General features: G+C 41.6%; 1 protein-coding gene across 1 annotated transcript; it reads right to left on the minus strand.

Annotated features, from left to right (window-relative positions):
* Nucleotides 1-30333: 30333 nt before the first annotated feature.
* On the minus strand, nucleotides 30334-60668 carry usp53a (ubiquitin specific peptidase 53a). Its single transcript, XM_085349631.1, has 17 exons — nucleotides 60289-60668; nucleotides 51473-52143; nucleotides 50679-50771; nucleotides 50344-50478; nucleotides 48145-48255; nucleotides 47220-47302; nucleotides 46911-46995; nucleotides 46268-46414; nucleotides 44806-44955; nucleotides 42790-42958; nucleotides 41572-41718; nucleotides 40165-40302; nucleotides 36911-37670; nucleotides 36054-36121; nucleotides 32075-32141; nucleotides 31249-31973; nucleotides 30334-31156 (listed from the first exon to the last, which is right to left on the minus strand). Exons 2-17 carry the CDS (start codon nucleotides 51614-51616, stop codon nucleotides 31080-31082), a joined length of 3099 nt encoding a protein of 1032 aa, XP_085205757.1. The 5' UTR covers nucleotides 51617-52143; nucleotides 60289-60668; the 3' UTR covers nucleotides 30334-31079.
* Nucleotides 60669-61289: the final 621 nt, after the last annotated feature.

Consider the following 61289-nt stretch of genomic DNA (forward strand, 5'->3'; position numbering starts at 1 on the left):
CACTTATAAATGGTCATAAAGAGAGTTAGATAGACATGAAAGTCTGCAGCTTGTGCTAAAGATAGAAGCTAGGTGTGCGGGAAACACTGGGGTCGTATTTTTTCGCATTTGAAACATTTCTTCTCGGTGAGAGAAAACAACTCAAACGAGTTGAAATCGAAAGGCTGCAATTAGAATATAAAGGTACCCGTGGCATCATTATCCCACCGGTTTGACTGACGTAGCATGATACCTTGCTGCTGACCCAGTGAAATGCGTCTCCCTCCAAAAAGCTCAAAAAAAAAGAAGAAAAAAAAAAAAAAGGAGAAGCGCTTAAGTTGGATGCAGAGCGGGAAAACAATGGGTCTTTTAGAAGCCTTGAGGCGTGAAGATGGCAAATGAAAGTACAGGTTGTGGAACAGCTACCAGCGCACTGATGTATAGGGCAGTAGCAGTTCAGTTCGATGCTTCTCATGAGGCATTATGGTGGGCTGAAAATGTCAATTTCATGCCATATAGACTTTGATTAAAGAGCCTAATGGATACCTGTCTGGAACATGACATGTTAATCAGTGTCTTTTCATCGAGCTTTTTGTCTGTCTCTGCTTGAGCGTTCCTTGCCTTCACCGGGAATGGCAAGGAGAGAAATGGAAGAGATGTGCACAAGATGAGACATTAGACCTTTAATTAGAGAACACTTTTGAGCCCCTGCGTCTACCTCAGCGGTTCTACTAAATGCACGCTGCATAATGATGTTCTCGAGGATGCTCCGAGGCGCTCAGATTGTTCTTGGTCCTCCGAGCTTAATGACATAACTGGACCTTTAATTTGAGATGACACCGGTTGATTTAATAATGAGAGAAGCAGCCAGATATTGACGTCACATGCAGCTATGTGGCATCTACAGAGAAGCTAAACCCTGTGCTGTCCATCTATACAAAATACAGTCACTTTTAAATGCCTGAGTTATGGTTTGGGGATTTTTTTTTAAATATATATTGCTAGCGCTGATGAAAACTACTAAAATTAGACGCTCTTCATCTGAGTTTTTATTTTTCCAGCAAGTCACTGCACTTGAATTGATGACTTTGGAGAAATTAATGTGCTGCTGGGTTACTTTCAAAAGGCTCAGAGTACTGTGAGGGGGAGAAATGCAATCAGTCATCAATGGCCATAAATTTCTCTGCAGAGTGAAAAGAGACTGAAGAATTTGTGCTGACACTGTAAAATAGTTTGACAGAGCGCTGGCTGGTTTTACAGTTATTTTTTCGCAATGAGTCTTTCCATTAGGGAAATATCTACTCCTGGTTTATACCTCCGCAGAGGAGCTGAGAATGTGTGTATGCAACGTATGTGTACGCGCACGCCTCGGTGCATCACAGGTGCAGAAGCACGGAAGGAAGCGGCTAGAGGATGAGGTCATCTCCATTTGATCAGTGCGACTGAAACAATTTAATTGCATAAACCATAATTCACTGTGTCACCAGGACCTATTACTTAGGAACCTGGGTGATAAATTGCACTTTAAAAGGAAATAAACTGTATCAGAAATCAACTTTTTAATGAGCATGTGCACTGAATTACCTGCCACTTCGCAGACACCTATCATAGATAACAGATATACATGATATTATAGAAGTTAGATAGGGTAAACCACCTTATTTTAAGTCATTATCTTTATTTTCTCTCTAGCCAATATTTTCAGCAGAGGCTGAAGTGTAGGAATTCTGTAGCACACCTGCCTGCTCATAATCATAAACTGTATATAAAAGATGGATGTGCCACTGTGACATTACACTTTGGTTTATGAAAACGATGTGCTGGGAGTTTGCTGTTCTCGCCCCGGCTACCCATGGAGCTGGTGAGTAACAGACGTCTCCAAATATGTCAGAACACTTTTGGAAATATGGGATATTTTGACAAATTGACAGATATTTGATGTTTACACAGCTACATTCTCGCCTGAAAATATCTTAAAAGTTTATTTTGTGACCCAGAAAGAGTAATAAGAGTAATATTAAAACTAAGTAGCTGCCGCCATTGTTGGAAACTGGAATTGGCTGGACCGTGCTATGAATTCTCTAATAGGTTAGGCCACGAAGGATAGACCTGTCCCATCCTTCAAATCTGGGGAAAAAGAGGACGCATTTGTTGGCCGCATTTGGAAAAGTCTTGGAATTTGGATCGCCTTCGTCGCGTCGCTCTGGCATAATCAGCCCACAAATGCAGCCTCAGGAGGATGCAGCCTCTGAATTTGGACACAGCTATAGCATCCACAGATGCGGTCATTTTAAAGAAGAAAGACTGTCATCACTGTCTTCATCGTCTGGATGGGGAACTTTCCAGGATAAAAGTCATCAGAGCATTGGATCTGTAGCTGGATCATCTGTATCTGAGAGAGCTGAGGCATGCCCTGGTCATATCGCACATGAAAAAGCCCCGTCTGAGCAGCAGTGACCCTCCCGGGAGTGAGGAAACTTCACCTGCTGACTGTCCACTGCTCGGCTAGAAGAGCAAAGGTGTTACTTTTGCTCCTGAATCACAGACAGGAAGGCAGCAAGTGTTTGCTTCTCCTGTCACAGCCAGCATCCCCTGAGCACAACAGGAGGCAAATTGGCTGTTATAACTGCCCATTGTGTGTGACTAGATTTAGCTACTTTTAGTCCTTTCTGTTCTGGTCTCTGTGCAACCATAGTAAGAGTTTGGTTCCCATTGCCAGCAGTAAGACTGTGTCAAAGATTTTGTTCATATTTATGGACATAATTGTTAGCCGCAGCCAAAGTGTGGAAGGCTGAAGGTAAAGTAGTCTCAAGATCATGTTGCTGTTTTTTTTGCAGATGATGTTGTTCTGTTGCAGTGTTAATTTTGTTGACTAATAACTTGTGTCATAGTTTTAATCAACAACTATTTTTTTCTGGCAAAAACATGACTAATATTGATGACTAATAGATTGATAACTAAATAAAAACAAATGGATGAAGACAAAAACTATGATGAAAAGTATTTACGCTTTCATCAGCGAATAAAAATAAAATGAAAATGTTCCAGAAACAGGAGATCCAATCAGAACAAATTAAGCTGCATAGAAAGGCGGGGCAAGTTGGGAAGTGATCCAATCAGATCCTCCTTGTGCAGTAAGGTTAGACATTTGGTTTCCCAGGTTCCTAGTTACTCATGAAAACGCAGCAAAATGTCAACACTTGGGAGGAAGAGACGAGCAGAAGGCACATTTTGCATTTAACGTCAAGGAAAATAGGACATGTTGCAGACTGTGTTGTGCAACTCTCACCGGTAAAAGCACTCGGTTAAGTTAAATGGTTAATCAAAATCTCCCATAGGCATGAATGTGAGTGTGAATAGCCCTCTGTCACGCTGGCTGGTATTTGTAGGTAAATATAGTTACATAGCAATTTCCAATAAAATCCCCAAATGAAATATTGAATTTCTATTTAATTACAGGAGAATCGTTCCAATAGTTACAGGACGTATATTTTTTTGGCACACTTTGGACCCTTTGGTATCCACTAAGCATAGCTTAAATGCCACAGTATACCCAAGTGTTGTTGCTGACCATGTCCACCGCTTTATGGCTATGATGTTGCCTGCTTTCAGGGTATGACAATCCTCTGCTTTCATGCTTTCACTAGGGTAACTCACCATGTCACAAAAGTGAGATCATCTTAATCTGGTTCCTCGAACATGAAAATGAGTTTACTGTACTTAATTGACCTCCACAGTCACAAAGTGTCAATCCAACAGAGCATATTAAGGCTATGCCAAGAAATCTGCTGCAAATATGTGACGCTATCATGTCAGTATGGACCAACAGGTCTGAATCCATACCATGCAGAATTAACACAGTTCTGAATGAAAAGGGAATCCAACCCAGTACTAGCAAGGGGTACAGAATAGAGTGGCCAATGAATGTAACCGTATGGAAGCACCTTTGAGTATAACAGCATAAAACACGATTCTATGTAATCGTTTTTAGTAAGACGACAAGGAAGTGACGTGAATACATTCATACAACTTACATAACACAACAGGTTAAGTATATGCTATGTACTTCTCAACTGTACAGCAGGGATTAGTTGAAAAAGCACATTCACAGCATATTCTGTTCCTCATATGTGAAACAGAGTAACACCTATATTGCACCGGCGTTACTCTGTATCAGTATACAAACTATAATGCTGAACTTTATTGGGGGGCGGGGTTACAATCTTGGAGACTGTCACACCATCCTAACTCTCTTCCAAGTTCCCACCATCCAACCCCCACCCCACACGATGCAAACACACACTTTAATCATTTAGATTTCCATTATCACAGCTTCCTCTTCTCATTACTCAACCTAGTTCCCCTCACTACTGAGCCATGAACCAAAATTAATTCATTACCTTGTCTTCACCAGAAGATTGCTATCTTAGCCGGCTTTGAGTTCTCATTTCAAACTCAAACATTTGATTTTTTTTTTTTTTCCTATAGCTTCTCACAAAACCTACCCAGATTAATTAGAATAACGTTGCTCAAAGAGAGAAGAGGCAGCGTACAATCCAACTGCTCGAGGGAGAAATAGCAAAGAGGAGGAAGACTACAGGATGAGTCTGTATCACTGAAGCACTGAAGCAATTTCACAGAGACTGGAAAAGTGTGACTGGGAGGTTCCCATCTACTTGTCAGTCACAGAAACCTGTGCCTAGTGGCTTTGAACACTGTGTGCGACCGTGCTCGTGCTTGTTCTTTTTACTCGTCGCCTCTCCACCCCTCCCACCGCCTATTTCGCTCCTGCTTCAGTGCATTTCATATCTAAGGGAAAACAAACAAGCAATGTCATTCCTCTATTATTTGCCAAGAAGCCCACTACTCAAGCCTTGACACTTGCATAATGAGAAGTAGATGTACACGCAGCCCTTCTCAGATGAGAGCTCAATTAATTGATCTACAGCAACAGCCCAAAGAGGTTGAGGAGTTTAGTGAAGGAGGAAAAACACACAGAGGCAGAAAGTGTGGGGAGTGCAAAGCCGAATGCAGTGTTGCTCTCTGCAGCTGCATGTCATGTGCATTTAAAATTGCTCGACTTGTGGTTTTTAGCAATTGAGACCAATTTGATCACATATAAACTAAGACAGCTGTTTGTATAAATTCCTTGCCACTTTGGCCGGTGTTAAAAAACAGGAGTCTCAAGTTACTCAGATGATCTTTTGATAGCCACATAAAAGAAGGTGAACTCTGGGCTTGGGTGCGATTGGGACTTTGATCAATGACTGGGGAAACTCATTACGAGCGTGGGCCAGTGCGTGAGGCATACCCTAATTGTGTGCCAGTCTGTAATTCTGTGCTGTAATTGACAGCTGGATGAAGCAGGTGTGCCCAGTGACACAGCAACGCGATGAGAGAGACAGAGGAGAAAGGGACAAAGAGATCACCAGATGAGGAAACAAGAGTGCTAGTGATTTTAGTTTAAAGATAAAGGGAAACATTTAACATTTCTCAACATGAGGAGATTTAACATGAAAGTAGCTATGTGGATTTGGCTCTGAATATTTCAATTATATAATTGGGTGTTACCAAGAAAACTTTCCCGTGATATTAAACTGAATTAATGAAGTAAAAACTGTGTTAGGAGAGAAACTGTTGAAGCGTGTGGCACCAGGTGCTGTGCAACTAAACATGTTTTATATTATAAAACATGTTTCCGTGTGCTCGCTCTTCCTTCCGTTTCCGCCATCGGTTTCTCATACAACAATTCAGCATCAACGGGAGCTCAGCCACTCTCCTAAGAAGCTCCCGAGATGAGGCTTCATCAGCTGCAGGTGTGTGATGCGCTCCAGGTGCGGCGAGTCCCCCATGGCGGGACACATTCTCCAAGTCTGCTGTCCCAGGAAAACCAGGACACAAGCACAACGCATAACCCTGGCCGGTCACCATGCGGGGACGGCCAGCACAAGATAACCCCAGAAAATGTTTATCAAGCACATGAGTCCTGGGTCCCCAGGCCTGTGACAACCTGATATATTGTTCATTTTCTACTTTACTCCTAGAAACTTTACCTTTGCTGTTAGCAGTAACCAAGTGGTAAACTAAAGCTAGAAAGCTACATCAACAAGTGAGTCATGTCCCATAGTTCCAAAAAGGTCACAAGACGTCAATGAAAACTTTCAAAGAGGATGCCTTGACATGTACACAACAGCTTTAGCAGGGCAGCGCAGGGGTGTAGCACTGTCACCTCACAGAAAGAAGGTTCCTGGTTAAAATCCCAGCTGAACTTTTTCTATGTGGAGTTTGCATGTTCCTCCTGTGTGTGCATGGATCCTCCGGCTTCCACTCACAGTCCAAAGAGATGCATGTTAGCTTAACTGGGGATGGATGTGAGGTAGATAAAGTGAGTGAGTTAACTACAGATCACACTTTAGCTATGCATCCATATAAAAGTGCTTTGAGCGGTCAGTAAGAAAGGTGCTACATAATAATAATAATGGATACTTTATTGATCCCCATGGGGAAATTACTTGTTTTTCTCTGCATTTGACCCATTCACTCAGTGAAGCAGTGGGCAGCCCACTAAGCAGGCGCCCGGGGAGCAGTGTGTAGGGACGGTACCTTGCTCAGGGGTACCTCAGGGTAGCCGTTAAGTGGATTCGAACCGCCGACCTTCCGATCATGGGGCGACCACTTTACCTACTGAGCTATCCCTGTCCCACATAAACGCGAGTTCACTGCCTTTGGTCTTGCAATGTGTTCTAAGTGTTATTTAATGCTAAATAATTCTAGATGTAGTTATGAGGATCATTTTATGATATGGCAGTAATGACAGTGTTTAACTGCTTTAACGGTTGCATAATAAATCCCAAACAGCTCCAGAATATTCCTGTCAACTTCACTTTCACTCAAATAAAATGATGATGGCTGTTTGTCTTAGGTAAAGTACGACACGATAGTGTTTGACAGCATTAAACCTAATATATATATATATATATATATATATATATATATATATATATATATATATATATATATACACACAGTGGGGCAAAAAAGTATTTAGTCAGCCACCGATTGTGCAAGTTCCCCCACTTAAAATGATGACAGAGGTCAGTAATTTGCACCAGAGGTACACTTCAACTGTGGGAGACAGAATGTGAAAAAAAATCCATGAATTCACATGGTAGGATTTGTAAAGAATTTATTCGTAAATTAGGGTGGAAAATAAGTATTTGGTCACCTCAAACAAGGAAAATCTCTGGCTCTCACAGACCTGTAACGTCTTCTGTAAGAAGCTTTTCTGTCCCCCACTCGTTACCTGTACGAATGGCACCTGTTTGAACTCATCATCTGTATAAAAGACACCTGTCCACAGCCTCAAACAGTCAGACTCCAAACTCCGCCATGGCCAAGACCAAAGAGCTTTCGAAGGACACCAGGAAAAGTATTGTAGACCTGCACCAGACTGGGAAGAGTGAATCTACAATAGGCAAGCAGCTTGGTGTGAAAAAATCAACTGTGGGAGCAATCATCAGAAAATGGAAGACATACAAGACCACTGATAATCTCCCTCGATCTGGGGCTCCACGCAAGATCTCATCCCGTGGGGTCAAAATGATCATGAGAACGGTGAGCAAAGATCCCAGAACCACACGGGGGGACCTGGTGAATGACCTGCAGAGAGCTGGGACCAAAGTAACAAAGGTCACCATCAGTAACGCACTACAACGGCAGGGAATCAAATCCCGCAGTGCCAGACGTGTTCCGCTGCTGAAGCCAGTGCATGTCCAGGCCCGTCTGAAGTTTGCCAGAGAGCACATGGATGATACAGCAGAGGATTGGGAGAATGTCATGTGGTCAGATGAAACCAAAGTAGAACTTTTTGGTATAAACTCAACTCGTCGTGTTTGGAGGAAGAAGAATACTGAGTTGCATCCCAAGAACACCATACCTACTGTGAAGCATGGGGGTGGAAACATCATGCTATGGGGCTGTTTTTCTGCCAAGGGGACAGGACGACTGATCCGTGTTAAGGACAGAATGAATGGGGCCATGTATCGTGAGATTTTGAGCCAAAACCTCCTTCCATCAGTGAGAACTTTGAAGATGAAACGAGGCTGGGTCTTCCAACATGACAATGATCCAAAACACACCGCCCGGGCAACAAAGGAGTGGCTCCGTAAGAAGCATTTGAAAGTCCTGGAGTGGCCTAGCCAGTCTCCAGACCTCAACCCCATAGAAAATCTGTGGCGGGAGTTGAAAGTCCGTGTTGCTCGGCGACAGCCCCAAAACATCACTGCTCTCGAGAAGATCTGCATGGAGGAATGGGCCAAAATACCAGCTACTGTGTGTGCAAACCTGGTAAAGACCTATAGTAAACGTTTGACCTCTGTTATTGCCAACAAAGGTTATGTTACAAAGTATTGAGTTGTATTTTTGTTATTGACCAAATACTTATTTTCCACCCTGATTTACGAATAAATTCTTTACAAATCCTACCATGTGGATTCATGGATTTTTTTTTCACATTCTGTCTCTCACAGTTGAAGTGTACCTCTGGTGCAAATTACTGACCTCTGTCATCATTTTAAGTGGGGGAACTTGCACAATCGGTGGCTGACTAAATACTTTTTTGCCCCACTGTATGTATATATATATATATATACACATACATGACACTGTCCTGACTAAACAGATATGTATTTACCTATTCTGTGAAGACAGGTAAAATGAACAGTGTATAAGGGTTCAATTCAATCAGTGTTATTTATATATCACCAAATCACAACAGCAGTCGCCTCAGGGCACTTTACACTGTAAGGTAAAGACCCTGCAATAATAATACCGAGAAAATCCCAGTAAAGCAAGAAACCTCGGGCAGAACCAGTCTAATGGAGGGACAGCCATCTGCCGGTTGGGGGGTGGTTAGATAGTGATGTTGGAATACTATCAATTATGGTTCCATACTTACGATTCAGACAGAGCACCTCATATAATCTGTTAGCTTACTGTTAATAGCCTGCTGATAAGAACTTTTAGTGCAGCCTTTGAAAAAATGCTAAGAATAAACATCCAGCATATACACCTATCTGATTATGTTAAATGGACTGGTTCTTATATAGCACTTTTCTGTTGTAACGTATAATACAACGTGGCTCATTCACCCATTTACACACAACTTCTTCAACTTTTTGTATGCCTGTGACAGACGTGGTAACAAAAGCTGCAGGTCTTTCTGTGAATGTGGCTTTCAGACTATCATTGTTGGTACACTTGTCAGCTTTTAGATATATTATGTGTTTGATGAGGTGTTACCTCACATTACGTGTGTCCAGCTTTGTATTTTGCACTACAAAACCTGCATTTTTGGCTGGCTGCCACTGCTCTTATCTCACAGTAACATCACATGTTACTGTGAGCCCTCTTTTTCCCTCTTCTAGGATGTTAATAGTACTCGCCAAACAGGCATTTTTTACCAGGCCTGCGGCATGTAAGGGACACTCCGTACTCCCCGTACTCTCACAACGTACATTTGATGTCAGACGTGAAACAAGCTCAAACAGAGAATGCTACATTGATTTTGCATGAAAAGGATGTGTAGCAAAATAATCGCTGTATCTGAGATGAAGTGTGTGCAAAATTTCATTCAGATTGGTCCACCAGTTATCAAGGAGACAGGGTACATACAGACATGTATACATACAGTATGAGGGATACAGTTACATGAAAAAAAAGCAAACTCATAACAGCTAAAAATCAGCTTGAAAAGAAACCCAATAGTTCACATCATGATGATTTGTGGTTTTTGGTTTGCACCAGTAAGATTGCCATACATCTACAAACCTCATGACGTTCCTTTATTTCCTTTCCTAAGGTCAGTATGAGTTTGGATGCATGAAATCCGACTCAACGTCTACCTGTGGAGACTCTGCAGTAGGCTAAATGTGCGACATGAGCTACAGTGTGCGGCACACCTAGTAAAAAGTTGTCCCAGAGAAAAGCCTGTTTGTTTGCTTCAAGTGATGCACCAATAAAGGGTAAGCTCTTTGCTATCTTCTGGCAAGCTGTCATAGACCAGGGGCACAGAATGTTGAATTCAATCAAGCACACCATAATTCCTTGCAGTGTATGAGTGGGGCTGACTCACAGGCTTCTAATGGCTGCTCATAATCAAGCACCATGATTAAGCACTTGGGGAAGTGGGCACACACTGAAAATCCTTTGGAGATGTCCTTTCCCTTAGAGCTAAGTACACTCATTACCTCACAACAGCGGGTACGTGGGTGCTTCATTAGCTTTTATGCCGATTTGCCTGTATTTGCCCATGGTTTTTCTGATTTCCATAGAGTGAAAAGGCACCCGAAGAGCCCTTGACTGTAACAGTTTGAAGTCTGTATGTGGACCAGGAAAGTCTCAAACTGTAGCAATTTCAAGTTTCATGGTCTCACTCCAAGCAAGAAACAGAAGAATGGTTATTTCTCTACCACAACTGTTCATATTAGGGCTCATTTTTACATAATACCCTATAAAATGATTAAAAATGACTTGAAAACTCCATTAAAACATGAATGACCACCGAGCTGATGTGACATTATGCCTTGATGCACTCAAAAACCTCCTCCTTTAACTCTGCCGCCCATTAATATTAAATCAACATGATCCATAGGCATGCATGTTCTGTTCTTGGGATTAAGGAAAACATCTATTCTATTTTTTAAAAGTACTTTCAAGAGGTCGTGCTCAGCACAAACCACGCTGAACCCCTCAGGATGCTTTGATCGTGGACTAATTACAATGTCGACTCTGCCAGTAGAGACTTGACTTGTTGCAAGAGGCCAGACGGTGGATGACATTTTCCACATGGCGAGCGACATTAGATATCCAGACAGATGCTTCAGCCAAACAGACTCATTAGTAAGAGCCATCAAGGTCCTGAACCAATAACCGCAACACTGACCACAGCCATCTGTATTCGAAAAACACCATGAATCCGTTTAAAGAGCATTATTAAGATGAAATAAGTAGAATTTAAAATTTCTCTGTTCTCATCAATAAAGGCGCCATTTTTGAGGATTTTTCCAAACATTGTTCCGCAACGATGCTGTGCAAATTGAGAAAAAGCAAATTTGGGTACACGCATCCACGGCACTACCTTAAGGCATAGCAGAAGATGGATTGCCACTAAGTGTTTTCTGAATCATATTACAGTCCATAGATTATAACCATTACAGGTAAACCTTCTGGCAAAAAGATTAGTCTAATTAGTTCTCTCTTCAAGTATGCCCATCTTTGGTTGGACACATTCATGATATATTGCCTCTTTAAAAATTTAGAGAAGCAAGTAGAATGCCACTTTAATCGAGTGTTTTACACCTTCCAATCTGTTTACCCTTGTCATTGTAATGAGACTTGAAATGCTTAAATGGCTCTCGAAATGATTTATTGATGATGATTTGCTTAATATTTGTTTGAGAAAGCGTGGCCACAAAGAATACCCAAGAAACAGTTGAACTGCCGCGACTCTTCCATATGAAAGGCATCTTCCATCAACTTTGAGCCGTTTTTCCTCCTCAAAATATAGATTTGATGATACTCATCTCTCACTGCTAAAATAAGCACAGACAGATGCCTGACAAATGTCCTGATATCTATCAAAGTACTATCTCCTTGTCTTGTTTTTCCCTATCCATGCAGCTGCTGACAATACATCACTGCCTTTGATCCCGACTGTCACAAATGTCTGCTGAATGTCACACGAGTTTTTTTCAGACAGGTTGTCAGGGTGGTGTTTAGACAACGCTGTGTGTGTGTGTGTGTGTGGACGCAGTGTGCAGGCGCATCGCTGTGTAAAAATACGCACAGATGTGCAAAGAGCACTATATAATTTGTATGTACGCGTGGCTGTATGGGTGCATGTGTGCACACACACACACACATGCTTGAGCACAAGCCTTATCCAGAGAGGGATAAATCCAATCCATTACTTGGCGGGACTCAGGGCAGCTCAATCGATGGCACTCTCAGTGGCTGCTGATGAACTTCCCTTTCTGACAAGGTGTATCATTCAAACCTGTCGCAGAGCAAGAGGCTGTCTGGCATTTCAAAGCATCAGGGAAACTGAAGGCCAGAAATTTTACTTGAGGGAAACTAAGTATGTGTCCACACTACTGAAAGCATGTCCACGGAGCTCATTATTATTTGGCCTCACACAAAAATCTATCAACAAGCTCCAACGTGTCCAGAACTCTGCTGCCCGTATTATTACTAGGACTTCTTCTACCCACCACATCTCCCCAATCCTGAAGCAACTTCACTGGCTCCCGGTTAAACTTCGCATCCATTTTAAAATAATTCTGTATACATTCAAGGCTATTCATTCTCTCTCTCCACCGTACCTCTCTGACTTATTACAGATGAAGCTCCCATCCCGCTGCCTCAGATCTTCATCTTCTCCTTCTCTCTCTGTTCCCTCTGCTCGTCTGATTACAATGGGAGGGAGGGCTTTTAGCTGCTCTGCCCCTCGACTTTGGAATTCCCTACCCCCGGACCTCAGAAATATTAGTTCATTCTCTCTTTTTAAGTCCACCCTCAAAACTCATCTGTTTAAAATTGCCTATCCTTAAATTTCTGTATGCTTTAACTTTTATCTTCTATTTTTATTATTGTGTATATTTCCAGTTTTTATCTGTTGTACAGTGTCCTTGGCGCTATTTAAATAAAATGTATTATTATTATTATTATTATTCGCGCTTTATAAACGATTCCCGCCTCCCACTCGTAACTTGAACGGCTGCGAGTAGAGCTGCGTGTATTCATCATGTTAGCACAGCGCTCGGCACTATTGAAGGCATGTATTATCAATTTATGCATGGGTTGAACATAAAGTGTAATTATATTCAATCACGCCAAATAGGAAAACACTGAATAATATGCTTTCGGCATGTCGAATCTGGACTCATCTGCAAGCATGTTTCCTTATCGTCAGGCTGCCACTTCCCTTCAACCTGGGAGGAAAACAAAAACAAAACAAGGGGGATGGAGAGATGGTGGAGCAGTCAGTGTGAAGGAGGAGGAGAAGATCAAATGAGATGTGTGTCTGATGCCTTTTCAGACTGCACTGTTTTGGCCGCCGCACCAGTCAATCACGATTACAATGGCGAGGAGAGATGGGAGCAGTGGTGCAGAAAGAGCAGGAGTGATAATTACAATGCAAGGGACAAGATAATGGGAACACGCTGCACTCTCCCAATCATTTCATGTATCAGCTGCTGACTGACCGACCCCCACCCCGTATCCCCCCAACACGCACACACACACACACACACACACTGACAACCAGCAATCACAGGTCATATTTGTGAAATCCAAAATGAATTAATTTGATGACAGGCAGTGGGGGATGTGATCCGTCCCTGTGCATGCACGTGTTTGCGTGCGTGGTTTTTACTCAAATGTCAACGGATATTTACTTCTCTCTTCCCTTCCTTCTTCCCAGTGAAATAAGCATTATCCTTGTAAGATGGAGAAGAGAGGGGGGCCGCGAGTGCAACACTATAAGCAGCTTTTTTTCTGTATGGATGTCGCAAGGCATGTCAATCCCCGATTTAAAATTGGATTACATTTTGACGTTGTTAGTAATTCACATCACTGTATGTGATGCTAAGCTAGCAATGCACACTTCTCGTTGTAAATACTCCTAGCTAATGGTTAACTCCTCGATCGGTTCTTCGAATTGTAATAAACGATCAAGTTATCAGAACTCTCACTACTTTTCTTTTATGTATTTATATCCATCAGTCACGTTCAGTGGTACTTTGAATGCGGCTTGTTTGTAAAGTTGACTGGCAGCTACAACAGGTTGGGGAATGTTAATTTTTTCTTACTGACCAGCAGTTACCCAGTGGTCCTTAGGTTGTCTCAAGGCTTCTGTAACTGGGACTTTTGCAGTAGTTTTCACAGCAACTCTGAGCAAGTTATTGCAACCTATCAGGGAAAAATTTTCCCTGCCAAGCAATGGTTGCCAGATGGTCAGCAAACGGTTTCTAGGCCTACGTAAGATTGCAAGGTGTTTCATAGACTATTTACACGGGTGCACATAAGATAAGATAAGATAAGATAAGATAACTCTTTATTGTCATTGCACAGTCATACATAGTACAGTAGTACAATGAAATTGGAAAAACTGTCCTACGTCGGCACTACATATAACACAACACGACACGATATGACACATCACAACGTAACAAACAACACAACACAGTATATTAACTTAGTATAAAAAAGAAGAATAAGTGTATGTGTATTGCACACTGTTATTATTGCACATTAATTATTATTGCACCTTGTTATAAATATAAATATTATTGTTATCGTTTTAAACATTGTAAACTCCCCCTAAAAAGTCCAGGGAGGTATCCAGTCAGGTCAGCTATTTACATTGATCAGGGCTATTGCCCTGTTGTAAAAGCTGTCCTTGAGTCTATTTGTTCGGGACCTCAGCAGCCTGAACCTCCTGCCAGACGGCAGCAGCTTAAACACCCGGTGTCCTGGGTGTGTGCAGTCCCGTAGGATGCTGCGTGCCCTCTTGAGACAGCGAGTGCTGTACAGGTCCTTCAGGGAGGGAAGAGGATGTCCAATGATTTTTTGGGCCATGTTGATGACCCTCTGGAGTGCCTTTCTGTGTCCTGTGGTGCAGCTGGAGAACCACACACCGATGCAATATGTCAGCACACTTTCAATGGAGCAGCGGTAGAAGACGGTCAGCAGCTCCTTCTTCAGGTCCATTTTTCTGAGGATTCTCAGAAAGTGGAGACGCTGTTGGGCCTTCTTTAAGACCGCAGAGGTGTTAGAGCTCCATTGGAGGTCTGTGTCTATGTGCACACCCAGAAACTTGAAACTGGAGACCCTTTCCACGCACTCCCCGTTGATGCTGACAGGCTGCAGCTCGGACTTCCTCCTTCTGAAGTCAACTACCAGTTCTTTTGTTTTGGTGGTATTGAGGTCCAGGTTGTTGTCTGCACACCAATCTGACAGCCTCTGAACTTCAGCTCTGTATGCAGTCTCATCTCCCCCTGAGATGAGCCCCACCACAGTGGTATCATCTGCAAACTTGATGACTGTGTTGTCTGGGTGGGAACTAACACAGTCATGTGTGTACAGAGTGTACAGTAGGGGACTCAGTACACAGCCTTGTGGAGAGCCGGTGTTGAGGCTGAGGGCTGAGGAAAGATGAGGCCCCACTCTAACTCTCTGTACACGGTCTGAGAGGAAGTCTCTGATCCAGCGGCAGGTGGTGGAAGGAAGTCCAATTTCCAGCAGTTTATCTATTAGTCTGTCCGGGAGTATCGTATTGAAAGCAGAGCTAAAGTCAACAAAGAGCAGCCTGGCGTAACGGCCCTGCACTTCCAGGTGAGAGATGGTGGTGTGGAGCGTTGTAGCAATGGCATCTTCAGTTGATCTGTTAGCTCTGTATGCAAACTGGAGCGGGTCGAGTGTGGGTGGCAGGCAGGACATGATGTGACGTCGGACCAGTTTCTCAAAGCACTTCATTATAACAGGTGTTAGAGCAACTGGTCGGTAGTCGTTGAGGCTGCTAATGTTGGTACGCTTTGGCAGTGGGACAATTGTGGCTGACTTTAGGCACGGCGGGATGCAGGACTGGGACAGTGAAGTGTTGAAGATCTTAGTGAAGACCCCAGCCAGCTGGTCTGCACACTCTTTTAGGACCTTTGCGGTTACCCCATCTGGTCCGGTGGCCTTCCTGGGGTTCACTGCCCTCAGTGTGCGCCTCACCTCATATTCCTGCACTATGAGGCTTGGGCTGCTGCTGTCCGATGTTTTTGCTGCTGCTGCCTCTGGTCCCTTCACCTCAAAGCGTGCGAAGAAGTGGTTCAGCTCCTCTGCAAGCTCCGCGTTACCCTCAGTCAACGTGGTATTGCCAGGTTTGTAGTTGGTTAAGTGCTGAACTCCCTGCCATACCTGTCGTGAGTTGTTGGTGGTGAAGTGGTCTTCGATCCTTCTCTTGTACGCTGCCTTGGCCTCTCTGATGCCTCTTTTCAGCTGAGATCTGGCTGCACTGTACTGCATACCATCACCGGATCTAAGTGGTCCGCAAGTGCGCATTCGCTGTCAAAATAAAAGACGCGCACCAGATACGATTTTCACGGCATACTCTGCACCACATCTCTGTGCGTCCATCATTTGTTTGAAGCCAGCTCACCTCCTGCCACCACTTTTTGGAGAATACGCGCTTCTTTTGTGGTTCGGACTCCTTCTGACATTTCTTTGGAGGTGGAGGAACACCAAAGTAATTTCTTAAAGGAGCTTGCTTCTTCGACATCTTTAAGAGTTCTAAACAAATGTCTGTCCTCCTCCAGAAAATCTTATGTACGCAAACGCGCGTTGCAACTTCTTATCTCGTGCGCGTCTTTTATTTTGACAGCGAATACGCACCTGCGGACCACTTATGTGCACCCCTGACTATATAGGTGTATTGTACAAGGATGGATACTTTTAAAGTAGCTGCTAAGTAACTTACTGATAAATTCATGAAATTCCACTCACTTTAGAAGGTTTTTAGCCACACATCAAGCCATAATATTTGTATGATAGTTGCATTAAAATGCTGCAAAAGGCACCAACAACACAAACATAGTTGAGAGGTTAAGTTCAGTGCATTAATTAAGTTTAGGTGAAACCTAGCAGAGGGCTAGTGGCTTGGTGCTCCCACCCATCAATGGAAGAGGCCATGCCCCTAATAATGCATAATGCCTCTACACAATTATAGCACTTTGGTTATTACAAAATAACCCATCCCCTGTGCAGGGAAATTAGCAGCCATTAGAGTCTAAAGTCATTTTTTTATGCCAGGCAGGAAGCACGATTCATTTCTTCTCCAAATCTGAATATTTTAAGGTTGTCTGTGAGGGACTGCCTCAAGTGGCATTTTCAGGAACTGCAGTTTTCGAGACCTTGTGTGTGTGTTTTTTCAGACCACGCAATTGCTCCTTGATTTTAACCCAGACTTTAATATCCAAACAAGTAGTTTTAATCCAAAAGGCTACAAAAGCCTAATATGGTTAAATTTACTTTATATATCTTTAATCATTTGATATCATTCAAAAGGTGCATGTCACATAAAAATGCACTCCAACTCCAACAACCAGTCAAATCTTTTTAGGCAACATATTCGTAGTATGAGGTTTTTGGGGGTTTTTTTCAACACATTTTAACAATTCTATCTTGTGCAGGATTATTACATCTTGCATTACTGCCCATCATGGCACAGTCTGGCTGTTCCTTCACTATGTTGAGAGCAGCACATGCGCTGCTCCTCTTAAGTATACTCAGCTGAGAACATTAATCATAGGATGATCTAAATTAAATTTACCATAAAGCGTAAAGAGGCTTAATGAAAATGAAGTTGTTTATGATGTGCATGATTACAAGGGTATCTTCTCTTTACTGGAAGTACTTGAGATGAGCAATTTTAGTTGGACAACCAAAGGCTTTCAAGCTAAGTACATAGCCACAATCAATCATGGCGCTGTTTAGCAGGGAGTTGTTTGCATTATGTATTTATGTAGTTGATAACTTAGACGTAAAATGATCTCTATTTTACATGCTAACTCTAGGATAAATAAATAAATGCACATGTATTGCATCATCTTGGCCTGATGAGATACGATACACTTTTAAACATAAGGACACGTGCCAGTGTAAATAGTGCTTTGCATTTTGTGTAAAGGACATCGAGCTTGATCATCTGCAGCATTCACAGGAAGAAGCAGAACAGAATTTAGTTACTCTGAATACTGAAAGTCTTTGAGAGCATTAATTGTGTCTGCCGGCACAATGTCAATCAACTGATCCTTACAACCAAAGCTGTTCACACAAATACACGAGGAGTGGATGATGGAGATTACAAATTATATGCACCCATGGTCTGTTTAAACAATGGTCAATGATAAGGTTGCTTTTCTTCCTTGCTACCAAACAAATGACAAAAGATGCTAAATGCTTTGCAAAACCAAACATGAATAAACGACTGATTGCCCTTTTGACCGAGAGTTCAAGGGTCACGCCTAGCACAACACATTTGCTGCACTGACCTAATTTGCACACGGCGTCTAGACACGCACACGCCTGCGTTTCTGTATGCCGCTTTTTCAGACAAAAAGAAGGAAGGTTGAAGAGGTAGAGACCACACAGCTAAAGCTGCGTGAGGGAGAAGGCAGAGCTAATCCACGGTTATCAACACTTTTAAGCCTGCAGACTTCAGAGCCATTTGCAACCCCCCCTCCCCACCTCACCTCCCGCCTTATTTCTACTCCACATTCCCTTTTCACGAAAAGATACTTGTGTTTCCACCTGAATCCGTGATAGACCGCCTGGAAGTGGCAGCGCAGTAATGGTTTCCAGGGAGACGGCAAAAGGCAACGCTCCTAGATGTATTGGGATACAATGCGTCACGCCGCATTTTTGCTCCCAGGCACAAGCCGCTGAGTCCTCTACCCAGCGAGCGCCTTCTTGAACCTGTGTTTACCTCGTCATCCTGGGAAATAAGTGAGGATGATGTTTCTATCTTCTCACGTGTGCCTGTGAGTTATACCGCTGGATGTGGCCATGTTGCAGGCTTTTATGCAGGATTATCACAACATGTCAGTAAATAGGGTAATGATTTAACACTTTAACGTCACCAATGCGGAATGATATATATATATATTTTTTTTTAATATTAGGAGGTTCAAAAATAGTGCTTGTACAACCAAGCACAAAGTGTGCCTCTGGGAAATGTTCCTGGCATCAGATTAAATTATAGTTTATGTTGGGGGGAGAAAAAGGGAGAATGTGTTAATAAGTAGTGCTTTAACTTTTTTATCCCGCTATTTTTCAGGTAAGGAAGACTTAAGTCTAACTTAAAATGTAAAATTTGCTGTCACATGTGGTTCATTTGTCAAAGCGATGTTGGTAATGTTAAGTTTCTGAGCAGTTTTGTAAAAAAGATTTTTAAAAAATTAGGCGCACTTCATGATTCAACAGTAGCCTTTAGCAATAAGTTGCGGTAATTGTTTTTTTTATGACTTTATCAGTCTGACACATGCTTGTAGAATGATTTTGTCCCCAACTTCTTTACGATTTTGCTTTAGTTCATTGAGGTTTACAAGCATTGTTTTATGCACAGCTCTCTTAAAGTCAGTATATCAATCTGGACTTTGACTGGGCTATTGCAGCATTTTGATTCATTTGGTTTTCAGCCATTCTGTCTCTCTGTGCTTGGGATCATTATCCTGTTGCTTGACCCAATTTCAGACAGCTTTCTAGAATACTTTGGTATACAGATGAGTTCATAGTCGGCTCAGCTGAAAAACAAACCCAAATCATCACACCTCCACCACCGTGCTTGACAGTTGTATGAAGTGTTTGTGCAGATATGCTGTGTTTGTTTTTTACCACACATGGTGCTGTTCAGAGCGGCAGACGTGGTGACAAGGGTTCAAATCCACCATCTGACCATGACTTTCTGTGTGGAGCTTGCATGCTCTCCCACGTGTCTCTCCGTAGGTTCACCAGCTCCTTTCCACAGTCTAAAGACATGCAGTTAGTGTGGTTAGATTAAGTGTTGGTGATTCTTGGCCACAGGTGTGAATGTGATTGTGAAATATTATCTGTCTCTGTGTTGGATGGATGTATCGATGGATGATAGATGGATGAATGGTTGGTCGTTCGTGTGTATTACAGTTAAATGTTTCCACTTTGTCATCTGTCCAAGTCTTGTGCTTTCTTCTTCTGGTTACCCTTCCAAACAAACTGCACTTGATCAGGCTTTTTCTAAATCTAACTTTAACATGCTAACTGAGCCCTGTAGAGTCTGAGATGGAGGTTTTGGTGTTTTGTTTTGTTTTTTGGCAATTTCTCACTGCATTGCACAATCTGACCTTGAGGTGAATTTTCTGGGACATTCACTCCTGGGAAGATTGTGGTATTGTTTCTTCACACACTTGAACGCTCCAGAGCAGCAAACTGCCAAAACTTGTTTTTTTATAGAGGCGCTCACACCTGCTGATGATCAATTAATCAAATGCATTTGATTAACAGCAGCTGGCTGCTATTTACTCTCATTTCTCCTATGGAAGCATTAAGGCTTTACTTAGTTTTGAAAACTTTCATTTTTGTTAACAAAAACCAAACGTTACTGTTGTTTGAAGAGAGTTAATAAAAGCTGATGGCTTTTCTACTATGTTTGCTTTAGGGTTAGTCCCAAGAGACATGAGACCAGTCCGCCTCCTAACTGCGCGTGTTTGAAGCCAATCTCAATCTTTTCACAAAGCTAACCGAGTAGTTTTGATCACTAAACTCCACCAAACAGCAATCCAAAGCTAAACTAAACAGCAAATGAAGTATCCTTGTTTCCACATTATGCAAAAAAAAAAAAAAGGGGGAAAAAGAAGCTCTATCATATGGCAACAATTTGCCGTACGAAAGCGAAAGGATAATGATGTGTGTGGGGATTCAGTGTGACACCCAATGACACAACGTCTGGTATTTTTAGAAATCTTGGTTAACCAACTACACATCTACAGAAAAGAAAAGGCTGTCAAAGCAGATAGTCAGAAAAACTGATCAAAGGCAAATTCAGTCGTGAACACAAACACGCACACGGGGAACATTTTCTTTTACCGAAACGGCTGCTGGTGTCACTTTTTGTGTGAGTACGCAAAGTTTAACATGAACAACTTTGCAGGCTTCGGCGTTTAAAGCAGAGAAAGGATGTGAATAGTTTGCTAAATGAGTTTTTCAAAAACGATCTGCTGGGGTCAAAGCAATAACATGCAATCAGCGTGGCCTCCGCGCAAAGCAGGAAGATTATGGAAGGCAGGGGGAGAAAAAAAATTGTTTTCTCAGCTAAAGAAAGGATTAAAATTTTCAAATTGCAATTAAAACCATTCAGAAGTCACTGAGAGGGGGAAAAAAGTTTACACTGAGTGCTTATTATTGAAAGACACATGTCAAGTTCAGCCCTCGCCTCCCTCTCGGGTTTTACACTTTTTTTTCTATCATTCTAATCCTTGTAATAGCTTTCGGCGCATTATGGAGTCTGAGCTTCCTTCTTGCATGATATTGATTTGTTGCAGGTGAGAAAAGCCGATAGCATTTGTTGCAGGTTTTGGAGAAACAAACAGCACGCCCGGAGAGAGGACAGCAAAACAAGCACAGTCATAACAGGGGCAGCATGATGATGTCATAGAATCACATCTCTGGCTTGAATTTTACACGCACGGAGGAGGAGGTAAAAGAAAAAAAAGGGGTAATGTGTGAATTTTTAAGAAGAGGGCGATAGCAGAACAACAAAAAGATGTGATGTCTCCAAATGTCAAAAGCATCACACCTCTGTTTACAGGCTTTCTTAAAAACCTCATAATGCGACACCAGAGTGCCGCTTTAATGTGTTTCCTGCTGCTGGCGGTGCACACCTCCTCCACCCCGGCGCAGCCAGATGAACCAAAGCACAACTCTTCCCCGTAAAGTCGTGTTTCTCTCCACAGTGCAATCATTACAGTGATTTTTTCTCTCTCTCTCTCTCTTTTTTTCTGATGCAGGAGTAAGTGAAAGTGTTGGAAACTGGCAAGTGGGGCTTGAAATAAAAACAATGCGTTAATGCCCCCTAGTGATCAATTGCAGCAATGCCGCGTCAACGGCACGTCCTCTGGGAAATTTTGAACCTTGGTGCTTTGCAATGTTGGCGAAGCTTAACTTTTTATGTCAGAGCTGCGTTCAGGAGGAGGTTTGGAAGTGCAGCGGCATAAATGGGAGATTTTTCCTCGTTGTTTCAGTGTTCTTCCATTGCGTTTCCGAAATATTAGCCGAGAATAACCTTAAATATAGACTATAGAATAAAAGAGAGTTCACAATACTGCCTAAGCAAAACTAAAAAAGTCACTATTTTCCACCTATGCACTTTGCAACTTCTTCTCTCTGTCCTCTATTAAGCTACCCTCTCAAGTCTGAAAATTTCACAAATCCCCGGAACAGACTACACCCAGCCGCTATACTTCTTCAGCCGTGCTCGCGTTTAGGATTCCGCCGACCTCACGGGGTCCTATTTTTTAAATCTTCCAAAGCAATCAGATTTCACACTTTCTTCTGCCCCAAGAGGGCCTCTACCCGTAATCCTGTTCCTACTGCTTATCAGGATGACAACAAGAACAGAGGCCCCGTGGGCCGTGTGTGTGCGCGTGCGCACGGCTATGCATTTGCACACAGCTGGGAACACCAGTGGTCTGCTAAAGAAGAAATACAGTCGAGACAGGAGAAATCTGTGGGCTGTGGGTTGTGTTTGTGTGTTTGGGAGGGGTGGGGAGGAAAAAACAGCTGCGGGGGAAATTTTTTGTGAAGCGTTTGAGGGGAAAAAAAGAGCGGGAACTGAAGTAGTGATGTGGCACTTCAAGTTCAGCTGTTTCTAAATAAGTTTCCAAAAAAGCCTGACACAAACTAAAACGTCGGATGTAACAATGAACATCTCGAGTCCCCCTATTGCACAGAGAGCAGAACAAAAACTTCAAAATCATGAGGTCTTTTATGCAGGGCTAGTTGTAATAGTCCTTAAATTGCACTCCTGAGACATCCTGCAGAGACTAAGTGAGTGGCGCTTCTACAGGAAATGAAGAAGCTCACCTTCTTACTCTCTTTCCTCCATGTTTCCCCAACGGTTTAGCACATGTAACAGACAAGTTACCTTACAGTCTGAGTTAGATCTGGATCCTTCAGGGCTTTTGGTAGGTTAGTAGCTAACATAGACAAATTCTGAGGAACTCTGGGAAGCCTCTAGTCTAAGTCTGCAATCAATTTTTTTAACCATGCTGGCATGTCTGGCCTTCCACACTTTACTTACACATGCTTGAACGTTGATCCATTGCAGTGTTTCCCGTAAGGTGTGCCGTGGAAGATTATCTGGTTCCACCTGATTTGTACTCTAAGCGACCAGCGTGACTAACGGAAAGAACAGTTACATTCTCTTCCACTAGAGGGCAGTACAACTACCTGCTCTAATTAATTAATTGGGTTGTCAACTGCCAGTAAAACAGAAGAAGAAGAAATTACACGATAGTCACGCTGTGAGACGACGCAGTGCATAATAGCGATAGATAAATATTTGAAAAGAAAAAGTAGTCAATGTGACCTGGGTCCTGGAGAAAATTCCAACCCAGGTGAAGGTCTTAGCATGAGTAGTGGTCAGAAGAAAGCAAAATATTATCAACATGCTTTTTGTGTCAGTTTTGTTTGGTGGCGTGCCGTGTGAATGTTCAAATGTGAAATATACGCTGTGGCTCCAAAAGGTTGGGAAACACCGATCTATTGGAACTACCTGATTTTTTCGTGACCCGACAGAGGAACCGCACTGATCACCTGGTTCGTTAACTGTGTCTGTGTGAAACTACAGCCACACATGACCCTGATGTAGAAAAAAGTGAATGAGACATGTTGTGCAAAGAGCTGCAGCTGCTCAAGTAGAGTAGAAAAAATGTTAAATGAGACCTAATTCGTTTACACTGTCAGTGCCCTATCTATACTACATATCTCTACTACTCTACTATCTATACTTTATTCCTTGTGGACGTATATGTGGGTTTGTGTTCTTCAGGGGATTTTCTCATGAGGCTTTAGAGTTAAGTAGTCTCATGATGACCTTGCATGTGAAAGCCCTTGAATTTTGCTTTGTTCTTCCTGGGTTTGAGTCACAACCGTTCTTTAATTACACTTGTCTTCATTTGGTTTTTATAAATTTATACAGTGGCTTTAATTGTGCATCAGTAACGTTAAGCTCCTGGCAGCCTTTACAGTCAGCAGGTGTTTCTAAAACTACAGCTGGCATTGCTTGCAAAGCTTTCCCGCGCTGCATTCACGGAGTCCTCGCCGTCACAGATTTAAAAAGTGTGAACAATGAGCGGCACACCGATCTACAGCAGTGGCTTAATGTAAGACTGTTTCTAATGGCTAGCGCCCTGTAGTCATCTGGATTTATAACAGCGTTCACATCCACCGCACGCTGTTAAACTTCTTAGAAAGATTTCAATAGAATTTATGAAACACCTTAAAATTACTTCAGCACTTGTGAAATCCAAGATACACCCAGAGTGAAAACAATCATATAAAGGCCCCTCAGAAGCTGGCTGAGTGCTGTCGTTGGCGGTCACAGGCTTTATTGAGACTGTAAGGTTTGATGATGGACAGCTTTCAGGAAAAAGCCGGCATCAGGACGGCAAGAAGCCTAAATCTTACACTACAGAGTGAGCGCTAAACTTTTCTAGCCACGCGCTTTCATATTATAAAGATTCGTGATTTTTATAAGTGTTCACACAAAACACCAGCTGTGTGGAAGCTTATTCAAATGCATCGCATCCACGTGGTTTTAAGTGCAGCTTCTGTATCGCCCGCGTTTTATGTCAGGAATTTAGTGGTAGCTGGTTTTATGTAGGCTAAGCTAAATGCAACGTTCTCCCAACATTTGAAGGAAACTTCAGAGCCTGTATGGAAATTAATTATTTCTCTGGCGGGACATGAAACATTTGAATTTTCTTATGACTAGATGAAAGATACTGAAATGACTGCATTTTGGAGAACTAAGTCCACATCCACGCTACAGAAAAACCCGCCTTTTTTTAAAGGTGTTAGCATAATAAATGTGTTTGTGCAAAACAAAGGTTATGCTGATTTAAGGAGGAAATAAGACTTTATTTTAAAAGCTGGAGCATCGAGGGCGGCTGATAAAACGAGTTTGGGGAGGAGAGAAGGTGTGGGCCGAGAGCAGGAGGGGGGAAATATGTAGCAAGAGGGGAAAGATTGAGGTAAGTTGACAGTGTGAGAAATCAGGATTAGGATGAAGAATGTGAGCGAGCTTGAGGGACAGTGTGTGAGCGGGGAGGGTGGGCAGAAACACCGAAAGAGAGAGCGCAAAGGGAGGAAAAAGGAGAAAACAGAAGTCTGACTCTGACAGTAGAGCAGTGAGCTCAGCTGATGGCCCCTAATGAAGTACGGCAGCTGCAGAGGAGGAGTTCGCGCTGACAGCCCGAGACCCACTCTGACGGATGGCGGCGAAGACACACACACACACACACACACACACACACACACACACACACACACACACACAGAGCAGAAAGACAGCTAAAATTTAAGCATACCAAAAACTGTGATAGACATGCCATGCAAGGAAGAGCAGAGAACTGAATGGGGAACATTTTCAGGATTCTCTGAATACACTGCAGGATATGAATTTTCCCTGTTTTATCCTCCAGTGAACACAGTGAATTCTTCTCTGGTCTGCGGCTGTCATTTGAAAGAGGCCATAATACTGCTCGTCTACTGATTCTCGGTTAATTTGAGTTTTTAGACACAGAATACATGATGGTTTTTTTTCTCTTCTTCTTTAGTGACTCGTTTACGTTGCTTTCCTCAGTTGACACAGCGATCTGCTTTGTTTTAGGACATGGCAAGCTTCATCCAAGGAGTTATGCATATATGTTACATAATGACATAGAGAAGTCACATAGAGAAAAAGTCTGACTGCTTACAAGGAGAGTAAGATAGTTTAGGAGCAGGTCTTTTGTGTTGCATATAGCTCCCTCTGGTGGGGCTTTATAGGTTTGCATTTTTGACATATAGAAGCTAAACAAAAACAAAAGGCTATACTTCACAAAAGAGCTAAAAATGGGTACCACACACTGATACACAACTCCAACCACACCTACCCATCTGACTAGCTCTTGAGTTCCTATCTAGTAAATTTGGATCTAGAAGCAAATGAACTAGTGGGGAACAGTGAATCAATGAGCTGGCTGATCTCCTGGGGAGATCACCTCGCTTTTTGTCATTTATGTTTAGTCACTGAACATGTTGTTGCCTTCGACTTGTTTTAAGACAAGATTGAAGTGTTTTTAGTGTCCAGAGAGACCAATGGTGACTTGGAGTTTGGAGCTATGAACTGAAACATGACAAACATAGTACTCCGTGAATTTGGTACACATGTTGAGGTTACAAAGGAAAGATTTTGACGAAACAGCCAGTTTGAATGCAGTAATAGTTTTTAAATCAGCCCGCATCTTGCTAATTGTCTGACACACATCACAGCACAGGTCACTAATTAGACACGTTGCCTTATGTTGTAAATATGGACTAAATATGGTTGTTTTCAAACCATCAAAATGTAACATTTGTCCACATCGAGAAATGAAGAGCATCACAGCAGCAAGTATGAACAAACATATTGACCATATGTTTGTTCATACTCGCTGCTGTGATGCTCTTCATTTGACGAGTGTAACGAAACAATTTTCTGTTTTGTTGTTAGCTGTGTAATGTTTGAAAACATAGGCTTTAACATCTCTGCACTGGTACAATACATCGCATATATACAGTGGGGCAAAAAAGTATTTAGTCAGCCACCGATTGTGCAAGTTCCCCCACTTAAAATGATGACAGAGGTCAGTAATTTGCACCAGAGGTACACTTCAACTGTGGGAGACAGAATGTGAAAAAAAATCCATGAATTCACATGGTAGGATTTGTAAAGAATTTATTCGTAAATCAGGGTGGAAAATAAGTATTTGGTCACCTCAAACAAGGAAAATCTCTGGCTCTCACAGACCTGTAACGTCTTCTGTAAGAAGCTTTTCTGTCCCCCACTCGTTACCTGTATGAATGGCACCTGTTTGAACTCATCATCTGTATAAAAGACACCTGTCCACAGCCTCAAACAGTCAGACTCCAAACTCCGCCATGGCCAAGACCAAAGAACTTTCGAAGGACACCAGGAAAAGTATTGTAGACCTGCACCAGACTGGGAAGAGTGAATCTACAATAGGCAAGCAGCTTGGTGTGAAAAAATCAACTGTGGGAGCAATCATCAGAAAATGGAAGACATACAAGACCACTGATAATCTCCCTCGATCTGGGGCTCCACGCAAGATCTCATCCCGTGGGGTCAAAATGATCATGAGAACGGTGAGCAAAGATCCCAGAACCACACGGGGGGACCTGGTGAATGACCTGCAGAGAGCTGGGACCAAAGTAACAAAGGTCACCATCAGTAACACACTACAACGGCAGGGAATCAAATCCCGCAGTGCCAGACGTGTTCCGCTGCTGAAGCCAGTGCATGTCCAGGCCCGTCTGAAGTTTGCCAGAGAGCACATGGATGATACAGCAGAGGATTGGGAGAATGTCATGTGGTCAGATGAAACCAAAGTAGAACTTTTTGGTATAAACTCAACTCGTCGTGTTTGGAGGAAGAAGAATACTGAGTTGCATCCCAAGAACACCATACCTACTGTGAAGCATGGGGGTGGAAACATCATGCTATGGGGCTGTTTTTCTGCCAAGGGGACAGGACGACTGATCCGTGTTAAGGACAGAATGAATGGGGCCATGTATCGTGAGATTTTGAGCCAAAACCTCCTTCCATCAGTGAGAACTTTGAAGATGAAACGAGGCTGGGTCTTCCAACATGACAATGATCCAAAACACACCGCCCGGGCAACAAAGGAGTGGCTCCGTAAGAAGCATTTGAAAGTCCTGGAGTGGCCTAGCCAGTCTCCAGACCTCAACCCCATAGAAAATCTGTGGCGGGAGTTGAAAGTCCGTGTTGCTCGGCGACAGCCCCAAAACATCACTGCTCTCGAGAAGATCTGCATGAAGGAATGGGCCAAAATACCAGCTACTGTGTGTGCAAACCTGGTAAAGACCTATAGTAAACGTTTGACCTCTGTTATTGCCAACAAAGGTTATGTTACAAAGTATTGAGTTGTATTTTTGTTATTGACCAAATACTTATTTTCCACCCTGATTTACGAATAAATTCTTTACAAATCCTACCATGTGGATTCATGGATTTTTTTTTCACATTCTGTCTCTCACAGTTGAAGTGTACCTCTGGTGCAAATTACTGACCTCTGTCATCATTTTAGGTGGGGGAACTTGCACAATCGGTGGCTGACTAAATACTTTTTTGCCCCACTGTAAATACATGGATAATCAATAATATGACACAGTAACAGCACATGTAAGTGTGGTTGTGTTAAACAGCAGCACGGACTCACTTCAATCAATATTTCTAAGATTCTCGGCCATTTGTTTTGTGTTATTTTTTAGGACAGTGTGGGCTGGACTGAGGTGGTCCGTGGGCCGGTCCTGTTTTTTTGCCCATGTCTATTTTAAGACATCTGCAGCACTCCAGAGGAGACATAAATCCTGAAATATTTTTGATTAATCTTTATTGTTTCTGTGTTGCATGTTGAGGTCAGTGTACTGGAAGATTAAAATATTGTGCAAAAAGCAATTATGACTTTAATAATGGATTTTTTTCCTCTCCTTTCCAACTAGAAATCCTGTAAACAAGGAAAAGACTGAGAACAGAATAAATACAAAAAAATCGGTAATACCGTTCAGCAAATCGCAGGCAGGCATGGTGATGAAATCAAGTGGAAGTTAGGGTGCAGATAGTGGTGCATGCCTAAATCTAGCTGCACGATGATTACAAAGTCCTCTACTCCCCTCTTCAGGATAAAAAAACAAAATTAAAATAAATCTATCTTTATGTATATGTTCATATAATTAATGCAAACAAATAGACGCTGCAGGTAGCGTTAGAATACTTGTATAACACTCCCTTTGGATGGGTTTATATAATACTTTCCCATCTCCCGTCGAGGTATCAATTTTCCCCATTTATTATTTATTGAGGCTGTTCAATGACATACAAGCTGTAACTTGGATTCTACAGTCACGACCATTTTATTACTTACATTCTGCATAGATTCACCAAGGAAACGTTCCTCTGACGTGTTCATCCATACTGACTTGTCATCGCAATTCCTGCAGGTTTGTTGGCCGCATATCCATGATATGAATCTTTTGTCTAATTAGATGTTCTGCCTGAAACCTCAGTATGGAACCACAATCAATAGGACTAACGTCACTATTTAACCACCTCCAACCAGTCAGAGCACATGTTACCCCTCCCTGAACCTGGTTCTGCTGGAGGTTTCTTTCTGTTAAAAAGGTGGGGGGTTTCTCCCCACTGTCGCCAAGTTCTTGTTCAAGTGGGATTGTTGGATTGTTTACAATATAAAATGATAAAATGCCTTGAGGAAAACTAAACTGAAATATTTGTACACCCATTACCTAATAAAAATGGGCAGTTGCTCTCTCTGATGCCTTTCGCTCTGTGAGAATTAAACCATACTGGTCACTGATGTATCTTGAGAGAGTTCTGTGCTTTGGTGAAAACTAGAGGGTTCCACAGAGGAGGGAAACTACAAAATTATTACAAAATGTTTTTAATAATATCAGTCCATGTGTGCTAAAGGGGGCACCTTGATAAAGCAAGGTAAAAAAAAACTTTTTTGTTTTATTAATTTGGAAATAGCGTTATTTAAAACACTTTAAAAATTGATTTCAATGGAAAAATCAAAATCATAAAACTGTATATTTGTAGTTGGGTAGCTGTTATATGATATGAAAAAGTGCATTCAAGACACACGACTGCAGGTGGCAGCAAAACCCCACATTTCCCACCAGCTGCCTTGCACAGCGACGTCCATGCTCCAGCCAAAAGGCAACATTTATCATCATGGAGAGTTTATTTGGATAATTTGATTTCTCCTCAAATCCCTGTTCTAAGCTTTGCTCCCCCGAAAGCAAGAGCTGACACGAAGATATGGTTAAGTAGAGCTGTTTATTTGACAACTGTTCAATAAAAATAAAATTAAAACGCTACAAAAATTCTTTAAAATCAAATTGTACAAACCATGGCTTCGATTTAATCTCGCCTCAACACAGAAAAATACAAAAGGCACTGCGTATTAGTCTGCTGAATATATATATATATAAAACATCTGAACCAAAAACAGTAAACCAGTGAAAGTCACAACACATTATTAGTAACTCCCTTCATAAAAAAAAAAAAAAAAAAAAAAAAAGCAAAAGCCATATCTGATCACCAGATGACACAATTAAATCATCTCGTGTCCTCCAAGTGCAGACGTGCTGCTCACAGAAGCTATCGAAGAATCAAGTGACCAAAATCCAAAGAAATTATTCTTCTAAAGAGAAAAATAACAGAACCAAGGAGTGTGAAAAGAAAAAAATAAACAAGGAAAACAGTGCAAAGACATACATATATATATATATTTTTTTTTTTTTAAGGAAAAGAAAATTCCGTAAAGATGATGGGATATGTGCAGGTGTCAATGAGGAGTAAGGATCTGACGCAGGCTTCTACCAACAGGCAATCAATTTAACACATTGACCCATCACCTTTTAAACCCACTCCAACACCCCTCCCTCACTCTTGAACAGTTATTTTGGTATACCAAACCTCTCACGAGTGTCTGACAGAGGCAGAGAAGGAAGAAAGTCCAACGCTGGTTATTTGCACAAGTTCACGCGCAAACAAGGACCCGAGTCTGTTGGCTTTACGGATTGTGCAAAGATGTCTCATCAGCTAAAACCTAATGTGGATGTCGTGGAGATTCACATTCATACGGATCCTTGGGATCCATTTTTTAAGTCGTGCCAAAAGCATATCTAGAGATTTCTGACCACAACTGGAACCTTTCCTTCTAAAACCCCCTGACAGGCAGGTATAACTGACAGAATTGGGGCAGACACCTCAGTCATAACACTGAAAAGAGAATAGTTAAACAAATAAGGGGCATTCCACAGGATGTGCAGGAAGAGTGCGACTAGGAGGCATAAACAAAGAAAGAAATCACTTCATCTGCTGTTTAGTAAGTTGGTTTTACGTGACACATTCTTTACCTTCCCAACCCCTCTGCGTCCACAAATCCAGCAAAATATTTTTAGGCATAATTCTGTTTGTACCTTTCTGCTGTGCAAATTCACTGTTCAAAGCTTTTTAGTAGCTAGAAAGCTAATTAAAGACACCTGACTTTTTTTTTTTTAGTACAATCTCTTTGGCATCCAGTTTCATGTCCAACTAGCTGTTATGACAAGTACAAGAGAAAATACCTCTCCACATACGAGTCAATCTGTAGCAGTCGCAGTGCTTAACAATTCCTGTTGGCATCCAGCCATCAGAATCATTCAGTCCATAAAAATCATAGGAAACCATGCTCATCAAGACCCTTCGGAGTAACTGGATTCCACTTCGCAAAAGTCTTAGGAGTGGAAATGCCTGGAAAAACAAAAGCCAGAGAATCAGTCAGAGATTTAAACCAAACAGGTGCATGTGAGGTCTTAATAAAAGTGCGCTGTGCTTTTGCATACCTGATTCTGTTCTGCTTTTGGAAGGTTCTAGTGTTTGAACATCTGTCAAAGGGTGCCCCCTCCCTTCGACATCGCTCTCCCCTGATGACGTATGGTCCTGTGCTCTCACGTACACGGCAGGCCTCTTGTGGTATTTGGCCCGGTAAGTATCTGTCATACAGTTATCCACTGAAAAGTAAGTGGTGGGAAGAACTCGATCTGTCAGAGTTTGAGAGTCTGTACCATCATCGTGTCTGGACTTTGGACTGGGTAACCTCTCGTCGCTCTCGCTGGCCGACAGATCGTTCCTCTCCTGGTCTGACGACCCCGACTTGGAGCTGGCATCTGATGAAAGCCTGTGCTCGGCAGGCGTCTCGATCCACCGCCGGAGGCTTGTGTGCGAGTGGGGAGACGAGCCATTTTTAGGTTCGCTTCGGGAGCTAAACCACTCTGGCACCTCTGGTGGTAAGGAGTGGATGCCAGATGGGTCTGTGCGACTGTTGCCAAAAGTCTTGAGAGGTAAAGGTAGAGGAAAGCTGTGAGACAGAGAGTCTGCAGGGCCAGAGCCATTCTCTTCTTGCTCCGAAAACTGTCCAACAAGGTCATCTGAGCTGTTCCACTCAGAGCTGCTGGTCTTTGCTAAGTAGGGAGGCACAGGGCTGCTGTCCACATTCTTCTCTCGCTCGTCGTCCAGGCCATTGTTCTTTTCCAAGATCCCGGGTGTGTACCGGAGGGCTCTTCTTCTGCTTGAGCGCAAAAACAGAAACATTTATATTTCACTTAAACTTGTGAAAAGTCAAGTGAAGCATTTCGCTAACAACGTGCACTGCTGAATAACCTTTTTTACCTTTGTAACAGCTGATCAGACAACATGTTGGACTCTTGGAGTTCAGGAGATTTTCTCCCTGGTTCATCTACACAAAAAAAATACATTTTCATCAGTACTTTATAACACAAGACCCTAATTTTGTAAAGTTATCACAAACAGATGGTCCAAAATAAGAGCCAGGTAGCATCTGTCACGGGTTTCCATTTGAATATTGCTACAATATCTACTTTATTTTTTTCCTGTCTCTCTCCTGCAGAGACATGTTATCTAACAGGGGTCATGGTAAGGCCTTTTGCCTGGTGCTGCGAGAGGAAGTATCAAAGCAGCTAGTCTGGCAGAGCGCCCTCAAGGCCCCAGTGTACCACTCTGACTCTCTGATCCAGCCAAAGAACATGGGCCCTCAAAGGGAATCTGGGTTCATATCCAGGCCTGTTAAGTTCGAGCCAACAGTCCTAATAAAACAATAAGGACCTTGATTGAACTCTAACTGGTTCATAAGTTCAGTCTAAAAACTAATGAATACAACAACAGACGAAAGTAACAGTCTTTTAACCTATAGGCCAAACATATCCCAGTGAGATGAGCCTGAGTTATGCTGCTAGTACTTGGGGCTGATGGTTGATTTTAGCCATGAGATCAGCACAAACACATGTTTAGAAGCAGGTCCCTGCACGGGGTCGGGTGTGGAGCTTTGCCAAGTTAGCTGGGCGTGTGTGATTTACTTGGCCTGCGCCAGACAACAGCTGACTAACAGGACAAGGAAGGGAGTGAGCGGCTGAGGACCATCTGTGATGTGTCAGCATACCCCCTCACCCCCACCCCCCACCGCTCTCTCAAAGCATTAGTGGCTAAATCCTTTGTGCTGGCATGCAATTACGCCGGGGTCAGACTCCAGACTTTACATACACTATTGCGTTTTTAAGCCGCTAAGACCATGCGACAATTCCCAATTTGATGCTGCTGCTGATTTGTGATGTTGGCAAGCAACCGTAACAATATCAGTCTTGATAACAAAAAGGGATGCAGTTGACGATGATTTTCTCTGTAGAAAATCCCCTCTCCGTCTTTAACGTCACGTGCAACAATGCAGAGAGAAAACTTGAACTTTAGCACTTAGCTGGTAAATCCTCCAGGTTCTGTGATTGATCTAATAACATTTCCAATTTTTCAACATAAACTTGAAAGTATGAATTAAAGTGCTTAAAAATGTGAACACCACAAAGAGAATGAGAAAGCATGAGAAAAAAATCAGTTTGAAAGAAAAGAAAAGGAGCTTTGAAAGTTTAAAACATTTAAACGAGGGTCATCAAGAACTGATCTGGTATCATTTTAATTTGCTGAAGTTTCGTTGACCTTTTTTGACTATTACAAAAAATAGAAAATAAATAGCACACAATGTAGCTTTAAGGCAGTCAAGTCATGATTCCAGCCTTGTGTTGTCTGATGTACTTAAAACATCTGGAACATCAATCAGAAGGGCATGCAGGTTTGCAACTCCAAGTTTCCAAGCAGGGAAACTGAACAAGAAATATCACATAAGTGAATCACAAAAAGTTGGGAAATGGCACGGCTTTTTTATGTTTCAGTGTAGCATGGTAATGGCACGGCAGTAGGTCAAAAGCCGTGGCGTACATGTGTACTCATTAGCATCATTCACTGGCTTGTTAAGTGGCATTAATGAGCCAAGCAACTGGCTCTTAACGTGCTACATCATGGACACAAATAAACAGCTATAAAAGATGTATGCAAACAGAATGTAGAAGGCATCCATGTAATGGTATAAAGGATGAAATTCAGTGACATTTAACCTTTTCTGATTGTCATGTCAGTTTGGGGTTTTTTTTTAAACTAGATCAGAAAGCATCATAGTTGACTTTTGGCAACTATGATGATGATGACAAACAGCTGTAACAGCTTCAAAAGTGTATTTCTGTAGATAACTAGTGAGGTCTGCAGAAGCCAGTAAAGGAAAAGTGAGACAAACGCATCAGGTTCAAGTGTCCGTCCAATATGCTGGCAGGCGGGCAGGACGTACGATTTCACAGCGTGTCAAAAGTTCTGTCATTAAGGTGGCAAAAAAGGCCCCGACTCGAATCTCTTTCCTAGTGCAACAAGCCATCAGAAGAACGAATATCTGCGGTAAAAATGTCAACAATGCTCCTCACAACTGCCCTCCCACACGAATGTGCTTTCCGAAAGGATTTTAGTCTTTAATGGACTAGTGGAACCTGCTCAGGCTTCTCTGAAACTGCAGCTCACGCCAGACTACCACCACTGAACTCGTGCCAAATTGACTCTGGACACATTTACTGCGGCTTGTCAATACAATTTGCAGGCAGCCAGGCGTAAATATCCCATACTGATTTCAAAAATAGCTACCAGAGAAGAGTCTTCAAAGGCCCTTTCAGGGGTTTTTTTGTTCTGTTTGTTTTTTTTAAAACAAGGTTGAGCTTTGACAGTTCACAAAGCAACATTTCAAGACATTTGTGAACTACAAGACAGCTGTGGGTACTTTTGAAATATAACCAGGCCCTGTGAAACATTACAAACAAAAGAGAGGGAGAAGGATGAGTGGATGCAGCTTGATACAGATATAATCATAATTCCTTAACAGCCTGAATGAATAAATGAGAGGATCGATGAGTGCTTGTCCTAAAATTACTAGCAATAACTAAACTAAAGCAATACTACAGTTTGTTTGTTTTTTTACATTTTGCCAGATTAAAAACTGTGTATGCCACAGTAGTCTTTGCCTCCTTGCCAGGGCTTCAGTCACATGAATCTCTCTGCATGTGCTCACAGACAAAAACAAGACCGGCGATGCTTCTGTTTCTCAACTTGCCACCCTTATGTTGTAGCTATATTTAACTCGGCAATGAACCTCAGATCATACCTGCATTTTCTTTTGGGAACTTGAAATAACTGCAGAGCTGTAAAACTGCATTTTATTTGAGCGGTGTTTGAATACCACCTTCTGACAGGTCCAGTCGTGGCATTTTCTGTCTGGCTGGGCACAGCTGGGTGGCCCCAACAAGCTCACTCATCTCCCCCTCCAATTCAGGATTAACTCAGGGTATTTCCATTGAGGGAATTAGCAAGGCATTTTTCATTTATAGTTTCTTTCGCTCCTTTTGCAGTGCTGATAGTGTGCATCAGCAAGCACATGCTAGATAAAGAATGTCAAGGGTGTCCAGGAGACAAGCCCCCTAGTGCTATTCGTGTCACCTTATCTCCCTCCCATCCTACCTAGAGGATAAAAAAAAATAAAAAAATACTGCAACTTCGCAACATGACTCATAGTTAAGACTCATCGTTTCTTTTTCCTTTTAAAACAGAAGTTCTGAGCTCTAAACCCGATTTTCACCCCAGATTTTGCATCCCTGTGAATCTAAAAGTTATTGTACTTCCTGTAGAAAGAAACCATTATTCACCGCAGTTAACAGTTGAAAAGGTCCTTGAGGTTTTTTTTTCCCTCCCCCCTACCATTTTCCATTTGTTCTTCTATTCACTGAAGGACAGCCAATTAAATAAAATTAAACTGAGCCTGGCTAGTATTTTTCCACACCAAAATAACAGTGTTGAAGGTACAAAGCTTGTTCCCCACATGGGCTCATTCTTCCTTTGAGCTCATGTAATTTCACTAGGTGCTGCATAACATAAACTTTACTCAGGAAAAAAAGGTCAGGGCCAGTCAGTCTGGAACCAGAGCGCACACTTCCATACAGTATCCCTTCAATCAGGCTGTGACCTTAACACGACTGATAGAACAATAAATCAAGGAAACTGCAGCATACTATCTTAATGTTTCAGGTCCTTACAACACATGGAAGTCTATTGGGGAGAGGAAGTATCTTCAGTATCAGGGCGGAGCCTTTGTCAGAAACTGATGCTTTCATCTATTCCCCTCTAATGTGTGACGAAAAATGTACACACATCTGGAGATTTACTTGAATAACGACAAAATACTAATTTTTCACTTAAAGCAATAGTTACTTACTAATGGAAATTGTTGAGTACAGCACGTCACTCTTCAATTCATCACTTCTTCTCTGAGGAAAGTTATCCCTAAAACACAAAAAATATAGTTATTATTTGTTTTTTTTAAAGAGCCACGAGCTCAGAGCAGATAAAGGTGGATAACAACGACTTTAGTTAGAATCTGAGTGCATAGTTGCATCTCCAAAGAGACAGTGCAGTAGCATGATTTGCATCCCAGTATGAACCCAGACATCTTATTGTAAGTGTTATGCTTTTATCTCCTCTTAGATCGATAAGATGTAATAGAGAATAAAAATAATACAATAAAAAAAAAAAAATCACAATTTCACAGTTTTAGTGGCTTCAAGCTTTAACCCAAACCAGTCACAAAAACATCTTAAATCATGTTGAAGAATTAATAATTAAGGAGACTCTTTACTAGCGTACTGTCAACAGATATGCTTAAATAATGCACCGGCTTTTGAAGAAGTCAGCTATCTGAGGCTGCCCCTGCTGAGTACAGGAGTTGTCAGCTATATGGGATCATTATCTACAAACAAGCCCTGAACTACAAATACAACAAATGACAGCCCAGGAAAATAGGATTTGTGCAACTGCCTTGTGTGCATTTATTGTTAAATGAGACCTGCTATTCTTAGATCAGTTTGTTTGTAATGTTTTATTATTTAGAAATGGCAGCACTTCCGAGACTCGAGTCCTTAAATGAGTAGGCCACGAGATGACAAAGCGCCTCTATGATGCTGTCGTCATGCAGGAAATATTGTGTCAGCTTTTTTTTCCTCTGCATCATGCTTTGCAGTGCAGAGTTTTGGTGCGTCTGGGTGATGTAAACCCAAGTGGAAGGATCTGTTTTACCTCATCAGATGCAGCTCAGGTATGGGCCGGAGGTCCTTGGAAGAAATGTTCTCTACAACGGGCGAGTCGAGATTAGCTGAGCCATTGCTCAGTCTATCACTGCTCTCATATCCAGATTCAGTTCTCTGAATCTTCCAGTTGTCACTGCGCACTTTAAGAGTTGCTGAGCCCTTTGCTCTGTCTTTGTCAGTGTGGCCCCCGCGGCTGTCCGAGTCCAGAGAGCTTCGGCTGCCACCTATTTCGTGCTTCTGCTCGTCCTCGTAGATGGTCATCAGGCTCTTTGGCTTACGTTCTTCCCGGCCTCCCCACAGATAATCTCGATCACGTGAGGGCGACTGACTATTGGGTCTCGTCTGGGGGCTGTGCTGCCTTTGTTCGTGACTTACATTCCCGCTACTTAATACGCTGTCTACATTTAGCGCTTCCCGAATTGGCTTCCAAGCTCGACCGGGCCTGCTGCGGCCGTTCTCTATATTTCCAGAAAGCCCTCTGGAGTCTTGGCTGCTGTCTGTATCGTATCCATTTGAGATCTGATCTAGTCTCCGCCTGTTATGACGACTAGTTACAATGGGCACATCAGGTAGCACTTGGTGCCTTAAACGAGAATTTTCATTGGAAGACCGGCCCCCAAGCTGCGGTGTTCGCTCAGTCCGAGTGGGACCTTTTCCTTGGCTGCTGTACAGTCGAGTCTCCAGGTACTGCTTGAAGCCATTCTCTGGAGGTGAAGCTGAGCGGGAGTAGGTCCTGTCGTGAGCTGGGTCTGAGAGAGAGAGAGCAAGAAAAAAAATTCATGCAAGAGCTTAAACTAATATATCTGTAGAGGATATTTATTAGAATTTTTTCGACTGGCATGTTGCAGGAACGATATTACAAAAGGAAAGTGTCATAAATCTCATTGCAAAAGGTAAAAATTGACTTAAACTGGCACTTCCACACAATAAGACAGGGCTGTGTTAAGAAAACAGCAGGCTAGGTGGAGAGTGAAGGAAGGGCATGATGACAATGGAGTTTCTGACATTTATGTCTGCAGCAGGCAGGAAAGTGTAAATTACAACCACAAGGAGTCGAGTTTCTTCCATGCTGTGTGCACAGAGGGCAGCCAGCTCATGCACAGACATCCATGCAGATATCGATGTCACCGGTGTGTTCCTACATAGAGTCTGGCCCATAAAGTTTTGGACAATGATACATTTTTTTTTATAAATTTGCATCTTTATATATCTACAGAACACTTTCAGACAATCAGACTGAACTCCACCGTCACTGACTTTCAATTTGAATTCAAGTGGTTCGACAAAGTATTGCATTAACTGTTTAGGAATTACAATAATTTTTGTAAACAGTCTCCTAGTATCTCTATCAAGAAGCATTTGCGTGCTTCCTATCATTCTGGCTGTAAACTTGACAGCTCGAAAAGTTTAGAATAAATTTTGAGAAAACATTTTAGGGGTGTCGAGTGGAGTCATGTTAATAATCCATTAAAATTTGTCTTGCATCCACTGAGGTCTTCAAGGACAACATAATTTATTGGTCGAAAATGGACAACAAAAACCTTACAACTCAGAAACTATGAATCCTACAAGTGTGCGTTGTATTGTTAACATATGCAAAGATCTTTATACAAATTTAAAAGATGTGACTTTGGACCTCTGGCCTGTCCTTCAAGGGCAATAGATGGATGTGAAAGTCACAGTGACAATAGTGCTGTATGTCTCTTATTGTTTGCATTAACATATAGACATATGGGAATTCTAAATGCCACATTATTTTGGACCTTAGGCCACTTCTTCAAGGTCAGGTAGGGTCAAACTTTCATTAAATGGATTCTAAATATCACATTTAGTTTGAATCCAAATATCATGTCACTTTTAACCTTTAACATCAGTTTTATATTTCACATTTGTCTTTCTTTCAAGTTGATCCCAAATGTGTTTTTACTGTACTTTTAAAAAGAACACAAAAAAGAAAATAAGTATATACAAAATACAATACTATTACCTTAAAATTAAATGCTGCCCAGAGAGTGAGCAGCCTTGGCGGAGGTTTGCGCTCTCTGAATACTTCTTGTTATTGGGCTGGATTACAAATTTTTCATGTTTTCCTTTCACAACGTTGATACTTAAGTCTTCTCCTACATTTTTAAGCAAAATCTGGTACTTTTTACATAAAACAAAAACTAGTGTCATGCAAATTTAGATTGCAAGGATCATCTGTTAAATGCATTCCCCTAACCTAAAGCTGGCAGCTAAAGGCTCCCTGCCTTGTACGGGAGTCATCATCTAAATGACGGGTAAACCTGATCCTTTTTTCAGCGTACAAAAATGAAATTTTATTCTTCACATAAAACTGTCATTCTTGGGAATAAGCCTGCAAGAGATGGAGTCCCCTGCTTTGGATTTTGCTGACTGTGTGGCACAGTTAAATCACTTTAAACAGAGCTGTCTACAGTTTTGCTCACATATACACCACGATACCGGCCTGTTTTAAAAATTTTCTGCTGCCACCTCAATAATGTCAAATGTACACATGACTGTGAATCATTTTGGGAGAAGGGCAAGATGTTTAAATCTATACGGTTAAAGATCATGGAAAAATTCCTCAGGCTACTGAGGAAGTTGATTGAGCTTTTCCTGTTTCGTATCGTCGAGAGTCTGAGAATGAGCTATGATACGGTTAATTTATACCTCTAGAATCGCCATTCATCACAACAATGACACTAACTAGGCTGCCTTAACCTGGTGCATTTATTCATAAAGGGATGCAAGCTCTGTGCTAACACAGGCTACCGCTGTTGTCATGGTGGATTTGGTGTATTATATTGTGCTTGATAATCCCCCCCACACACTGACACTTAATGAAAGCAATGATATGCTGAAGGAGTATTAAAGTAACCTATATTAATCAGCATACTCATTAAGGCACACTGACTTAATTTGTGAGAAAAGTTTGTGCAGAAATACATTTTGGAATCAAATTTAAACCTTAGAATAAAAAAAATTAAAAAATTAAAATCAGCATTTGTTGCTCTTTGGTTTGATCTGCTTAGTTTCTGGTGTGTTTAATAATATTGGTGAAGACTACAGGACTACAGGGATCAAGGCAGGCACCAACAGACGTCAGCACCTAATCCCCTTTCTAACACATTGCTCCCAAACAGAGGGTGATATAAGGGAGGGGGAAGGCTGGGCTTTTGTAAAGCAACACCTGGCAATTCTGTGTATGTGCAGTTTTGCAGTCTGTATAGAGCAACCCACCTCTGTAGCGTGACTCCACCCTGTGTTGACCAGTCCTATCAGGCTCTCTTCGGGGTGAATGCGCCCTACGCATCTCTCCTGCTTTCTGGGCAACTTCTCGAGAAATCTCCCTAAGGCGGCTCTTGTGATTGCTTTTCACTAAGAAACAAGAAAAGACAAGAAAGGTATTTGAGACATTTTTTCCCCCCTCACTGTGTGACGAGGTTATATAGCCAGCACTTGAATAACGCTGACCCTTAAAAGAAATAAAAATAAAGTAGCGACGGGGCATTTGCTGAATCAGGTGGAGATTCCCACCATTAAAGTATTTTTATCCCCGTGTGCATAGATACATCTATCACCGCTACATCCTTTTCCTTGTCGCTCTTCGTCCCCGGCACCCCCGAGGCACTGAGAAGCTGCTGAGTGTGTAGACACAGGCGAACTTTACGGCACATTGCTGTGCTGATGGGAGAGGAAAGGCAGCGGGGAGGAAACACGGCCATGCAGAGGCTGGCGCTGCATCTCTGGCCCCACACTTTCTTTAAAGCAACGATTGGTCCTGGAATAATGCTGTTAACCATGTGAGATTTTAAAAGGAAGCGAGCGAGGACGAGGTGGCATCTCAGAAAAACAGAACAAAAAGGAAACAAAACATTCATATCATTCCAGATTTTTTATTCGTTTAATAAAAAGAAAAGAAAAGAAAAAAAAAGCGGCGGATGTTTTTGAGATTCCACACATTCCGCAAAGCAGGAAGTGTAGCAGTTTAACCACACGATGAATCAGTTTGATAAATTTGACTCTGCTACTCCTTAAAACTGCAGCAGCTGCTGACATTTCATTGTCTTGCAGCATCCCCTCCCATAGTGATCTGTTCAAGGACACGAACAACTTCATACCAGCAGAATGTACAAGGATATCAAAGAAGACGCCGTTAAATCGCATAAATAACTCCTCTTCTCAATTCACTCTCCCCTCTGCTTGCAATTAAGCATGTGCATAATGACCTCTCTCTCTCCTCACTAAGGGTCTCTAATCCCTTCTGTATTACTAGCATGGCCAGATTTAGTTTCGGAGCAAAGACATTTAATTATCTCTTCCGCTAGCTGCTGTTCCAGATCTGTGCTTGTCACCACTCTCCGAGGACAAAATATTTATGAATTAAGGAGTCTTTTCAAGGCTGAAAAACTGCCACACAACATGACTCACCTCTCTGTTTGCATCTCTTCTTATTCACATCAAAACATTTGTGTGTAAACCATAAACTAGGTTTACACAGGTTACATAGCAAAGTGTAGCAGTTTGTAGCAGGTTGGTTTGCGCTGCTAATAATTTGATTTAATTTGTAATAGAGGCAAAAATGAAATTAAAAAAAAAAAAAAAAAAAAGCTGCTTAATCCCTCCATATTCGTTCCCCCCCTTTACCTGTTCCCCGTCCTCCACTGGTCTGAGTGCTGCCCCTGCTGAGGATTGAAGGGGTTTTCTTGAAAAGATCCTGGCCCAGCAGAGCATTCAGGTTCTCTCTGGTGAGGTCCAGTTTTCTGGGGGAGACTGAAACTTGGGACTCAGTGACTAGAAAGAAAGGAAAAATGTTTTAAAGGTAAGGCCATGCATGTAGGCGTGTCCTTCCCATGAAGAAAAAAAAAATCCTGTTGAGTGAAGATCAATAAAAAAAAAAACAAAAAACTAATTTTACCTGAAACTACAACACAGAATTCAATTACAAGATCCACACTGTGTACTACTTCTTGATTTTTGGAGGATGATCCAGTTTAGTCGGGCGCCCTGTCAGCTCTGACGGACAGTGAGCGCTTGCCACAGCCTGGACCTGGGGCACAGCCAGCGTGGAGGGCTGGAGGAGGGTCTTTAAAAGGGATAAAAACCTCCCCAACCACACAAATCCAGGGATATGTAATCCCAACAGGAGAGATGTTCAGCTGTTCACATCAGCAGCGGCAAAGGCAAACAGTGCATTTGATTTGGGAGGTTTTTTTCCTTATTTTCCCCCCCCGACTTCTGATTTAAATTTTACATTTTAATTTTGTTACTTTAATGTACTCGGAGGGAGTATGGAAATTTTTCAACTAAACAGCCGGCTGTGTGAGAATTTTAAGTAGTAAAAAAAATTTAAAAAATACATTTCCATGAAAGATTTAGTGCTCAACTCAAGCTAAAGGTTTACAGAGGCAAATAAGCCACACTTCAAACCCCACAGCAAACATTCACCTCAAACTTGAGACTACATTTGCATTTCAAAACAAACCACTCGGAAAACTTTGGCTACACTTTGCCATTCGACCAGGCGGTAGTAGTAACATTCAGATTTTCTTTTTCTTGGCCTCCAACACTGCACTAAAAAGACAGGCATCTGCACCAATCAGCTTCACTTTAATGGCTGCTTGTTTTTTTTAATGGTGGGACATTATAATCAAATGGGGCATTTGGGATGTGACACCACATAATGAATGCTGAGAAAAAGACAGTTGGAATATCAAAGAGAAACACACAGGGGAGTTTGGATGGTGTCATTTCCACAAAAAGACACTCAATCAACAACATCATCACACCTGATATAAAACTGCTATGACGAGGCTTTTAAATGCCAGCATGATGACCTCTGAGGTTATTTTTAAAACATCGTACCTTGCGCTTCTCCATTAACGGGGTTCTTGCTGTGGGACTGGCTGCTGTTTTGTTTTGAGGCATCTTCTGTGGCGATAGCGCTCCCATTTTGATTGGCATAAAAAAGAAGAAGAGGCTGGAAGTGACCTTTGATACATTTACTGACGACATCTTTCCACCGGGAGCCGATCTGCACCAGGAAACAAAGAAGAAAAGAAGAAAAAAGCAGGGTCAATTAACACATTTTAGCATACCGTATAATACTATACCTTCATGTGTGATAGCACAAAGTGAACCAACATGCATTCAAGGGTATAAATATATATAAAATTCACATGCAACTTCAGACTATGTGTGACAAAATGGGGTGTAGCTTTAATTTGTGAGTGAATATAACACACTAAGGCCAAAGCACACAATCACATTAGCAAAGCTGTGTAAGGTGCGCGTCTCTCCACAAAGGTACCACAAAGGCAGGCTGCAGGCTAACAGATGCTTCTGTGCTCCTTAATTAAGCAAATGACGGGGGTAGAGGGAGGGGGGAGAAAGAGAAAGCAGGTGTGGAAGAGATGGCAAAACAAGGTAAAGAGCAACCAATTCAAAGGAACACAGACAGAGGGGGAAAGGATTTTGACTTGGGGAATGTGCACATATACAATATAGAGGAGGAAGACAAGCCGTGATTGACAAAGCATGTTAGATCAAGGCAAAACAGAGACACATCTGTGTGATTTTTGGATCCTCTTTTCAATGGTGAGGCACAACATTTTTTATCTGAAAGGGCCAAAGACATGTTAAGGGTTAAGACTCTTGGCCAAATCTGCCTTTCTGTTACAGCTTTTTCTCTTAAAGTCTATTTTTTTGCCCTCCAGTTTTCAGAAAATCTTTAAATGAATGTTAAAGCAGATATATCTGTGAGCTTCAAAACAATCTCCAACCTCTTCAGCTAAAACCAGTAAAGCTTTATCTGTTGCTAATGTTACATATCATTTACCACTAGTGCATTAACATCGGCCATGTTCTGATTAATGCAAGTGTCTTTAAGCTACCCATGACCCACCATCCGATCAGAACAGCTAGTGAGTTACTGCACTTAGGATTTTGTGCAATTTTATTTCATGCAATGGAAACACAGTAATTGGGCTACACTGCAGCAGTCATTAAGGGGCTGGGACTTGGGGAGTCACAGAAACACTGGCAAGTTTCATTCCAGGTATGGACTTGGCAGGCGCAGAGTACTCTAGCTCCTCCATCTCAGTTGGGAGGGGTTGCACACGCAGCACAAGCTGCTGATGGATTGACACAGAGCCAGCCGGCCGCTGCACCACAGTCCCCGTGAAAATTGTGAGGATGTGAGACAGAAGGCATGCTTGCATGTACACACCATGAAAATAAATCCAACATTAACGGGAAAAAACAACTAAAGGATGATAGGATTCAAAAGTGAGTGTGCACAAACAAACTACCAGAACACAGACACACAAAACCCACTTTCTACATCATGCACACTACACATTGTAACGCAGCATTGTCACATCTCCTTAAACTTTACCCAGCTTCATAAAAAAAAATAAAAACGTCTTTATTAGCTATCTGTGCTTTACTACTGCAGTGCTCTGAGACTACAGAGTAGAGTGTTTGCAGTAGAAATCAGGCAGGAAGTTGGGAGTTTGGCTGACTCCTCGCTGCCATAAAGGCTCATCAAACCAGAGGCTCATGAAGCGCAATCAATGTGGTCCTTATTGGACGATAAAAAGTCTTTGTAACAGAGATAAGAGACTGAACATTCGGTCTCGTCTGTAGCAGCTTCTGCTTATCTGTTCAGTGATAACATGAATCCCAAACTCGGATTTTTTTCTTCTTTAGAAAAAGCTTGCACTAATTCTATTCTAACATCTAAAAATACCACAAGGAAGGGAAAAAAAAGACTTTTCATATGTGTGCTGTACAACTTCCTTGCTATTATAATAAATATGTTTCTTATTTTCACATGTGACTCATTTAACATGACTTGAGCACTAGTGCACGCTCTCTCACCTCTTTGACTGTTGCGTCATCAAAGAAGACCCATTTGGCAGATTTGGTGTGGAAGGTGAAGGCACAGTAGTGACGGCTGGAGTAGCAGATCATTCCCACGAGCATCAGCTCTCCCTTTTTGGCATGCTCATCTGTCACCCTGTAGAAGAGCTGTGTATACACACACACACACACACACACACACACACACACACACACACACACAAATGCATCAATTACACAGTTAAATCACCACCAAAGTAATTTGGAAGGCAGCTAAATGATGCAGAGAGCTAGCAGCGTCAGTTACTCCATTTGTTTACAGATTAAGGTCTGAGGGAATGAACTAGCATTGATTCGGTAATCAGTACAAGTAAAGGCTGGTTTGAATCACTGCAGGGGCAGCATATCTTTCCATCCTGGCTACAGGGGTAACCTAGTACTATGCTGTGTTATTTTCAAATGATACAAAGTGTGACTTGTTTGTCCCTCCCATGATTCTTGTACAGCCAGTTCTCCGGCTCTCACTCACTCACACAAACAATGGATTTCAAAGCAAATGATGGTGGCAGTAAGCTCCCTTTTAACGCCCAATAAAGTCACATGAAATGTGACTCCCCAATGAATAAAAGCCTTTGTGGCACATTAGCGGGTGGGTGAGACTGAAAATTCTTCCCATGTTCTAATTTTGTCTGAGTCGTAAAACGAGTGGCTGAAACGCTTCAATCCAAAATAAAAAGATAAATAAATAAATCAAAGTTATGTAAGGTGTAATTCGTATGAGCACGTCCTCACATCAACTCCACTGATCGACTCTGGCTTGTGGAACTCATCCACGTGTGTTGGATGTAAACACTAACAAGCACATATTAAGTAATGTGTCACTATAGTTTATGTTTACTGTGAACATGGCTGAAAATGATCTATGTACATAAACAGAAAGCAGACTTTTATGAGAAAAAAAAGACAACATCACTCCAGCTGTGCATACTTGTGATTAAGAATATATGAATATAAATTAAAAAACATAAAAACAAAAACAAAGTTGTGCTGAACCCCCCCCATCTCAGTGGTATCCATTTAGTTGACATGTTCGCTTAGGAAGGGATCCACGCACACACACAGACACACAAAGATGAGAGGAGGGGCTTTTTGACAAGCTGACCAAGGCCAGCAGGGGCTTTTTGATCAGTGGCATGGGCCAACTGGGCATTGGGAGTTGACGGCTTACGCAACTACCCCGATTTACAGAGAAATAAATCCCTACTTTATTTCCCACATATGTTGAATTGCACAAAAAAAAAAAACAACAACAACAACAACATCAAAACAGCAGGGCAAGAGGCACTGCTTGTGTAACAGTTGTATAAATAATAATTCACAAATATACTGACACATTCAATAAAATCTCTGAATACTCAGATTAATCCAGTAAAACGTCATAATGTGTAGGATATAGAAACTAATGCATGAGATTGCTCACCGAGGAAAGATTGAGAACAGGCCCTAGTGAGCGGATAACATCCTCAGTGAGGTCCGACTGGTCGGAGTCCCACACAAAGCCTATGGTGACAATTTCTGGGGAGTTCATGAGGACTCGTCTGATCCTGATCTTCTGGCCACAGTTGCTCTGGCAAAAAGAGAGAGAGACGCATAGATAAAGACAACAAAAACAAGTTCAGCTGGTTAGAAAGTAGCCTACGACCACAAAAAGCCCCCAAGAAAATGTACTAATTGGAAAGAGTGCCCTTAAATCACACATTTTACTGAAAAAAATGATTAATTTTGCTGGTTAAATAAGGCAAGATAAGATTTTTTTTGTACTAGAAGGTTTGTAATTTAAATGCTATCGAGTTACACGCAACCAGTTTGAGCCAAAGAATCATGGCATCTGGCCAAATGTGTCAAACGATGCTAAGACTGAATAATGTTGACATTTTAACTTTCTTATAATCTTTCTCACACTTCAGTAATGGCCAATTTATGAAATATGATATGTACTGGGTGTACTAAGTAGCAGCGAGGCCAGTCAACAAAGTTGATGTTTTCCAGATTGCTCTTTCACGCAACATCAATGTCATTTTTGGGTGTAAATGCTTCAGTAAAACTCTGGAAGGGTCACTTACTGGACAGTTACGAAGGTCCCCGATCGTACTCGCTGCTTTTAACACGTCCCCAAAAGACTCATCTCTCCGCTGAGGCGTCTGTTGACTGAGAAAGAAGGCAGTGTAAACAGCACATTGTCAGCAGAACTATAGGAAAGAACAAGCAGAGACAAATAAAGATAAGGCACGCTCAGAGACAAACACACTTTTGAAATGCCGCAGTCAGCAAAAGAAATCAGAGTTCTGACCTTGTGATAATTGAAAGAGAGTGTGGAGCAAGACAAATGACAAAAGGGTGCTAAAGGAGGTTACATACTGTCTTTGGCTTACCAGAGTGCGGTGGTGGAGACATAATGCACCAGCTCTGTAAACGGCAGTGGGTCAGAAGATGCCCCACAGCTACGGCACACACACTGCAGAAGAGAGAGGAGAGAGTGACCAACGTGGGCGACAAACAAAAGGATAGAAGTTACCAACAAATTAACGAAATAATAAGTGCACATGTGATTTCGCAAACGTAAGCACTGCATATGACTGGTTAGCATATCAGAGAGTCACTTTCCAGAAATGGGACAAAACCAGTTCTTTGATTTTTGGCTTATTTCCCTGTGATCACATATAAACTCCGAGCTCTCCAGTATCCTTTTAAGTCAGACAACTGACATTATCAGGCGTACGATTTCAGGCCTCTGTTTGAGGGAGGCAATGCTCATTTGGGCCTTTATAATATTTGCAGGATAGGGTGCCCTGAAGTCGAGGTGGAACCAAATCCACCGACTCTGCTCCTGAGGGATTTAGTCCAAAGGCGTATTATTTGTTAGATTCACAGATAGAACTGGTTCGGGACAGAGACAGTGATGGGCATCAGAGCCACGGGGAAGAGTCTTGTGTTTGTGTGTCTGTGTTGCGCCGAGGTGGAATTTATGTGTACTCTCCTGACCAGAAACACCCTCTATATTTCACTGGGGGCGAGCCAGTATCAAAACATGACTGATTGGATTTCTATTGTCTCAGACGGTGATTAATACCTGTGTGCGCATGTCGCTTAATCCTAACACTGTCTAGTGTGTCTGGCTTTTCCACTCAACACAGTAGAGACTGTGCAAACAAAGATTAAACAAACTAAAACACACACACACACACAAAGTGAAGACACAAAATTAATATAACCAACTCGTGCTTAGATAAGCCAGAATAAACAAGCAAGCTTCCAGGGAATATAATATTTATTATTACTTCCTAGCCTCTTACTGACCTGTTCATAAAGTGACATGGCGAACTTCTGATGTGTGATGCAAGAGTTTGAAGTGCAGGCATCTGTCTCCTCAGGCACAATGTGCAGGTGGATCCTCTCCAGTATGTTTTCCTGTGACAGGACAGGAAAACTGTCAGGTATGGGGCTGGTGGTGGTGAGGGGGAACATTCCACACAGCCTATAGTTTCTCTCCAATTCAGCGATTTCCAAGACAAAGATTGCAGTGTAATAAAATATACGGCCCATATTATACAGAAACTTCAATTTTAGCAGTCGTGTTGTAAACCTTGCAGCAGAAGGAGCACGTTAAAAGAAGAAGCTCCACTCCGTTTTAGCTCCTTCCTGGTTCTAACGCTTGTGAGTTTATGAAATATTAAGGCTGTGAGGTAGGCCTGCAAAGGTTACAGGCTATACTTCACAGGCTGTTAATCTGACACTAGCCAACTCCTCACATAAATTCTCTGCCAGCACACTGCTGCCAATGCTTTAGAGAGAAAACGCTCAAGGGCAAAGATCTGCGCGGTATTAAGAAATGGTACGTCCACATGAGACAAAGAAAACTTTGGAATTTCAGTTTAACAATCCCTCTTCTGAAAAAGCAGGGACATGATTTAAAACGTAGATAAAAATCTGCAGATCATTTAAATGATGTAAAGCAGTCAAATGCAAAACATCAAACGTTGTAACTATGAAAACATGAAAATATTTTGAATAAGATACCAACAGTTCAGATAGAGCATCATATCTTTTAACAACACCCTGTACATGTTTGGGAACTAAGGAGAGCAACTGCTGTAGCAGATGAAAGCCAAGGGAAAAAAAAGAAAAACCAAGAAGGGGGTTTTGCATTTTGGCTTGACACTGGCTTTAAGCTTCTAAAGAGTTCAGGGCCTCCTTTGTCTTTCCGTTTCATAACGTACCAAATATTTTTAATGGGAACATGTTTGGCCTCAAGACAAGCCACTCTATTAACCAGACTCTTTTACCACTAGAAAAAGCACAAGTGGTGGTTTTTGTGCTGCTGAAATAAGTTAACGAGTCTCTGAGAAAGACGTCTGGATGGCAGCATGTTACATTTCGTTAGTATGTGCACTGATGACCCCCGTGTGATCACAGATGCTGACTAACTCTGAACCACGTGCTGATAATAAGCCCAACAATCATCCTTTTTAGTCCTCATAATGCATCCATAAAAATATTTTTAAATTAGAGAAATTTATTGGAATTCTCAAAAACTTTTAATTACTTACACAAAAGTGGACATACTCCTTTACATATCTACTTCTGTAAGTGTTTCTGGGATCTCCCCCCCTCAGCCAGCCAACTTTGTAGTTAGTTGAAATACAAAATAGCAGGTAGAACATCTCGTAACGGAATAGTTTGCCAACTATTTTTCAGACAACTGCCCATGTGCCATTTTTTCTTAACTATTCATATAGTTTATATGGTTTTCTACATAACACCTCATCATGTGGTAGGTTGATCTGTAACTTATAGGAGAAGCAAAGTGACAAAAATCACACTTGTACAGCCCAATGTGCACGAGTACACTCATCCCCCCGTTGTATTCGCCAGAAGTTAGATTCCCTCTTTTGTTTATTCCATTTCTGTGTAATTGCACTTCCTAAATAGATAAACAACCGTTGCGTGGGGAGGGGAACAAAAAAATAAATAAATCAGGATACATCTGTGCCATTTTGGTGTACAGTTTACAGGCACAAGATATCAACATTGTAAGAGAAAAAAATTCACTAACCAAACGTGATTGACAAAGTAAAACTTTTTAAACAAATTAAAAGCAGGGTAACAGGACCTTTCCTTTTTGGCTGGAGTCATAGTAAAACTGGGACAAAAATAATTAGACTAGTTGAAAATATTTTTTTAAAGTGGTAAAAGAGCAGAAAAACTGAAAGCAATATGCTAGAACGATAAAGACCATATGAAAGTGATTCTTCAAAAGCTCATGTGCCATACTATGGCAGCAGATAAAAAAAGCGGTTCAAACACAACTCTGGTACTTATATAAGCTGTCATGATGATATTCAGCGCCTATGTGGCTGGGGTTGATGGGAGGGACAGAAGCTGTTTCAGTGACCTCGCCGAACAGTTTCATGGCAGTGCTTCGCTTGAGCTGTGCGGCAGGATAACACACAAACATACACGAATCCCTCCCGCCATAGTGTTGCCACAGGAACTTACAAAGCACTCTGCGGCATCATCCATGAAGCCCAGCTGGAAGCGCTGCTCGTCCTTAAAGGTCTCCGCCAAGGCGTGACGCAGGTTGTCAGAGGGCAGGGCTCGCTCCCGACTGTGCTGGAACTGGGTGAAAATACCCTGAAGAAGAGAGCAAGAACTTGTTTACACCCTGACAACGGCATATTGTGTTTACAGAAAGCATTTGTGTCACATTTACCGCTCAATGCACAGTCTGAATATGAGAGCAGATGCTCTACACATTCATGCTGACAAACAGGAGCTGCACGGTTACTTTAAAGTGTCAGCTCTTATTAAATAGGCTTATGATCGCATCTTACCTTTAATGCACAAAAAATGCACGACTCTCCCAGACAGAAGTGTCCAGGCAGCTGCCTCAAGCTGCGTCTGAAGATGTCCAGATGCCATAGTACCTACACAAGGGATAGAGCAGAAGCTCGTGAGGCTGCCCTTACACCATAAGATGTTGGGCATATCTCTTACTTACAAGATAAAGCAGTCAAGCAAACACATTCATATGCACTTCAAATATATAGATTTTCTGTACCAATCTGCCTATTTACAAAATAATCATTAAGAAAAGATTCACATTTTTCCCCCCATTATGAAACTTAACATCTTTTTAGTTGCTCATAACATGCAGGCATGCTACAATAATAAACTCTCCAAGGTCATAACAACGAGGAGTGGGTGAGAGAACAACTCCCTCACAGAAACAAAGCCGAAAGTAATGATCATCTTCGACCAGCTCATCGGTTGTCTCACACACCCTCTGAGTAAGACCGTCCGATGCTGACCTCACTGCGCGTTGGCTGATATAATGAACTAACTCACCAGCCAGTACCCCACAAGAAAAAAAACAAAACTAACCATCCAGAATGAATAAATAGCTGGGAAGCTCTGACAAATACAGACAGTGACTAAGCTTTGCAATTTCCAAATAAATAATGGTTATTTTTTCAAGAGGGTGGAACATGTTCCCAGAGGGGGGCTGCAATAAATAAAGTTATACAAGCAGCAAATAAATTGAAGAAGTTTGGAGGACCGGTTAGAAGCAGTGACCGCCATTTTTGTGCAGTTTTTACATAAAAATGTTCATGAGGTGTCAACAAACCTGCACAGCACTGTTGAGGAAACAGCTGTTCTGGCCAGGCTCGTTGAGCAGTCCTTTGGTGGGGGCCAGAGACAGCATGCTCCCCGGCTGGTAGGATTTCCCCAGATTGCCCCCTGGCTTCCTGAAGAACTTGACCCATGCCATTGGTTAGTAGGGTTGCCTTAGTACAGGTGAAATAGTCAGATGACACGGTGGGTGGATGCTTAGATCAGATCCCCGGAGCCCTGAAGAAGCAGCTGTCCAACAGTCTGAAGCTAAGTTATTCCACAAGCTGCAGCGGCTGCTCTGCTATACATGGGAGTCCAGTCTATGTCTGCAGCTCAAGGAAAAGGTCCTTATATCGTGCCAATTACTTAAAAATCTTCTGTATTAAAAATTGAAAAATAAACACACATGTGCGCACAAACGCACACATACACACAAAAAAAAATTACAATCCAACTCTTCTTTTTGGCCGGCCTTTGTTAACCAGTGATCTAATATGATGCATTCTCAACACGAAGGGACGCATTTCAAACATCTTGTGCTGTTTGTGGTCAAAACTTCATAACAGCTTCAGAACAAATTGTTGACACCTATAAGAAAATCCTGCCACATGGTCCTGGCGACTCTTCCCTTGTTCCCGCTCAGAAGTTCACACGTCGAAAGGTTAGACAGCAAACACGACCGGGCTGTGTAAGAAAAAACAAAAAGAGAACTAGATTTAAAAACACGTTAACAGCTAATGTGGTTTGCTGCTTTTTATCCATTATGCCTTGCTGCTTTAACATACATTTAACACTACTGCACTGGATGAGTGATTCAAAACAATACCACAGGAAGTCACTTGTGAAATTTCAGTCGTGTACCTCCAAATTGAGGTCAAACCTGACTGTTTATACATGTCAGGAAAGCTTATATATTAACTTTTACAGCCACCCTTTGCACTGGAGGCGTGTCAAACTAAAGATGGCACTAACTTTGGTTTCACATTAACATTCAGACAAATTTATTATTTCCTAAACAATACAGACAGAGAGCCAACACACACGTAGGAGTTACAGCTCACTAGGCTGCAGCCTGTACTTCATTTAAAAGGCAGAAAAATTAAGAATTATGAATTTTCAAATTTTCTACAGTATAGACAAAAGAAAGACACTTAAAAGAAAAAGAAAAAAGGGAGGGGCGATGGTGACAATTGTGCAAAGAGCTATCATCAGACAGGAAGCGAGCTTAGAGGAAACACTGGATTTTTTCCCCCCCCTCTAATACTGACGCAGAACATCACTTCCCCAGTATGTATCACTTTCACTGGAGGGGATTAACTCTTGTCAGTATCAGTTAATTGGTTAATGTTTCATCCAATTAATAATCCAACATCATATTAAATAGAAAAAAATAAGGGACCAGAATCCAAAGCAACAGATCAGTTTAATTTGCCATCTTGTTACTGGACTTTAATTAAGGTCCTCAATTTACACGGTAATTTGAAACCAGAAAACTACTTCCCTTTCTCTACTCAACATAATCGAACAATAGTTAAAAGACCCATCTGAATAAATTCTGCGTACTTCTCTACTTCTGACTTCTCACTATGGGATGCAGTGGTACCTCTGTTGAAATAGAAGCATACAAAGATTGTGGCATTATTTGCAAACACCAATCACAACTTTCACTTTATAAATGCTAAAAATACATATGGGGAGAGAGGCCTGAAAAAGCAGTTCTAAAGACGTGGCTGTACATCAATCAGCACCGAGACACACGGTCTAAAACTGGAGGACTCTCCCGTAGAGCAGGCAGCCAGCAAAGCTCAAACTCAGCTCAACTTGCAATCCTGTTATTTTGGCAAAACAGCAGAAATTTCTACAAAGCTTACATTTTTGCTCATGTGTCAACAAAAAGAAAACCAGTGAATGGGTTTATGGGCTTTTCCACATGTCTGGGATAAATAGCATCATGATTGGAGGACCCAAAAACCTCTTTTTCAGTCTGAAGCATAGTGGAGGCACGGTGGACTTACGTTTCTATCTTAGGAAGGATATAAAGATTTTATTTATTTGATTTTGTATTTTTAAAGAGAGAGATAATGTCGATAACCTGACGCTTATGCATGTAAGAAGCTGGAGAAATATAAGAATATATAGTGTACTGCAAACACAAACAAGTAAATTTATAATTAAATGGTGGAAAAAGAAAGAAAACATGTTTTGGAATAACCATGTGAAAGGCCTTGATCAGGAGGACAAATGGTCTAAAATTCCTTCACATGGTTGTGTAAGTTTAGCAGCAGCAATATTAATAACCGAGTCTGGTGCTACCAAAAGGTTCTATTAACTAGAACTACTTTACTTTTTTCAGCTTGCACCGCCAGTTATTAGTGTGTCCAATAAAGACACACACAAAAATTCAACTGTTTGTGTGATAATTAGTTCAGTCATACCGTGCTTGTCTAGAATTATGACTTTAAACCAGACCAACTTTAATTAGCAACTCAGTTATCCTGATAAATTTTCATAATCTCTTTATTGCAACTGTGTGAACCTGAAGTGAAATAAATAGTTTGAAATGAATTTTAAACAACGTGGGCGGCTGTAACTCCAGAGGAGAGCTCAGTCTGAAACTGCTAGTCAGCTATTTGTGGCCTGACATTTCTAAAAACCCATATAATGCTGCTCCAAGTTTCTATTCCATCCCATTTTTTTCTTACTTTGTCTGGCCCCGTCACGCTTTTTATAAAATCAGCTACAAAGAAAGACTGCCCTGACCTATTTTTTTTTCCACCATGAGTTGAGCTGTAGTGAGCATTTTAACAAACAATTGAAGATGCAATAAACTGAGCTACACCAAAAAATCTGGAGGGAAAGTGCATCTTGGCCGGAACACATTCATCCAGCAAACCTCTTAAAAGTGTCTGTGTTTATGCTGAACAAGTCAGTGGGGGGTGTTAATATCAGTGAATGGCCAAAGAGGTCAGCATACAGTCAAAACCTTTCAGTTGTGATGTCTTTATTGGGATTTTCACATGGTAGCATTTTAAATGGTAACAGGACATGTCCTTGTAACTTTACATATCTCACATTGTTCTCATTGTTCCAGTACCAAAAAGTACAAAGAAGCAACAATGTGCAACAGTGACTCATCCAATTTTAGTCCCCAAGACCCAAAAAATAGTCGCAAAGAATAAACCTCAAACATTTTGTTATTCAGAGTAAGAAGAAGAAGAAAAACCTGCCCTACTTAGAACAAACAATGAAACTTCCCTCTTGTGACAGTCGCCAGAACCACTGAAAAGTTTCGGCTGAAACTTGCAGGACAACATTGCCATCGTGGTATTTTAGGAATCCTCGATGTATGATGACATTGCAACAACGCAGTTCGATGCAGAATCTAAGGTTGTAAGCTGCAGTTTTGTATTTTACAGTCATCTTCACATGCTCTGACTAAATGCACAAATGTCTCTGCCGTTGTACTTTGCAACTGGGCTCCTTGGCAACAGCATTCCAAAGCAATCACTTAAGCTCAGAGTTTCTTAAGAGCTGCTGTTTTCGGATTTGCTTCAGGGCTGGACTGGCAAATGGAAAACCCACCTTTGCCGATGACATCACAAGTCGGGACAAGTCTGTACAAGGACATCAAGTTTGTGATCATGTGATGAAATGGAAAAACAATTAAATTAATCACCTACACCTTAGACGACAGAGGCCGAGCACTCTACTAATCCATTATACATTTATTGATTCTGTTAATTAGGAACTGGTACATTTATTCCTGTTTTCAGGGAATAATACGCAAGCATCAAACATATCCGGCTATCGTCTCACCCATACCCATTTAGCAGAATGCAAAAACAATCCCAACCCTTGTCTACATTATTCAATGTCAAACTGATGTAACAGAGAAAGAAGCTGAAGCATGTGCTGTATTGAGACACTGCTGACAACAGCATGAGTAAATATGGCTCTGTCTTTCTGGTCCTATGAATGTTATTGCATTATATTGGTCCATTTGGAAAAAACTGTCAAGCTCAGTTATGTTAAACCATCATTTCTAGGAGCAAAACTGACAGCAAGTACACTTCAGTAATGTTGTGACGATTGTAAGATCAACATTTTGCTGTCTGGCTTAAGTTAAGCAGGCAGAATTTATAACCACCGCCTTTATTTAACAATAATTAATTAACATTACTGTTATTCTTTTTCTTTTGTTTGTTATGAGGGGATTAATGGATATAAAATAAAATAAAAGCAGGAAATCAGAAAACATCAGGTGACAGAGACCGCATAGTGTCGGCACTACAGGATACGTGCACATTTTTAGACAAGGGTTGGCTATGCTACAATCCTGAAAGGTTAAAGTAGCACATACTGTGCCTAACGTGTAAACACGGACCAAGAAGAGTGACGAGAAAGCAAAGAGAGAAGCACACTGCCTGCACAGATGACTCTGCTGACATTCTTGCTGTATTTCATCTTCTTCTGTTATGTGATATTAATGATAAAATACCTATTTTAAAATTGAAAACAGATCCCCCACAATCAATTTCAACTAACAGCAGCCATATGAAATATGTGCTTTCTTGTTTACAGACCTAGGTGGAGGAAACGAATCTGGCCAGCGGCAAAATTGTCCATAAGCCAAGTTTACATCACTGAGTAGTAAGCCAAGACGGCTGTTGACACCCTTTGCTTTCAACTCTAAGTGGAGAATTACACCATATTTCTCTTATTTTCCCTTTTCTGCTTCGATCCCAACAACATAGTCCACAAAACCGCCTGACTTCACTTTAAAACACAGTCGTGTTGACCTCCAGTTTCTGCCTTGTGAGCAAGTAGCTCCCTCGAGTTCTCTTTGAATTACCTCTCGTAATTAAAACAAAACATTGGTGATTAAAGATAACAAAAGGCTATGTTTAAAAATTAACCAGCAATTGCGCTCTCACACACATACACACAGGTGAAGCAGAGTTCAATCACATGCAGCAAAGTATCTTTGATAAGTGGAAACTAGGTCACACCTGTGGCCAAACGTAGTGCCAAAGTTCCACTGAGGTAAAGTACATAAAAGGGAAACATTAGTTTACACAGCAGCGCTTAAAACTGCAGAAAATAAATAATCAATCAGATCCTACTTTACACATGAAATATCCTTAAGTATATGTTTACATCTTATATTTAGGGATATCACCAGAACTGATATTTACAATACCTATTATACCAACATTTTTAAAACTCAAAAGGTACTTGCTTTTTACAATATTGTAGTTACCTAAAGCATGATAACTGAATAGGGTTGTCAATAAAAATGGATTACATACTCATTTGAAACAGTATTCATACCAGCAGTACTTTGCCTCCTCCAGCTGACACACAGCCCCTCCCCTCACTAGCAGCTGAACACATGAACAGTAGTATCTTAAAACATCTCATCTGCTGACACTACAGTCTTTACAAAGAATTTGGTGAGGTCAGTAAAGCTCCTGTTTAAACAACATCGAAGTAATAAACACTTAGGAACAGATTATATAAATAATTGTTTTTAAAAACTGCTTTCTAATCTCGAGTTTAGTTATCCATGTGGTTATGCAACATCCTTGACTTACAGCCATTTAAAAGGAGAAATATTGCATTGGAAAACATTGTTACTAGATAAAATAGTTATCCATAAAAAACAACAGCAGCAATGATTTTCAATGTACTATGGAAAAGTTGTCAGAGATGCAGCATTGAGCCAAAAACAAGAGCCAAACAAAAGCAGTCATTTCTTTTTTTCACCAAGGGGCACAACTGCAGGAAGTCCAGTCTTCCTTTGTAAACAAAGACTGGCTCAGACTTGTCAAACAAGGACCAGGAATGACTCCCTTCTCCCCTTGTCATATGGAAAATGCTAAGGCTAGCACCTTCAAGCAGTCAGCCAAAGAGCATGTTGTGCAGTGGCAGCTTTGACGAGCCTGGAGGATCTGTAAAATGTGTCCAAATTTGGGGTGACGGAGTGGAGAGTCAGATGCTATAATTTATGAGTTAGTGATCAGTTGATGGATAGCCCCATTAACAATGATTCAACTGATCTCCTTAATATGGCAACGCCAGCAGCTGCTGATGAATCAATCTGTGGTAAATTGAGTCACACTATGTCACTTTTTTCAAGAAACAAAAATAGAAATGCATCATTGCAGCAACACAAAGAGAGAAGATTTCTGATGTATATATTGTTGGAACGGTCGACTTTCGGGTTCCCAGTAGCGAAAGTCTGTAATTCTCTCCACATCGGCTTTTTCAAAAGCCCAAATTACAGCGTTATTAATTAATAAGGCTGTAAGGATTAATTCTTAATTCACGTTCACAATTTACAATATGAACTGCCACAGAGTACGATACAGCTTAACGTCTCTGAAACTCCTTCCTCTCAAATGCAGATCAATACATCTCCCTGTCAAGCTGGTGCATTATACACCTAGATGACAGCCGAGCGTGTTCCGACTCACTGTTAATGAATGGCTTTTTCCTTACTGGAGATCACGTAGAAAAAGCAATTGCTGCACACGTGTTCTCGCTGCGTGTCATGCATTTTAATGGCATATGTTAAAGAGGAAACTCGTAAATATTCAACTTTCCCTTCAGAAAAATAACTTCAGGGCCACGCACACCGGCTCCTACTCTGCATCCTATGACAGCCATAACATGCGTCATCTCTTTCCCACCTTCACAGACACTTTTCTAAATGTGCTTTAACCACACGTGAAAATCATTTCCGGCTGACAGCAAAATGAGATCTTTTTTTTTTAAATTAAAGAATAGTGGAGCTAGATTAACATAGAAACACTAATGTTAGAAAGAAAAGGGGTGGATCCAAATAAAGTGAATAAAAATAGCTGAGCGAGGTAAAAGAGTGCAGTGGGTTTGTTGTTATAAAGTGCGGTTCATAAAGGCTGCCAGGTGTAAAATCTATTTTAGCGTTAAGTTAACCATATCTGAATTTAGAGCCGTTCCTTGGAACAGATTGACTTTTGACAAGTGGACAATTACTCCCATTTTCTGGGTCTGTTTTTAGACTTGAAAATGAACTTCTCCACTTTTGGTAAAGTCATACAAAGTTCCAAGTCTGACTCATATTGATAGAGTAAGGATGAATCACAATTCTTCCTCATAAACTACTCTTAAAGCAACATTTAAAATTTCCCTGAACTGAACGCATTCAACATTTCTTCCCTCGGTCGGTTTAATTAATTAGGCGTTAGAACTAGGAAACAGATTCATAAACAAGCAGCCAATGCATGTACAAGAACAAGCAATAAATTTGACCCTGTGTGTTTATTCTACAAAAAAACAAACAAAAAAATAAATAAATACCCCCCCCCCCCCCCCCCAAAAAAAAACCCCCAGAAAAAAAAAAAAACAGTGAAACTTCACTTGAAATTCCCTGCAGACTGCAGACATGGTTTAAGAATGGGTAACAATGCAGCGGTCATTTCCTGTGTGGGCTTCCTGCTCAAAGTCTTGCTGCGTTCCAACACACGGTCCCCGTGTTCAACCCTGTGAAACTGAACAGGTCACCCACACCGCGCTGAGTCACCCATTACTCCTTACTGCTTCCAACAGAGGAAAAGGAAGAACAAAAGCACAGAGCCAGGATCCAAAGCTGAATAGAATCTGACTGAAATATAACATCCGCCTTTCTGCTCTCACAATTGCTTCCTTAATGGCCCCTCATTTGACAACAGCTAGCCAAGAAACATCAAGCATGATCATGACCCTGCCCCCAATTTATCTTTTTTTTTCTGCAACTTTTTTTTTTTTAAATGCATAAAGAAAAAACTTTTAAAGCTAAACCTGAAGTGGCAGACCTCTGGGTTAGTAGCTTATCATCACACACCATCTTTCTAAAAAGCTGATGAAGACACAGCACATTAGTAAACAGTACTTCTCAAAAGCTCACGTTTTTCCAAGTACTCTTGCTCAATGTACTTGCACACAAAGACGTGGCAGAAGGCCCAGCGTCAAAAACTGGTTCGTCGGCATGCCTTTATGTTTATTTCACCATCTTTGTCCTTAAGGAAATGTTCCACTTGCATCAATGTGAAGGCTGAGTGAGCAAGATGTCTAAAGGGTTGATGATCTCATCGCCTCATCATCACTGTGCTTAAGGGACTGGGCTCGTCGGGATGAGGGTCTTATCATGAGTTTAGAGGGGAAAAACCAGTCTACTGGTGCCACATAAGAGAAGTTCTGTTACAACAGATCTGATCCCCCCCCCAAAAAAAAACAAAACAAAACAAAAACAACAACAACAAAAACCAGACTAGCAGCAATTTTTTCCTGTAGATATAAACAAAAGTGTACATGATTGCGCAACATGAAACCTTTCCACACGCAATAAAAAGTGATGAGACATCCTCTGATAGCACACTGTGTGACAGAAAAGCTGACATAACGCGCGTGTGTGTGTCACGAAATAAAGCATTCCAACACTAAAAACGTCACGCCAGCTTCCGTGACCTTATGCTACATTTTATAATATTTAATGACCGATTCATAGCCTCACTCACAGCTCACTGTTCACAGTGAGCCTATTTCAAGGCCCATAAATAATAATAATAAACTGAATAAAATAAACAGTCAAAAAATAAAAACGACAAATAAACTCTACTAAACTTCTAAACAATTTCCACACCTATATTTTTATAGCAAGTTATGCTAACTAAAGCTAGCCTAACTAACGCTAGGCCTACCTGGTTTCCGACTTACCTGAGTTCCAGGTAGAGCTTCCGCCCCCACGTACTGCCACAAACATAAACAAGGAAAGACAAGTACATTTGTCAAACTTCAGCTGACGCTTACCTGTGGCTGAATAATGACAACAAAAAGTGCCGCAATATCCTTTTTAGAGTTCGCTGAACAAGAGTTGGAAGTAATTTTTTTCTTTTGGTTGAGTTTCGCCGAAAAGCCGAATGAGTCTCTGCTTACTATGTTCTTCAAACGGGGAGACGCTGGGAACTAAAACACCGCCCAGACAAGTAAAGTGTTGCCTCGCGTCGCTTAAACTTCTCTCTCCCTCTCCGGCTTTTTCTCTGTTTTCTTCTCCTACGGCGAGTTTCCACTTCGGATACACACCAGCCCCGTCTGTCCACTCGCGGTACACTCCGGCTGGAGGAGGCGTGCGTTTGTGCTGCAGTTCTCTGAAGCGCGGCGGTAGTGAGCAATGGTTCGCTCGGTCGACTTGGCCACCTGAAATACTGGATTAGAGATGTTTTCAGAGCGGAGATGTCAAACCCCGCCTCTTCAACACTGTATTTACTGCAGTCTGCCATGCTACTGTACACCGCTGCCACTGCTAGGGCGCGCGCGCACGCACGCTCCAATATTTGCAGAGCGCCAACTCTGCTGGCAAGCTCGTTAATGTTGCTTTATGGTGCTGGTGAGGAGGGGGGGCAGCTTACTGCTACAATGCGGAGTGCGCTAGAAACAGCATCACATGCGCACTTGGACGGTTCTTTATAATATTCCAAAAGTCAGTTAAAGTATATTTGAGTGCATAAAAATTTTTTCACAACGTGTGCTTTACAGATTCCCATAAATCTCACAGGATATCCGCGTTCTTGCTTTTTTTTTTTTTTTTGCTCTTTTCCCCCCGCAGATCAAGTGTTGCAGCGTTTAAGGTTTGTTTACACCTGCGTGGTTACACTAATACTGTGGTGGCAATTCCTAACAGCGATGATTATGAACAACTGGGAGTGGAGGGAAGTCATGTAAGGCTGGTGTTACCCAAACACCATCTGCCTGATCCTGTTATATAAAGAAAGCAAATGAAAGGAGTGTACAATTAAGCCCCCCTCATCCCA

This window comes from Diplotaxodon limnothrissa, linkage group LG3 (genome assembly GCF_057381915.1).
Source record: "Diplotaxodon limnothrissa isolate DT_005_m linkage group LG3, D_limnothrissa_male_GT1.1, whole genome shotgun sequence".
Lineage (NCBI taxonomy): Eukaryota > Metazoa > Chordata > Actinopteri > Cichliformes > Cichlidae > Diplotaxodon > Diplotaxodon limnothrissa.

Excerpts from the sequence above, each read along its gene's own strand:
- usp53a (XM_085349631.1), bottom strand. The coding sequence starts at position 51,616 with ATGGCATGGGTCAAGTTCTTCAGGAAGCCAGGGGGCAATCTGGGGAAA. Across the intron at positions 48,256-50,343 it reads ATGATGCCGCAGAGTGCTTT|GAAAACATACTGGAGAGGAT; the intron begins GTAAGTTCCTGT and ends GTCCTGTCACAG. Across the intron at positions 44,956-46,267 it reads CTGTTCTCAATCTTTCCTCG|CTCTTCTACAGGGTGACAGA; the intron begins GTGAGCAATCTC and ends GTGTATACACAG.